General features: G+C 41.6%; 2 long non-coding RNA genes across 5 annotated transcripts; one reads left to right on the forward strand and one right to left on the reverse strand.

Moving 5' to 3' along the window:
* The first annotated feature begins 5506 nt into the window (after positions 1 to 5506).
* Positions 5507 to 38805, forward strand: LOC119878570. Its single transcript, XR_005387011.1, has 4 exons — positions 5507 to 5592; positions 8522 to 8598; positions 35992 to 36068; positions 38729 to 38805. It is a non-coding gene; the product is annotated as an uncharacterized LOC119878570 (long non-coding RNA).
* On the reverse strand, positions 16923 to 59351 carry LOC119878569. 4 transcript variants are annotated; one of them, XR_005387007.1, is made up of 6 exons: positions 59266 to 59351; positions 43804 to 43976; positions 26541 to 26633; positions 21951 to 22099; positions 18798 to 18929; positions 16923 to 17377 (listed from the first exon to the last, which is right to left on the reverse strand). It is a non-coding gene; the product is annotated as an uncharacterized LOC119878569 (long non-coding RNA). The 4 variants fall into 4 exon arrangements; XR_005387009.1 differs by lacking the exon at positions 59266 to 59351 and adding an exon at positions 58869 to 58911; XR_005387008.1 differs by lacking the exon at positions 59266 to 59351 and adding an exon at positions 57985 to 58389.
* Positions 59352 to 72089: the final 12738 nt, after the last annotated feature.

Below are 72089 nucleotides of genomic sequence, written 5' to 3' on the forward strand. Positions count from 1 at the left end.
CCCTGGGCCGAAGGTGGTGCTAAACTGCTGAGCCACCCGGGGCTGCCCAAGAATCTCATATTCATCTCAAATTCATATATGCAAGCAGAATGGTCCATCTCAATTTGAAAAAATCAGAAAAGCTGAATTATGGTCTTACACTTCTTATCCTCTTGTTATTTTGGATAAGTGACTTCATTTGCCCTGGTTTTCTCATCTGCAAAATTAAAGGGAACTTTTAAGTTTTTCCTAAAAGGAAATCTGTGATTCACTCTAACAAGTCTATACAAAACCTTGAGTGCTCTCTCTCTCTCTCTCTCTCTCTCTCTCTCACACACACACACACACACACACACACACACACAACTGTATTGCATTAAGATGAAGGAAATTTGGGGCGGCCCTGGGTGGCTCAGCGGTTTAGCACCACCTTCGGCCCAGGGCCTGATCCTGGAGACCCAGGAAAGAGTCCCACGTCCGGCTCCCTGCATGGAGCCTGCTTCTCCCTTGCCTGTGTCTCTGCCTCTCTCTCTCTCATGAATAAACAAAATCTTTAAAAAGAAAAGATGAAGGAAATTTAACATCGACCCTTATGAAACGTTCTCAACATTGGCATTAATCTATTTTAAAGTAGGAAGTGACTTTCATCACTGATGATTTATTGGGCATACTATATATTTTCAGACATGATTTTTTATTTATAAGACATTTGTGACTTTTTTAAAATTAGATTTTTGTTACTGCAACTTCAGAAGCTTTACCAGGTTAAGAAAGGGGATTATGCTGGTCTGAGCCTGTACCAGTAAATATGTCCATATTCCATGGTAGCTAAATGGCTCCTGTTTAAATTCTTGTTCCAACTGCTGCAAAGTACCTTAAGGAACAATGTTTGGTAAGGTATGTTTACACAAGAGATACAAATGTCTGTTTTTCCACCATAGCTTTTTGTTCATGTTAGCTTATCATTGAAACTGTCCATGCTCTCAAGTGATGTGTGACTAAGAGATTTGTTATCTTTAGTCCGCTGCTGTCTGGAAGATTTGTACTAGATGAAAGAGTAGAAAAGACACTCTCCACTTCAGCCATTCTGCATTATTTTCAGGTGCCTAATAGCCTTTTGATGATCTTGCTTACTGGGTTTTTAACGTTGTGTGCATGCCTATGTGTGTGTAGAAAATTTCAGACGTAAACAGAGTAGTGTAATGAGCCCCACTTACTCATCACTCAACTTCAACTATGAATATCCTACCATTCTTGTTTTATTTATACCACCCACTCCCCAGCCCCTCTGTTTGATTATTATTATTTTTTAGAGTTTTTATGGTAAAATTTACATACACTGAAATGCACAAATAATTGAACTGTTTTGACAACTAGATACACCTGTGTAACCTGTGCCCTTACCAGAGTTCCATCTCTTGAAAGAATCTTCCTCTGTCCCCAGGTAATTCCTCAAGTCCCCCAAAAGCATCCAGTGGTTTTTCTCACCTTAGGTGAGTTTTGCTTATTCTAGAACTTCATATAAGTGGAAGCATACAGTATTTCTAAACCCTTTTGTGTCTGGCTTCTTTTCTCTTGTGAGATTCAGTCATTTCATTGCAGGGATCAGTACACTAATGCATCCTTTTTATTACTGAGTGGTAAAATAATACCACAGCTTGTTTGCCCATCCTCATGTTGATGGACATTTGGGTTGTTTACAGTTTGGGGCTATTTTGAGTAAAACTGCTATGAGCATTCTTTATATCCTTTTGTGAAGGATATATTCCCACTTATCTTGGACAGTGACCTAGATCTACAGCTGCTGGACTATAAGGTAGGTATATGTTTAACTTTATAAGAGGCTACCCCACCCTGTACCACACTTTTACACTCCCATCAGCAGTATATATGAGTTCTAATTGCTCTGACTCCTCATCAGCACTTGGGATTTGTCAGTCTTAAATTTTAGCTACTCAGGCAGCCGGGTGGCTCAGTGGTTTAGCACCGCCTTCAGCCCAGGGTCGAGTCCCACTTCGGGCTCCCTGCATGGAGCCTGCTTCTCCCTCTACCTGTGTCTCTGCCTCTCTCTCTCTCTCTCTCTCTCTCTCTCACTCATGAATAAACAAAATCTAAAAAAGAATTTTTAGCTACTCTAGTGGATGTAAAGTAGTATCTCAATTTAGTGTTAATTTGCATTTCTGTAATGACTAAAGATATTGAGCGTGTTTTCATGAGCTTATCCCTTTGGCCTAATGTATTTTTCACACGTGGTTCCCTTGTCCACAACACTTACTATCTACCACCCTTTTCTAGTTAGCTACTTACACCTTATCTAGTCCTCACCTTATTGAAAGGAATCCTTCCTCCCAAAAAGTTAGGAGTTGAGGAAATCAGCCTGAAAGCTCTATGAGAAACAGTTTTCCAGAATCAGCATCAGCCACTGTCTTTTCGCAGTGCCCTTGAACCTTAAGGCAGGGAAAACTTTTCCTTTACCCTCCTCCAATTCCCACTTTTGGAAATACAAACAGCCCAAGTCGTAGTTGCTCATTCATTTTGATGTTACCGGGTACAGAAGCTCGTAGGGCTGGGACTCCTGTGGAGACAGGGGCATACCATAAAATCTAAAAGGGAGTACCACGTGGAAATTTTATTGAAGAACAGTAAGCACCTCAGCTTCAGTATTTCCCTTTGAAGGGATAATCCTGTGGCTTTCAAGCCTGTAGAGAAATAGGGTGATTACAGTGTACAGCATGAGAAAGAAATACTTCTGGACACCTGGGTGGCTCCGTGGTTGAGCTTCTGCCTTTGGCTCAGGTGGTGGTCCTGGGATCGAGTCCCACAGCGGGCTCTCTGAAGAGAGTCTGCTTCTCCTCTGCCTATGTTTCTGTGTCTCTCATGAATAAATAAATAAAACATGAACATATAAACATAAACATAATAAAACAATAAAATGTAAACAGCCTAATAATATATAGAAGTATATAATTTCTTCGGAATATAGACTCTTAAGTTACCATTGACTAGAAAAGCATCGCATTCTCTTGCTGTGCTCTGTAAAGCTTCTTCCTTGACCTGCTCCCAATATCTGCTGAGAAGATAAGCAAAAAATGTTCTCAGGCTTCCCTTAGTCTGACCTCCAGGGATTGCCTGGGGGTCAAGGAGGATCCTGTGTGGGAAGAGAGTAGGACTGCTATCAGAAGGGTTACAATTGATGCTTCTCCTATCTTTCCACCCTCGGTTGCTGGCCTTTTGGTTTCCTCCCATTAAAAAGAAGCTTTATTAGTGTGTTTATAAACAGTTATGCCTCTGAGTAGGTGATTTTGGCACACCATGTATATCCCCTTGTCACTCAACATCCCTATGCATGCTGATAAGCTTTCTGCTGCCAATACCTGCATCCCTTAGCTCTCCCCACAGGAGCATTCTTGGTGCCCGGTGGGCTGGAAGTGCCAGGGAGCTGACATCCCTGGGAACAGCCTCAAACTCATGACAGATGGGAGCTAGTGGCTAAGCCCTCCATCTTTCTTATCCTTTGGGTGAGACAACTCTCGGGTCTGCTCTACACCACTTCCCAGAGTAGCACAGTGGAAATGAGCCCAAGTTCCCCACAGCTATAACATACTCATAAATTCATCTACTGGCTTCCTTCCCTTCCCTGGCTCACTGTCCCCTCCTCCGCCAATGTTTCCTGAGATAGTCTTCCAAATAAACTCCTAGCCTTGGTCCTAGTCTCAGGGCCTGTTCTGGAGAAACCCAATGTAGGCTAGCTTAATAATACCAAGCAAACTCACTAATAAAATATTGGTATAAACATATTGTTAGTAAATCTTCTAATACTTTAAATGGTTCAGATCCAGCGTGGCTAAAGACCTAGCATTCATTTCATTAAATTTACCTAGCATTATCCCCAAAATGTTATTGTTTCAGAATGCTTCTGAGGTAAAGATCTAGTTTAAGGAGTAATCTCAAAACCAGGGATGTGTGTCTCACATATTTGAGTTTAGATGAAGAGTCAGCGACTTGATTTTTCAAAGCCAATTGGTATAATGTATACTATTGTTTCCCAGCATACTAAGATACTTCTGTGTATAATAAAAGATATCCTCAACATGTTTATATTTTGGTTTTACTCTCTTTAGCCCATTGTTTGGAAACAAAAATGGGAAGGAAGTGTAATTTTGCTGAAGAAAGAGCGCTGATGCTGGTGTATAGGTGTGCATGTATATGGACCCAGGAGTCCTCAGCGTCCCTTGCCCTCCACATACCCACCTAAAATATTTTGGCAAGCTTGGGTTTACGGATGTGTCATGAGTTAAGTTCAGTGAATAACTCCACGTAACATTTTATAGGTCAAGAAAACACAAGAGAAGCACAAATTTGAAACTGTGTCAGGGATTCATGGCACAAGGTATTAGATAGTTTCTGTCACCAAATATGCTTTGCTTCATTATCCATTAAATATTTCATCTTAAATACCAGTTCCAAATCCATAAATTCAGACCTGAGCTTAGTGCCATATGCCCTTCTCAAAATAATTAGCTTCCAGATGCTTTAATATTAATTTCACTGATGCCTTTAGAGAAATTCTTGATGTCTGTTTTTGTGCCAGTACCACACCGTCTTGATGGTCACAGCTTTGTGGCACACCCTGAAACCCGGCATTGTGCTGCCTCCTCCCGCCCCCCCTCCCCCGCAGTGGGTATCTTGGCTACTATTCCCGTGGCCATTCGGGGTCTTTCTGATTCCACACAAGTCTTCAGATGATTTGTTCCAGCTCTCTGAAGAGAGTCCGTGGTATTTCTGAGAGGGATTGCACTAGTTGTGTAAATTGCCCTGGATCACGTTGACATTTTCCCCAATATAAATTCTTCCAACCCAGGAGCATGGAACCTTTTTCCATCTCTTTGTGTCTTTCTCAGTTTCTTTCAGACATGTTCTGCAATGTTTCAGGTAGAGATCCTTTACCCCTTTGGTTAGGTTTCTTCCTAGGTAGCTCATGCTTTTTTTTGGGTGCTGCGGTTGTATAAATGGGATTGACCCCTTCCTCGATGTCCCTTTCCTCGGTCTCATTGTTTGCGTACAGAAAGGCCACTGGTTTCTGGGCCCCGAGTTTGTATCCCGCCACACTGCCAAACTTGCTGTAGGAGTTCCAGCCGTCTTGGGGTGGAGTCTTTTGGGTTTTCTAGGTACGGTATCATGTCATCGGCGAAGAGGGAGTTTAACTTCTTCTTTGATGATTTGAATGCCTTTTATTTCTTTTCATTGCCTGATTGCTGAGGCCATGACATCTCGTACTCTGTTGAGAATAGCAGCGGTGAGAGTGGACATCCCCATCTCGTGCCTGGTCTTCAGGGAAAGGCTCCCAGTGTTTCTCCATTGGGAATGAGAATTTGCTGCGGGCTTTTCGTAGATGGCTTTGAAGATGCTGAGGGACGTTCCCTCTATCCCGGTACTCTGAAGCGTTTGGATCTGGCATGGATGCCATATTTTGTCAAATGCTTCTTCCTCTGCGTCTCTTGAGAGGATCATCTGGTTCTTGTTTTCTCTCTTGCAGATCTGATGAAGCACCTTGAGTGCTCTCCGAGTACTGAAGCAGCCTTGCACCCCAGGGATAAAGCCTACCGGGTCATGGTGAGTAACTTGTTAATAATGTCCTGTTGGATCCCGTTGGCTCGTAGCTTGTGGAGAAGGTGTGCATCCGTGTTCATCAGGGACATCGGTCCAGAATTCTCCCTTTTGGTGGGTGGGGTCTTGGGTTTTGGAGTTAAGGTGACACTGGCCTCCAAGAACGAGTTTGGAAGTATTCCATCTCTTTCTATCTTTCGGAGCAGCTTTAGTAGCACAGGTATGCTTTCTTCTTGAAGCGTTGGATAGAATTCCCCTGGGAAGGCATCTGGCCCCAGACTTTTGTGTCTCGGGAGGTTTGTGTGTTTGTTTCTAGGTGTATTTCTTATTGGGGTTCATTTTGCCAACATAGAGCATAACCCCCCAGGGCTCATCCCATCAAATGTCCCCCTCCGTGCCCATCACCCAGTCACCCCCAGCCCCCCGCCCTCCTCCCTTTCTTGCATCCCTTGTTCGTTTCCCAGGGTTAGGACTCTCTCATGTTCGGTCTCCCTTTCTGCCATCTCCCACTCAATTTTTTCTCCTTTCCCCTCTATTCCCTTTCACTATTTTTTTCTCATCCTCCCCAGAAGAATGAGACCATATGATGTTTGTCCTTCGCTGATTGACTTCTTTCACTCAGCCGTCATACCCTCTGGTTCCATCCAGGTCGAAGCAAATGGTGGGTGTTTGTCATTTCTAATGTCTGAGTAATCTTCCATTGTGTGCAGAGACCACTCGCCCTCCTTATCCATTCATCTTTCGATGGACACCAAGGCTCCTTCCGTAGTGTGGCTGTTGTGGGTGTTGCCACTCTAAACCTCGGGGTGCGGGTGTCACGGCATTTCCCTGCATCTGTACCTTTGGGTCACACCTCCACCAGTGCACCTGCTGGATCGCAGGGCAGATCGGTTGTTACCTCTCTGAAGCACCTGCACACGGTTTTCCACTGAGGCTCAGGGAGGGTGCCGAACCCTTCCGCATGCGCTCACAGGGGTTTGGATGCAGGCACCGTCCACCGTCAGGGCACGGCCTTGGGGTGGTGGCTTGAGGGCCTGGGTTGCTGTGCCCCAGGAACCCCGCGAAGGTCCTTGGCTCTTCCTTCTCCCCCTTCCGCCCCCTCCCCCTCCACCCCTGCCCCCCTTACTCCCTTACTCCTTCCGCCCCTGCCCCCCTTCCCTCTTCCCCCTTCCCAATCTCCCCAGGCTTGCTGGGAGCACGCCAGCCCCCCCTTGGTCCCTATCAGGTGAGTATGGCTATTTCTGAAATTTTTGAATTTTGAAAGCATTCTCCTTTCACCACATCCTCTCCAACATTTGTTGTTTCCTGTCTGGTTTTTTGTTCCCCATTCTCACCAGTGTGAGGTGGTATCTCATTGTGCTTTCGATCTGTATTTCCGTGACCCCGGTGATGTGGAGCATTGTCTCGTGTGCTTGTTGACCATGTCTATGTCTTCCTGTGTGACATTTCTGTTCGTGTCTTTTGCCCATTTCAGGGTTGGACTCCTGGTTTCTTTGCTGTTGAGTTGAATAAGTTCTTTAGAGATCTTGGATAACTCACGCTTTATCTGACAGGTCATTTGCAAATATCTTCTTCCATTCTGGAGGTTTGTCTTTTAGTTTTGTTGAGTGTTTCTTTTGCTGTGCGGAAGATTCTCATCTTGATGAATGATTCATTTTGGTCTTGTTTCTGTGGCCTTCATGGATGTATCTTGCAAGAAGTTGCTGTGGCCAAGTTCAAACAGGGTGTTGCCTGTGTTCTCCCCTAGAAGTTTGATGGAGTCTTGTCTCACATTTACATCCTTCATCCATTTTGAGTTTTATCTTTGTGTACGGTGTGAGAGAATGGTCCAGTTTTATTCTTCTGCGTGTGGCTGTCCAACGTTCCCAGCAGCCTTTAGTGAAGAGACTGTCTTTTTTCCAGTGGATGGTCTTTCCTGCTTGGTCGAATATATGGTCTTGACAATAGAGTTGAGGGTCCACTTCTGGATTTCTCTCTTCTGTCCCATTGATCTGTGTGTCTGTTTTTGTGCCTGTACCACACTGTCTTGATGAGCACAGGTTTGTAGCACAACCTGAAATCCGGCATTGTGATGCCGCCAGCTGTGGTTTTCTTTTCTAATATTGCTCTCGCCATTTGGGGTCTTTTCTGATTCCACACTAATCTTCCGATGATTTGTTCCAACTCTCTGAAGAGAGCCCGTGATATTTCTGATGATAGGGATTGTGTTCCATGTGTAAATTGCCCTGGGTCACGTGGACATTTTCCCAGTATATGAATTCTTCCAATCCAGGAGCATGGAGTAGTTTTCCATCTCTTTGTGTCTTCCTCAATTTCTTTCAGATGTGTTCTGTAGTTTTTTGGGTAGAGATCCTTTACCTCTCTGGTTAGGTGTATTCCTAGGTACCTCATGCTTTTGGGTGCAATTGTAAATGTTACTGACTCTTTCATTTCTCTATCTTCGGTCTCATCGTTGGCATAGAGAGAGGCCACTGATTTCTGGGCATTGATTCAGTATCCTGCCACACTGCTGAACTTGCTGTAGGAGTTCCAGCAATCTTGGGGAAGAGTCTTTTGGGTTTTCCAGGTACGGTATCATGTCATCGGCGAAGAGGGAGAGTTTGACTACTTCTTTGCCGATTTGAATGCCTTTTATTTCTTTCTGTCGCTTGATTGCTGAGGCCGTGACATCTAGTAGTATGTGAGTAGCCATGGTGAGAGTGGACATCGCTGTCTCTCGTTCCCAATCTTCAGGGAAAGGCTCCCAGTGTTTCCACATTGAGGATGATAATTTGCTGAGGGCTTTACTTTCCGTAGATGGCTTTGGAGATGCTGGGAACATTCCCTCTATCCCTGTACTCTGAAGCGTTTGGATCAGGAATGGATGCCGTATTTGTCAAATGCTTTCTCTGCATCTCTTGAGAGGATCGTCTGGTTCTTGTTTCTTCTCTTGCAGATCTGCTAAGTCATGTGGCGTGCTTTCCAAGTGTTGAACCAGCCTTGCATCCCTGGTATAAATTCCACCTGGTCATGGTGAGTAACTTCTTAATGTACCGTTGGATCCCATCGGCTCGTGTCTTGAGAATATTTGCATCCGTGTTCGTGAGGACTGTCGGTCTATAACTCTCCTTTTTTGGTGGGATCTTTGTCTGCTTTTGGACTTAAGGTGATGGTGGCCTCCAAGAACGAGTTTGGAAGCATTCCATCTATCTTTCGGAACCACTTTAGTAGTAATAGGTACGGTTTCTTCTTTAAACGTTTGATAGCATTCCCCAGGGAAGCCATCTGGCCCTGGACTTTTGTGTCTTGGGAGATCTTTGATGATGACTGCTTCAGTTTCCTCCCTGGATATTGGCCTGTTCAGGTTTTCTGTGTCTTCCTGTTCCGGTTTTGGTAGTTTGTGGTTTTCCGGAAATGCGTCCGTTTCTACTCGATTGCCCAATTTATTGGTGTATAGCTGCTCAGGATGAGTTTTAAAGATCGTTTGTATTTCCTTGGTGGTGGTGGTGATCTCTCCTTTCTCATTCATGATTTTATTTTATTTTTTTATTTTCATTTTTTAATAATAAATTTATTTTTTATTGTTGTTCAATTTGCCAACATACAGAATAACACCCAGTGCTCATCCCGTCAAGTGCCCCGCTCAGTGCCTGTCACCCATTCACCCCCACCCCCCACTCTCCTCCCCTTCCACCACCCCTAGTTTGTTTCCCAGAGTTAGGAGTCTTTATGTTTTGTCTCCCTTTCTGATGTTTCCCACACATTTCTTCTCCCTTCCCTTCTATTCCCTTTCACTATTATTTATATTCCCCAAATGAATGAGACCATATAATGTTTGTCCTTCTCCGATTGACTTATTTCACTCAGCATAATACCCTCCAGTTCCATCCACGTTGAAGCAAATGGTGGGTATCTGTCATTTCTAATGGCTGAGTAATATTCCATTGTATACATAAACCACATCTTCTTTATCCATTCATCTTTCGATGGACACCGAGGCTCCTTCCACAGTTTGGGTATTGTGGACATTGCTGCTAGAAACATCAGGTTGCAGGTGTCCCGGCGTTTCATTGCTTCTGTATCTTTGGGGTAATATTGTATTATAATCAATTAATTAATTTTTGTTGTGTTGTTTATATATATACATTTATATATATAGTTTGTATTTTTTATTAAGTGTTTTATATGTTTGGTTGCTCCCACATTGGGTGCATAAATATTTATAGTGGTTAGATCTTCTTGTTGGATTGTCTCCTTTATTATCATATGGTGTCATATCCTTCTTTGTCTCTTGTTAATCTTTGTTTTAACATCTAGTTTATCTGATCTGAGTATTGCTACTCCAACTTTCTTCTGACATCCGTCTGTGTGATAAATATTTCTGCGTCACCCCACTTTCAATGTGCAGGTGTCTTCACATCTCAAATAAGTATGTTGTAGGTACTATAGAGTTGGATCTAGTTTGTTTGTTTTTGTCCATTCTGACACCCTATGTATTTTGATTTGAGCATTTAGTCCATTTACATTCAAAGTAATTATTCATAAATATTTATTTAGTGCCATTTTATTACTTGTTTTGTCATTGTTTCTGGAGATTTCTCTGGTCCTTTCTTGTCTTTGTTACTTTTAGTCTTTCCTTCCCGCTCAAGGAGAGCCCTCTAATATTTATTTTTTTTAATTGAAGTTTGACTTGCCCACATATAGTATAACACCCAGTGCTTATCCTGTCATGTGCCCCCCTCAGTGCCCATCACCCAGTCACCCCATCCCCCTCCCTGCCCACCTCCCCATCTGCAACCCTTTGTTCATTTCCCAGGGTTAGAAGTCTCTCATGTTTTGCCACCCTCTCTAATTTTTCCCAGTCATTTTCTCTCCTTTCCCCTATAATTCCTTTCACTGTTTCTTTTATTCCCTGTATGAGTGAAACCATATAATGATTATCCTTCTCAAATTGACTTACTTCACTCAGCATAATACCCTCCAGTTCCATCCACATTGAAGCAAATGGTGAGCATTCTTCCTTTCTAATATTTTTTGAAGGGCTGTCTAGTAATCATGAACTCCTGTAGTTTTTGTTCTGTGTCCTTCTCAGCCTATTGATAGTGATATTATTAGCTTGGAATGCCTGAGGCACTCACCTGGGCCCCCACTACCTATGGCAAGTCCCCACAGACATTTTCCCATCGAGAGCCAATATTGTGGTTGGCATGGCCCTTGTGGCTCTTATTATTATTGGAAGATGTATCTCAGCAACAACTATCAAGGGACTTTGAAAAAAGAAATTTATTACTCAGAGATCTTGGAAGGCATATGGCATGCCCAAGAGCCATCAAGCAAGGTGTCAGATAGAGATTACAGACCTGGGTACTCTCCTTACTGAGATTGAGGGTAGGCTACCTAGGATTTCTTGGCTTTACTCTTTACTCATAAATTTAAAACAGAGCAGGAATTAGGGCACAAGAGGTGATAGCAGAGTTCCTTAAGTGGTCAATAATCTAGATTGCCAAGGACTTTCTAAAAAGGAAACTCAGATGGGACACCCTGGTTCCTTTTCTTATCTAGTTGTTTTAGCAGTAGTTGTATCATATAGCTGGCAATATGTTTATTCAAAATAGATGTCTTGGAAATGTATGCCTCAGCAATCAAAAGCTGATTTTCAGGCACTTACACTACAAAAACCTTGTTGAATCTTCTTTCAGAATGTATCTAGAATATTACCATTTTTACCATCCCCATAGCCTTGATCCAAGCCTACCCCATTTCTCACCTGTAGAACCACAGTGGCCCTAACAAGTCTGGGTTCCCTGGAGGCTCCTCTAACTGAGTAGCCAGAGTTAACATGTCCTATCTCATCCCTCCCAGGTTCAGAATCCTCCATTACCTCACTCAGCACCAAAACCAAAGCCTGTATGACCAGACCAAACCTGGTCTTCTTCCTTGTGCTGCCTCCTTCCTTCCTCACCTCCTTGTTCTTCTCTTGGTTCTTCTAGAAGTTCACCTAGTCACTCACCTCCCTGCTCACCACACTACAGCCCCAGATGGTTTTTTCACCCTTCTTGAGCACCAGCCTTAGCCTTCCACTCAAAGCCTTTGCACTGACTGTTCCCTCTTCCTGGATGTTCCCTCCCCACACAACTGGGGCGTCCCTCTTTCCCTCTCCTCAGGCCCTTCTCCCACCTCACTGAGGACTTACTGAAAGTCACCCTGATCAAAATCCTGACTGCCTCCCCCAACAGCTTCTGATATACCCGCCCCTGTTTTTCTGATGTAACATACCACACATTATAGTTGTTTAATTAATGTAAACTCTAACCAGAATGGAAGTTACAGAAAGGCAGGGAATTTTGTTCACTACTCTAGCCCTAACACTCAGAACAGTGCCTGCCACAACTGGAAAGTACCAGTTAGGTTGGTGAATAAATGCACAGAAAGATGGATGGATGAATAAATGGAAATAAAACTTGACTTAATTAGTGGTTACACCATAATGACCACAAGATGGAGACATTCTTTAATATAAATTCATCCCTACCTTTCCCTTCTGTTTGTTTCCCCATCCTGATAGTACTTCACTGCCTCTTTTACCTACACACATGCCTGGGTTTTACTCTCCGTGTGTGTGTGTGTGTGTGTGTGTGTGTGTGTGTGTGTGTGTGTTCTCTCTTTTGAATTTTGTGTCCCCTCTTGGCCACTTGTGTACTCCTCTGTCTACAGAGGCTCTGTTTGCAGGATGGAAGAAACAGGTTAGAACTGAAAGAGATACCTCATTTATTTTTGTTTAGCCTACTGAATTTTAAAAATTTCTTTAATAGATTTTTTGCATGTGTTTTAAATGGAAAAATAGCATGTTTGCATTTTGTATTCACGTATTTTTATGAAGCTAAATTGATTTACTTTTGGCTTCTGTGCCCTGTATAAAGTGCTGAGGTAGTGGGTCTGAATGAAATAACAGTACAAATCCAAAGATGTGCTTTTTCTTTTGGACCAAACTAGTTCCTTCTCATGTGGTTTCATCTTCAGAGGTGGCCAAGTCTTTCTTGGAGGAAAATGCTTCACTTCCCCGCTCAGGTAGCGCCTGGGGAGCTCAAGTCTCATTGACTTTTCCTCCTTAACACTGACTCAATGTCACATAGGCAATGGGTCTGCTATCATTTATGCAGAAACCTATTTGACATTTCCTTACCTGGGATGAAACCCTATAAATTATAACTCACTTCTTCTTCTTCCTCCTCCTCTTCCTCCTCCTTTTTTTATAGTCTTCGTTTCTATTTCAATTCCAGTTAGTTAATATACAGTGTAATACGTGTTTCAGGAGTAGAATTTAGTGGTTCATCACTTACACACAGTACCCCATGCTCTTAATAACAAGTGCCCCCTTTAATACCCATCACCTATTTAACCCATCCCCACCTACCCACCTCCTTCCAGCAACCCTCAGTTTGTTCTTCATAGTTAACATTCATTTTTATGGTTTCCCTCTCTTTCCCCCCATGTTCATGTGTATTCTTTCTTAAGTTCCACATATAAGTGAAATCATAGTATTTGTCTTTATCTGACTTATTTCACTTAGCATAATAGGTTCTAGCTCCACCCATGCTGCTGCAGATAGCAAGATTTCACTCTATTTGATAGCTGAGTAATATTTTATATATATAATTATATATATATTGCTGCTTCTTTATCCATTCATCTGTCAATGGACATTAAGGCTCTTTCCATAGTTTGGCTATTGTGGATGTTGCTGCTATAAACATTAGGGTGCATGTATCCCTTTGAATCAGTATTTTGTACACTTTCAGGAAATACCTGCTAGTGTAACTGGTGGGTCATAGGGTAGTTCTATTTTTAACTTCTTGAGGAACCTTTATACTGTTTTACAGAGTGGCTGCACCAGTTTGTATTCCCACCAACATTGTAAAAGGGTTTCCCTTTCCCCACACCTGTTGTTTCCTGTCTTGTTAATTTAAGCCATTCTGACATGTGAGGTACTATCTCATCATGGTTTTGATTTGTATTTCCCTGATGACGAGTGATGGTGAGGATCTTCTCATGTGTCTATTAATCATCTATATTTATTCTTTGGAAAAGTGTCTATTCGTGCCCTCTGCCCGTTTCTTAACTGGATTATTTATTTTTTGGGTGTTGAATTTGATAAATCATTTGCAGATTTGATACGAACCCTTTGTCAGATACGTCATTTACAAACATCTTCCCCCATTCTATAGGGTGCCTTTTAGTTTTGTTGACTGGTTCCTTCACTGTGCAGACACTTTTTATCCTGATGAAGTGTCAATTGTTCAGTTTTGATTTTGTTTCCCTTGCCTCCAGAGACCTGTCCACTAAGAAGTTGCTAAGACCAAGGTCAATGAGTTTTCTGTCTGTGTTCTTCTCTAGGATTTTAATGGTTTCCTGTCTCACATTTATTTTTTTTATAAATTTATTTTTTTATTGGTGTTCAATTTGCCAGCATATCGAATAACACCCAGTGCTCATCCCGTCAAGTGCCCACCTCAGTGCCTGTCACCTGTCTCACATTTAGATCTTTCATCCATTTGAACTTATTTTTGTGTATGGTGTAAGAAAGTGGTTCAGTTCCATTCTTTTGCATGCAGCTGTCCAGTTCCCTCAACACCATTTGTTGAAGAGACCGTCTTTCTCCCATTGGATATTCTTTCCTGCTTTGTTGAAGATAAGTTGACTATCAAGTTGTGGGTCAATTTCGGAGTTCTCTATTCTGGTCCACTGTCTGTTTTTGTGCCAGTACCATACTGTCTTGATGATCACAGCTTTGTAATACAGCTTGAATTCTGGAATCTCAATGCCTCCAGCTTTGCTTTTCTTTTTCAAGATCGTTTTGTCTATTCAGGGTCCTTTGTGGTTCCATAGGAATTTTAGGGTTATTTGTTCCAGCTCTGTGAAACATGCTGGTGATATTTTGATAGGGATTGCACTAAATGTGTAAATTACTGTGGATAGCATAAACATTTTAACAATGTTTGTTTTTACACTCCTTGAGCATGGAATGTTTTTCCATTTCTTTGTGTCCTCTTCAATTTCTTTCATAAGTGTTCTGTAGTTTTCAGAATGCTGATGATCCCTAGGAATCTTATGTTCTTTCGGAGGCCCCTGACCTCATGGAATCTCTCTCCTGAGATGCAGATGCTGCTCTCTAGCCCCATATTCTTACCCACAGAATATAGTGATCAATTGGCTGCCACACCCATGAATGACTGCCGTGCTCTCTTGGAGGTATGACTGTTGCTTATTCCAGAAGAGAATGAAGTTCAGGGAAAGAGTAGCAAAACAGGGAAATAATCAGTAGAAAAATGAAAGGAAAATTGGGGAAAAGAAATGGGAAGGTAATGGGCATAGATGAGAAGGATGCAGAGAAGAAAAAGAATAATGGGTTATACCTATTAAGTATACACTGTGTATTGACACTGTGCCAACCACTTCATACGGGAGCAATAGTTGAAAAGTTTTTCTCAATGCCTAAAGTCATTTACTCTATAACCCTTTGCTATGGGTTGAGTTGTGTTCTGCCAAAATTAATATGTTGGAGTTCTAGTCTTCAATACCTCAGAACTTTACTGTATTTGGAGACATAGCCTTTTAGGATGAGGTCACTATAGTGGGCCCTGATCCAATCAGACTGATATCCTTATAATAGATGATTGGGACACAGACACTGCCTTAGTCCATCTGAACTGTTACAACCAGATAACACACAACCGATGGCTTATAAACAATGGAAATTTATTTCTCACAGTTCTGGAGCCTGGAAGACCAAGACCAAGCTCCAGACTTGGACCAGCAGACTCAATGTCTGTTAAGGATTCTCTTCCAGGTTCATAGACAGCCATCTCATTGTGTCCTCACACAGTGGAAGGGGCAAGGGAGCTCTGTGGAGCCTCTTCTATAAGGGCACTGATGCTATTCATGAGGGTGGCAAGCTTTGAAAGTCCCCACTATCCAATACCATTGCTTGGGGGTAGGGTGCACAAACATCCAATATATAGCAGACACATGTAGAGGAAGGATCATGTGAAGACACAGGGAGAAGACAGCCCAAGAGAGAGACCTCAGAAGACAACAGTGTTGATGGCACCCTGGTCTCAAACTTCCAGCTTCCAAAACTGAGAAAAGTAATTTTTTATTGCTTAAGCCACCTTGTTCATGTTACTTTGTTGTGGTAGTCCAAGCTGACTGATGTGTCCAGGACTTGGTTATTGGTTGAGAGGCAGGATGGCACAGAGAATAAAGTCCCAGATTGTAAATTGACAATTTGGGTTAGAGTCTCCATCCTGTTGCCACTTTTTCTTTGTAAAACGTATGTGGTGGTAACAGCAACACCAGCCCACTTGAGCTGATGTGACCTCCTTGGAGTTGAATCAGCACAGGATTTCCCATTATTACCCTAAGGGTTTCCTTATCAAAGGTCTCCTGTGTAGGCTCTATTTTGATTTACTGCCTTTCTGGGGACTTTGCTGTTTAACCATTTTTTAGCCTACCATTTCCCCAGTGGGAACTTCACTTTCATACACACTCCTTCCTCAAGCCCTGTCTCAGTTTACCACCTTTGTGTACCAGTTTTGACTCTACTTCCTTTTTCCTCCCTGAATTTTCCTGCCCCTCTGATTATTTGTGCTTAGAATTCCGTGCAGTTACATGCAATCCTTTCATCATTCTCTGTGTATTAGCTCCTTATCCCTGAGGGAGAACCCTGTGTCTTTTGCAGTTTCCATCACTGTGCTGAGCACACAGTGAGAATATGCATAAAACGAGTCCTGGACATATAAACTCTGCACGCTGCCTGCTCAAAAGCCCAGGGAAGAGAAAATGGAGACATAGTCCCAAGGAGAAAGCCACAGTCTATGTAGATTTCAGGCTCAGATAAGCTTATAGAGTGCGAGGGCCCCAGCACGATACAGACAACAGATTGCTTCCCAGAAGGTCATCATTACGTGTGAGGTATTCTTTTCTTTTATGCAACTTACTGCACCCTGTAGGAAACTGAATTTGGAGAATCAAGAGATCCATATGAGCAGGTATCACGGTGTCCATTGTGTTCAGCACCATGAGGACATCATAGTTTGGATCCTGTAAGGGTTATTCCTGACCCCTGCTTCCTCATGGCATCACATGAAGAATGGTTGTGACTGCCCCTGACTTGTGGGACACAGCCTGAGATGCTATCTAATATTTCCTTACTTATTACTTGGGTTGAAGAAAGAATCCATTAGATGAATGAATAAGATTTTTTTAAAATATATTTAATTTATTTTTTTATTCATGAGAGACACAGAAAGAGAGAGAGAGAGAGGCAGAGACACAGGCAGAGGTAAAAGCAGGCTCCATGCAGGGATCCTGATGTAGGACTAGATCCCAGGATTCCAGGATCACTCCCTGCGCCAAACGCAGGTGCCAACCACTGAGCCACCCAGAGACCCCCCTTCAATAAGATTTTTTTTAACCTGAGTTACTAATAAAGATTACAAACATACTTAAGGAAATATCAGCAACTTAATTCTGCAATGTCTGGAGAATGTTGGGGAGGGGAGACATCAGAGGACTCCAACTTTTTCAGGTTTGTAGAATTATGAGCTTGGAAGTGTGCAAACTTCAAAGCAAGACTTTGAGCAAGAAGGGACCAGTCAAGATTGATGAGGTGATGAACATCAGTGGGGATCTCCATTGCTTTGTTCTGTACAGTTGGTACGGATTTTTATGTTATTCAATATACTTATATTCCTCAAGTTGAGGACAGTTTCAGTAGCACAACCCATGGCAAAAATCATAAATATTGGACTATCTGCCAAAAGAAAAATCCAAGAGTTAGTCTTCTCTCTTATCTTGTTTCCCCTCTTCACCCATGTCCTATCCTATCTGCCTCCCTTGGGGAAGAAAAGGGTACACAGAATGCCCCAGAATTCCCCTCTGCCTTCTGTGAAAGAAGCAAGAACCACAGCTCCATCTCTGTCCAGGGACCAAGCCTTAGTTCCCTTTGGGCCCGACATCTCAGTTTAGGATGAATCCCAAAGGGCCCCTGCTGTGTCAGATGCATAGCTGAGATTGGAGTCTGTACCTTCTGACGAGGCAAGAGATAGTTGGAAGAGAGGAAAAAGCCTGAGGTCAGAACTCATGTATTCACCTAAACAGCCCCTTGGTACCTGTTGTTTTCTATCTGAATGGCATCTGTGCATCTTATTACAAGTCCATACTTTTTTTCCTCCTCAGGAAAATGGCAAGTCCTTCTGCAGATTTCAGAATCATATCATGCTTATTCATGGGGATTGGGTAATAGCAATAATGGTAGTGATGAAAAAAACCAGAACTGAGGTATCACCCTCTTTGTTGAAGAGGGTGATGGCCAATGACCCAAGTTCCCATTCGAGGAGATCATGATATGACATGTTCCCAAGTGTCAGACTTTCCTGTGGAAAGCAGTTGTGTTCTCTTCATCTTCCCTCTCCTCTCCTCGTCCTCTCCTCTCCCCCTTCTCTCTTCTGACAGATGGCTCCCTCCAAACTTTGGAGAGTGAACTAGGACTTGGCCCTGTATCAGCCTTTGCTGTACATAGTAGTTAGTCTCTAGGATGGCCTGCGATCTCTTAGTATTCATGTCCTTGTATACTCTTCTCCCATGTTGTATCAGAGTTGATCTGTGCAACCAACAGGATACAACAGAAGTGAAGAAATGTTCCTTCTGATATTTGATTACTTTGAAACTGTAGTATCTCCTTCCTCCCTCCCTCTTCTCCTCCTTTTCTCCCTCTGTCATCATTTGCCCTGAGAAATGCCAGTTAGTGCTCTTCCTCCCTCCCTCCATCTCTCTTATCTCTCTTCTCTCTTCTCTTCTCTTCTCTCTATCTCTCTCTCTCTCTCTCTCTCATCACTTGCTGTGGGGGAATACATTATAAGGACATCCAGGCAGCCCACACAGAGACCCATGTAGAGAAGAACCAAGCCTGACAACTACATGGGTGATCTTGGAAGCAGGTCTTCCTGGTGACAGGCCCTGCTGACAGCTAGATTACAACTTCATGAGAAACTCAGCCAGAAGCACTTAGCTAGGCCACTTCCAAACTCCTGACCCTCAGATGCCATGAAATAATAAATGCTCATTGTTTTAAACTGCCAAGTTTTGGAGTAATGATTACACAGCAAAGATAACTAGCACAGATATATCCTTTGAGAAAATGAACACCAAGAATCCTGTGGAAATAGTTGTACCTATGCCAATAACTTCCACACGCTTTGTCTCTGTACCAGTGCAGGCAAGAAGAACTGGGTCGCAGGAAACATCATACACGTTGTAGCAGGCAGGACACTTAATGCCATTGGGTACTGAGGATTCCTGAGGCACTGAATGAAGAAAGAAAATTTTCATCTCAAAGAGTAAGCCATAAAAGGAGCTCAGAGAATTTATTATCCCCCAACCAAGATCATGCTTATTCCATGATTCCTCCACCCAAAATCAAAATTATTTAAAACTAGGATGGCATGAAGGGTGTGTGTGTGTGTGTGTGTGTGTGTGTGTGTGTGTGTGGAGGGGAGTAGGTATTAAGTGGAAAGATAGAGGATCTTATAGGAATTTGGTTTATTTGCTTCTTTCATGAATTGATCCTTTGCCCTGGCTGGAGAAAAATGCTTAGATGCCAGAAGGTAACTTGTGGTCTTAAAAAATACTGGTAAGAAATTTTATCATTTCAAGTTTCACATCTAAGTCTTTAATACATTTTTAGCTTATTTCTGTGAATGGCATAAAAAAGTGGTCTGGTTTCATGCTTTTGTATACATGTAGCTGCCCAGTTTTCCCAGCACATTTTTGGGAGAGACTGCCTTTTCCCCCATTGTATATTCTTCTCTCCTTTGCCATAGATAAATTGACCATACAAGCATGGGTTTATTTCTGCATTCTCTCTTCTGTTCCATTGATCTATGTGTCTGTTTTTGTGCCAGTACCATACTGTTTTGATCACTACAGCTCTGTAGTGTATCTTGAAATCTGGGATTGTGATACTTTGAGCTTTATTCCCTCAGGATTGCTTTGGCTACTCAGTCTTTTGTGGTGCAAATTTTACTTTTATTTTCTCTAGTTCTGTAAAAAATACTGTTGTATTTTGATAGGAATTGCATATCTGTAGATTGCTTGGGTAGTATGGACATTTTGACAATACTCGTTCTTCCAGTCCATAACCAAACATTGGAAGTAATTTCACATCATCTGTAGACACATTTTTCTTTATATATCTCCTTTAGCAAAGGAAATAAAACAAAAATAAACTACTGGGACTACACCAAAATAAAAAGCTTTTGCATAGCAAAGAAAATCACCAACAAAATAAAAAGGCAACCTACTGAATGAAGAAAGATATTTGCAAATTATATATATCTTTTAAATATATAATTAAATATATAAATAATATATAACTTATAAAAAATAAAATATATAAATAATATAAACACTAATAAAAATTATATATAAATAATATTCTAAATATATAAAGAGCTTATACAACTCAATACCAAAAAAGCCCCACGAATAATCCAATTAAAAAATGGGCATGGAGGGATCCCTGGGTGGCGCAGTGGTTTGGCGCCTGCCTTTGGCCCAGGGCGCGATCCTGGAGACCTGGGATCGAATCCCACTTCGGGCTCCCGGTGCATGGAGCCTGCTTCTCCCTCTGCCTATGTCTCTGCCTCTCTCTCTCTCTCACTGTGTGCCTATCATGAATAAATAAAAATTAAAAAAAATGGGCATGGAAAAAAAAAATGGGCATGGGACCTGAATAGACATTTTTCCAAGAAAGATATATAGATGGCCAACGGACACATAAAAAAAGATTCTCAACATCACTAATCATCAGGAAAATGCAAGTTCAAACTATAATGAGATATCACTTTATGCCTGTCAGAATGGCTAAAATAAAAAACATAGGAAATAACAATTATTTGTGAGGGTGCAGAGAAAATGGAATCTTTGTGTGCTGTTGGTAGGAATGCAAATTGGGGATAGCCACTGTGGAAAACAGTATGGAGGTTCCTCAAAAAAATAAAAATGGAAATTCCATATGATCCCATAATTTCATTACTGGGGTATTTACCCAAAGAAAATGAAAAACACTAATTTGAAAAGATATATGCACCCCTATGTTTATTGTAGAATTATTTGCAATAGCTGATATATGAAAAAACAACCCGGGTGTCCATGGACTGAAGAATGGATAAAGAACACGTGATATGTATGTGTGTGTGTGTGTATGAATAAATAAATTTATTTATTCATTAGAGACACAGAGAAAGAGAGGCAGAGATATAGGCAGAGGGAGAAGCAGGCTCCCTTCAGGGAGCCCAGTATGGGACTCAATCCTGGGACCCCAGGATCACAACCTGAGCCAAAATCAGATGCTTAAGCACTGAGCCACCCAGGCGTGTCTATACAAGAGGATATTACACAACCATAAAAACGGATGAGATCTTTCCATTTCAAATAACATGGATGGATTTAGAGCATAAATGCTAAGTGAAATAAGGCAGTCAAGGAAAAATAAATATCTATCATGTGATTTCACTCATATATAGAATTTTAAAAATGAAACAAATTAGCAAACAAAGGTTTTTAAAAAGGCAAACAAAAACCACTCTTAAATAGCATAAACTGATGGTTGCTAGCAGGTAGGTGGGTGGAAGATGGATTATATAGGTGAAAGAGATTAAGAGTACAGTTTATCTTGATGAGCCCCGAGCAATATATAGAATTGTTGAATCGCTGTATTGTACACCTGAAACTAATATAATACTGTATGTTAATTATACTTCAATAAAAAAAGTACTGTTGAGAGAGTTAAGAAATAAATAGGCAAGGACAAACACTTTTCAACTGGAATGGAAAAGCAAACAATTTAAACCTACAAACTCATACTTAGTGTAAATCCTGAGGACCCATCCCAGCCGCCCAGCTGCCATTCAGTCTTCCTTAAAAGAAGGGCTTGTGCCTATCCCTTCACAGGAAGGAAAGACAGTCAGTGAGGAAAATCAATAGGCAGCTCAGAAGCAGAGAGACAGGTCGTAGGAAGGTACTTAGAAGACAGACATAAGGGATCCCTGGGTGGCGCAGCGGTTTGGCGCCTGCCTTTGGCCCAGGGCGCAATCCTGGAGACCTAGGATCGAGTTCCACGTCGGGCTCCCGGTGCATGGAGCCTGCTTCTCCCTCTGCCTGTGTCTCTGCCTCTCTCTCTCTCTCTCTCTCTCTCTCTCTCTCTCTCTCTGTATGACTATCATAAATAAATAAATTAAAAAAAATTTAAAAAAAGACAGACATAAGACAATGGATTGGGATAAAGGATGGGAAGGGAGGGAGAGCAGAGATGTGTTGGCACTCACCTTGGAAGTCCCCTTGGTTATAGAGCTCATCTTGGCAGCACTGGTAGTTTTACCCGAATGTTTTATTATCTCCTAGTGTTGCTGAGAAGGTCCTTGGGACACACTTGCTTGAAGAACAACCTTCTCCTCAACATATTGTAAGAGCTTCCCTGTACAGAAGCAAACCCCAGAAGGAATTTCCCCTTTGAATCATAGAGAGAGCGATGCCCAAATGGGCTACCATTATTAAAGGATTCTGTGCTTCAAATCCTTTTGTCTTTAGTCTTTCCACTTCTCAAGGAGCCCTTCTGCATTGGTCCATGGAATAAACCAGTGGAGGGATGGTTTGTTAGCACTTGTTAGAATGGGAGTGTCATACTTCAATGAGGTGATGCAGAACAAGGATTGTCCAGTCTTTTTACCAGTGTCTCCCACCCTGCCTCCTCCCACCACCCCACACCCCCAGGTCTATCTGGGTAGAATTCAACATAAGAAAGTAGGGTAAAATAGAAGATGCACAGGAAAGCTCCAGCTGGCACCAACATCAGCACTTGTCTGATCTAATCTCTGATTCCTCAGATGAAGAATCTGAGGCTCAGAGAAATGCAAAACTTGGCTAAAGTTGACTGAGAGGTGATGTGGGTCTCCTAATTTTGTCTCGTGCCTGTTGCCTCCACCACCAACTGCTCTCAACATCAGGAGAACCACAGAAAACTAGCTCTATCTGTTGCTGCCCTACCTCCCCAGTTCTTAGAGGAATAGCCAAGGGCTTGCTCGTGAAAAGAAACAGGGTCTGAGAGAATGTATTAGTATCTTCAGAGATTCACTGACACTGTTAGGGTAGAGTATACTTCCTTGTCTCACTGACAATAGACATGGTCATATGATTTGCTCTGAATACTAAAATGTGAGCAGAAATGTGTATTCTATGTTCCAGCAGAAGCTAGGGTATACTTGGAGTATGGTTCTCTCTATCTCTCTTCATTTTTTTATTGTGGTACAATGCATATAAGGTAAAAAAATACTATCTTAAAAATTTTTAAAGATTTTACTTATTTATTCATGAGACACACACACACAGAGAGAGAGGGAGAGACAGGCAGAGATACAGGCAAAGGGAGAAGGAGGCTCCATGCAGGGAGTCCAATGTGGGGCTTGATACTGGGACTTCAGGATTATGCCCTGAGCCAAAGGCAGATGCTCAACAGCTGAGCCACCCAGGCGTCCCTATATTAAACATTTTTAATTGCACAGTTCAGTGGTGTTAATCTCCATGCTCTTTCTTCCCTCCACCATGACACCCAGCAATTCTTTAGAAAGCATCTTCTCCATCAACTTGAGTCCCAGGTTAATATGATTTAGAGTAGACATGCGGCTGACCCAGATGGTGTGAGCAAGAAATAAATCTTTAATTTTGTAGCTTCTGACACCTTGGAGTCACTTGGTATAGCAGCGGTACTTAGCCTCTTAGTACTTAGCAGTACTTAGCCTGGCTGATACCAGGATAACACATGGCTGTCATCTCTAACTTGCTGTCCACCCTGCTGGCTAAAGACCATGAAGTTTCCATGCAATAGCATCTGACTTACAACTAAGTAGAAGAAAGTGTTTCTAGCTTCTAAAATCTCAAGGTGAAGGATGCAGACCGAGAATAAAAACATCTGAAAGCAAGGGCAAATGTATACAACTGAACATGTGCTTTCATTGGCACAGGGCATGCTCAAATGGCCTGATCTTCTGCCTTGTTGAGAATGGATTTTCCTCGGATGTGAGTCTTTGAAACAGGGTGTCACAGCCAACTTTCTCATTCTAAAGAGAAAGATAGAAATGAAGAGAAGCCAGGGCAGAGGGAAACATTAGTTCTTCAGTCACTGACTATCATTTCAGGCAGGGAATTTTTATTACTGTCTACCCCTAAAAACACGTAGGAAGACACAGACCAAAGAGATGTGATGGTGTCAAGTTGTCCACCCCCAGCCTGGGGCCACCCAATGCTTGCACAATCCCTGGTAGCCTGCCACCCAAGAGTACAGGTTCTTTGAGTGACCAAGCCCTCTGGTCACTGGGCCTGACAAGGGACAGATGGTGTTTGTACTTCTTCCAAGGATAGACTATGTCATGCTTAGGCGGAGGAGGAAATAAAAGCTTCATAAACACACTCAAGCCCTCTTTATGGTATTCACTTATATACCTGGCAGATGTCCAACTCATCAAAATTCCACCCTTTTCTGAACATGTCAAATGGCCAAAGTTAGGTCGAAGTTTGAGAAGGCAGAGAAGGGTCTGGAAGTGATAGAATTGGGTTGAGCACAGGCAGTGTTCATGGTGGAACCCACCCTGGAGAAAGACAACCAGTTACTCATTTCCCCCTCAATTTCTGGCCCTTGATGTACTCACCAATATCTATCATATCCCTTCTAAGAACCTGGGCCTAAGGGAAGTATAAAAGCTTACAGTTTTTTTTTTACCTGGATTCTGGAGCCAGAGTGCCTAGGCTCAAAGCACCTAGAACAATGCTAGCATGACTAGATTTGAATAAAGTTTAGCTATAGCTGCTGCTATAATGCTCTCACTCGTCACTTTTCATAGAGCTCGTAATTCAAGAGCACAGATAGGCAGCATTTTTCTGAACCTGAGGCTTGGAAGATAAATGGGATTCAGGTAAGATTCATGTAAGCCTGTGAAAATCCCACTCCCTGAGGCCTAGAGGGAAAATGAAAAGGCAGTTGTCATGTGGAGAAACCACCAATACCAAGAATGAGGGTCCCAACCCTGAATCCCAGATTTTTGGTTATTTCAAGAGGTGGGGATGGAACTCCTCAAAAGCCAGTCTGGAGAGCTAAGAGTAAGGTGTCATCCTGAGGCCCACCACTGTTCATCTGAGACGTGGGCAAGTCAGAGTAAGGATGTACCGGCAGGTGGCCTGATAACAAGAAGTAGGGCTGCAGGTCCTGATGTGCAGGGCATTGTGCACAACATTGTGATGCTCAGACAATCTTGCCAGTAAACCAGGGGAGGTAAAGGTTATGTGCAGGTCTGGGTGGGATTCTTGGCCCAGCATAGGGATGCTTCCCTGAGACCACTGCTCAGTGAGAATCAAGACTCTACATCCAGCTGCCATGGGATCATGAAAGGAAATGACTATAAGAGAGAAAATGTCACCCTAACTACTTCTTACTACCAGCTTAAAGCACTCTTCCCCACTCACTAATTCACAGGACCAGAAGGTATTTTCTAACCCCATACGAACATGTAATGGGCAGAACATATAAGGGTGAATGAAAAAGAGTTAGGATGAAGATATGGAAGTTTTCCAGTTAACAAAATAAGCCTAGAAGTCAAAAACTAGAAAGTTTCATGTGAGGGCTATGAATGAAAGTTTGGACAGGGTGGTGTGTGTGTGAAGGTGTGCAGCAGGGAGGCATCTTGGGTTCAAATTATGAAGGTAACTGTCTTGGTTTCTTAGGACTACCATAACAGAGTGCCACCAACCAGGTAGCTTAAACAACAAAAATGTGTATTCTCACAGTTGTGGCATCTAAAAGTCTGAACATGGAGCCAGCAGGGTTGGCTCCTTCAGGAGGCTGTGGAGAAGATACTGTCCCATGCCTTTGTCCTGGCTTCTGGTGGCTGCAGCAATCTTTGTCACCCCTTGGCTTATAGACACATCACTCTGATCTCTGCCTCCATCTTCACATGGAGTTCCCTTGTGTGTCTCCCTCCTCTTTTTATAGGGATAGGGACACTAGCCGTATTAGGTTGGGGCCCACATTATTTCAGTATGACCTCATTTAACTGATAACATCAGCAATGACCCTATTTCCAAATAAGATCATATTCTCAGGTATCCAGGGCTTAGGACTTCAATATATCTCTTTTGGAGGTGCAATCAAAGTCATAACAGGAACAGAAGCCCTTGGATTCCCCCCTCTCAGTGCCCCATTCCTTCTACCTGGGTCCCTCTAACTTTGTCCTTTCATGTGTCCATCCAAGTGGCTAGCACTGCTCTCCTCAGGGACACTCTTTACTGTCTGAAAGCGGTCCATCTGAGAGTGGAAATTGGGACAGCCACTATGGAAAACAGTAGGAAGGGTCCTCAAGAAACTATAAATAGATGCACTTCTGGATATATAACTTAATGAAACAAAATCACCACCCTGAATATGTCTACACCCCATATTCATCACAGCATTATTCACCATAGCTAACCAATGGTAACAACCTAAGTATCTATCAACAAATGAATGGATGAAGGAATACTATTTGGCCATAAAGAAAATCTTGCCATTTATGACAACATGGATAGACATTGGAGGAATTATGCTAGGTGAAATAAGTCAGAGAATGACGAACACTTATAATCTCACTTACATAATAATTGATAGAAACAGAATAGATTGGTGCTTACCAGAGATAGAGGGAGAGTGTGGGGGCATACTCCTTAGTTTTGTGATCTTGGGGCTAAATTTATCCTTTTCTTTGAAAAACTTGTCATGCCCTGTCTTCCATTTTAAGTACCATCTTTATGGATAATGATCATTACAAAGAATACATGTTTGTTGCAAAAAAACCCTCAGAATGTAGAAGTATAGAATAAAAAGTGGAAGTTACCTGCCTTCTGGTGGCTTCTACATCCTGTGATTGTTTTCTGAGTGAGGATGTTCCAGGGTGTAGTCTTCCTGAGGCAACAACTGTTCTTGTAAACTGTAGAGAGGTAGTTTAAGGAAGTGGGTTTATGGATGAACATAAGATTCATCCCTAACTGGGTTCAAATTCCTACCCCTTCTGTTACTAGCTCTTCCAAAGTGGATGTTATTTCAGCTTTCCATGCCCCTCTTTATCTTTAAGCTACAAGATGATCATGGTAGTAGTCCCTATATCATGGAGTTGCTGTGAGAATTAAGTGATTTCACAAACATGGTAATTCTTGGCTACTTTTATTATTGTTTTGTATCTTCCTGCCTACTGGAGGTCTTTGAGCCAAGGAATAATGAGATAGTACAAGTTCAAGAATGTAAATTAACCAACGAAAAGCCCAATAAGGATAATAGCACTGTCTCTGAGGTGTGGATGGAAAACGTAAAAACAATTTTAAAAATTAATTTTTCCAGCTTTATTGACATATAAATGACATGTAATATTGCATAAATGTAAAGAATATAACAGTTTAAAAATATTTTTATTTAAATTCCAGTAAACAGTGTACTGCATATTAATTTGAAATATATATATATATATACTGTGAAATTACTACAATAAATTTAATTAACATCCACACCTCACATGGTTACAAATTCTTTTTCTTGTGATGTGAACTTTTAAGGTTTACATTCTTATCAACTTTCAAATATATAATATTGTTAACTATAGTCACCGTGCTGTGCACTATATCCCCAGACCATTTCATAGGTTGCCTTTTAGTTTTGTTGATGATTCCTACACTGTGCAGAAGCATTTTGTTTTGATACAGTCCGAATAGTTTTACTAGTTTCAGAGGCAGAGCTTAGTGATTCATCAGTTGCATATAACATCCAGTGCTCATTACATCATGTGCCTGCCTTAATGTCCATCACCCATTTACCTCATCCCCTCACTCCCCTCCCCTCCAGCAACCCTGTTTGTTTCCTAGTGTTAAGAGTCTCCCATGGTTTGCCTCCCTCTCAATTTTCATCTTATTTTTCCTTCCTTTCCCCTATGTTCATCTGTCTTATTTCTTAAATTTTACGTATGTGTGAAATATTATGGTATCTGTCTTTCTCTGACTGACTTACTTCACTTAGCATCATACCCTCTAGTTCTAGTCACATCACTGCAAATGGCAAGATTTCATTCTTTTTGATGGTTGGGTAATATTCCATATTATATCCATATATATTGCTTCTCCATTCACCTCTCAATGGGCATCTTGGCTCTTTCCATATTTTGGCTGTTGTACGCACTGCTGCTATAAACATTGGACTGCTTGAGCTACTTTGAATAACTATGTTTGTATCCTTTAGATAAATACCTAATAGTACAATTACTGCGTGGTAGGATGGTTTTATTTTTCAGTTTTTGAGGAACTTCCATTCTGTTTTCCACAGAGGCTGCAAAAGTCTGCATTCTCACCAAGAGTGTAAAAGGGTTCCCTTTCTCCACATCCTTGCTAACATCAGTTGTTTCCTGTCTTGTTAATTTTAGCCATTCTGACTGGTGTGAGGTGGCATCTCATTTTGGCTTTGATCTGTATTTCCCTGATGACAAGTCACGTGGAACATTTTCTCATGTGTCTGTTGGCCATGTGTATGTCTTATTTGGACAAACGTCTGTTCATGTCTTCTGTCCATTTCTCAACTGAATTTTTTGCTTGAGTTTGATAAGTTCTTTATCGATTTTGGATACTAGCCCTTGACCTGATAAGATCATTGCAAATATCTTCTCCCATTCCATAGTTGCCTTTTAGTTTTGTTGGTTTTTTCCTTTACTGTGCAAAAATTTTTATCCTGATGAGGTTTCAGTAGTTCACTTTTGCTTTTGTTTCCCTTGTCTCCAGAGACATGTCTAGAAAGAAGTTGCTGCGGCTGAGTTCAACAGATTGCTGCCTGTATGTATTCTCCACTAGGATTTTGATGGATTCCTGTCTCACATTTAGGTGTTTCGCCCATTTTGAGCTTATCTTTGTGTATGGTGTAAGAAAGTGGTCCAGTTTCATTCTTCTGCATGTGGCTGTATAATTTTCCTAACACCATTTGTTGAAAAAATGTCTTTTTCCACTGGATGTTCTTTCCTGCTTTGTCAAAGATTAGTTGACCGTAGAGTTGATGGTCCATTTCTGGGTTCTCTATTCTGTCTCATCGATATATGTGTCTGTTTTGTATCAGAACCATACTGTCTTGATGATCAGAGCTTTGTAATACAGCTTGAAGTCCAGAATTTTGCTGCCTCCAGCTTTGGTTTTCTTTTTCAACATTACTTTGGTGATTTGAGGTCTTTTCTGGTTTCATACAAATTTTAGGGTTGTTTCATAGATCAATGGAACAGAATAGAGAATCCAGAAGTGGAACCTCAACTTTATAGCCAAATAGTATTCGACAAAGGAGGAAAGACTATCTATCCACTGGAAAAAAGACAGTCTCTTCAATAAATGGTGCTGGGAAAATTGGACATCCACGTGCAGAAGAATGAAACTAGACCACTCTCTTGCACCATCCACAAAGATAAACTCAAAATGGATGAAAGATCTTAATGTAAGACAAGATTCCATCAAAATCCTAGAGGAGAACACAGGCAACACCCTTTCTGAACTTGGCCACAGTAACTTCTTGCAAGATTAATCCATGAAGGCAAGAGAAACAAAAGCAAAAATGAATTATTGGGACTTCATCAAGATAAGAAGCTTTTGCACAGCAAAAGATACCATCAACAAAACTCAAAGACAACCTACAGAATGGGAGAGGATATTTGCAAATGACATATCAGATAAAGGGCTAGTTTCCAAGATCTATAAAGAACTTCTTAAACTCAACAGCAAAGAAACAATCCAATCATGAAATGGGCAAAAGACATGAAGAGAAATCTCACAGAGGAAGACATAGACAGTGGCCAACAAGCACATGAGAAAATGCTCCGCTCACTTGCCATCAGGGAACTACAAATCAAAACCACCATGAGATCCCACCTCACACCAGTGAGAATGGGGAAAATTAACAAAGCAGGAAACCACAAATGTTGGAGAGGATGTGGAGAAAGGGGGACCCTCCTGCACTGTTGGTGGGAATGTGAACTGGTGCAGCAACTCTGGAAAACTGTGTGGAGGTTCCTCAAAGAGTTAAAAATAGATCTGCTCTATGGACCCAGCAATTGCACTGTTGGGGATTTTCCCCAAAGATACAGATGCAATGAAATGCCGGGACACCTGCACCCCGATGTTTGTAGCAGCAATGTCCACAATACCCGCACTGTGGAAGGAGCCTCGGTGTCCATAGAAAGATGAATGGATAAAGAAGATGTGGTTTATGTATACAATGGAATATTACTCAGCCATTAGAAATGACAAATACCCACCATTGGCTTCGACGTGGATGGAACTGGAGAGTATTATGGCTGAGTGAAATAAGTCAATTGGAGAAGGACAAACATTATATGATCTCATTCATTTGGGGACGATAAAAAATAGTGAAAGGGAATAAAGGAGAAAGGAGAAAAAATGAGTGGGAAATATCAGAAAGGGAGACAGAACATGAAAGACTCCTAACTCTGGGAAACGAACTAGGGGTGGTAGAAGCAGAGGAGGGTGGGGGGTGGGGGTGATGGGCACTGAGGTGGGCACTTGACGGGATGAGCACCGGGTGTTATTCTATATGTTGGCAAATTGAACACCAATAAAAGATAAATTTATTTTAAAAAATTTTAGAGTTGTTGGTTCCAGCTCTGTAAAAAATGCTAATGCGGGCAGCCCAGGTGGCTCAGCGGTTTAGCGCCACCTTCAGCCCAGGGCCGGATCCTGGAGATTCGGGATCCAGTCCCACGTTGGGCTCTCTGCATGGAGCCTGCTTCTCCCTCAGCCTGTGTCTCTGCCTCTCTCTCTCCCTCTCTGTGTATCTGTCATGAATAAATAAATAAAACCTTTTAAAAATTGGTATTTTGATAGAGATTGCACTGAATGTGTAGGTTGCTCTGGGTAGCAATAGACAACTTTTGGGGTAGCATTAACAATATTTGTTCTTCCAATGCATGAGAATGGAATGTTTTTCCTTTTCTTTATGTCTTCCTCAATTTCTTTCATAAGCATTCCATAGTATCCAGAGTACAGATCCTTTACCTCTTTGGTTTATTCCAAGGTGTCTTATGGTTTGGGGGACAATTGTAAGTGGGATCCATTCCTTCATTTCTTTCATCCGTTCATGTTTAGTGTATAGAAATGCAACTGACTTCTGTGCATTGATTTTATATTCTGCGATTTTGCTGAATTCCTACATCAGTTCAAGCAATTTTGGGATGGAATCTTTTGGGTTTTCTATATAAAGTATCATGTTGTCTACAAATAGTGAAAGTTTGACTTCTTTGCCAATTTGGATGCTTTTTATTTGTCTGATTTCTGAGGCTAGGACTTCTAGCACTATGTTGAACAGCAGTGAGAGTGGACATCCCTGTCTTATTCCTGACCCTGGAAGAAAATCTCTGTTTTTCCCTGTTAAGGATGATATTCACTGTGGATTTTTTGTATGGCTTTTAGGATACTGAGGTAAGTTCCTTCTGTCTTTATACTGCAGTGAGTTTCAATCAAGAAAGAATGCTGTATTTTGTCTTTTATTAATGTTGTGTATCATGTTGATTTGCAACTGTTGAACCACCCTTGCATCTCAGGAATAAATTCCTTTTGGTCATGGTAAATAATCCTTTTAATGAACTTTTGGATCCAATTTGCTACTATCTTGGTGACAATTTTTGCATCCATATTCATCAGGGATCTTTGATCTGTACTTCTTTTGGGTGGGGTCTTTATTTGGTGTTGGGATTGATGCTGGCCTCATAGAATGAGTTTGGAAGTTATTCTTCCATTTCTAGTTTTTGGAACAGTTTCAGAATAGGTACTAATTATTTAAATGTTTGGTGGAATTCCCCTGGGAAGCCGTCTGGCCCTGGACTCTTGTTTGTTAGGAGACCTTTGAGATCTGATTCAATTTCTTTGCTGGTTATGGCTCTGTTCAGATTTTCTATTTCTTCCTGTTTCCGTTTTAGTAGTTTATATATTTCTAGGAATGCATCCAAATTGCCTAATTTGTTGGGATATAATTGCTCACAATATTCTCTTATAATTGTATTTCTTCAGTGTTGCTTGTGATCTCTTTTTCATTCATGATTTTATTTCTTTGAGTCCTTTCTCTTTTCTCTTTTTGATAAGTCTGGCTAGGCATTTATCGATTTTATTAATTCTTTCGAAGAATCAGCTATTAATTTCATTGATCTTTTCTGTTTTTTCCCCCATATCATTGCTTTATGGTCCACTCTATTATTTTTCTTCTCCTGCTAGATTTAGGCTTTATCTGTTGTTCTTTTATCAGCTCCTTTAGATTTCAGGTTATGTTGTGTCTTTGCAACTTGTTTCTTGAGAAAGGCCTGTGTTGCTATATACTTTCCTCTTAGGACCACCTTTGCTGCATCCTCATAGTTTAGGGGACATGTCTAGAAAAATGTCGCTACAGGAATACCAGAGAAATTGCTCTCTTCTAGAATTTTTATACTTTCAGATCTCACAATTAGGTCTTTGATACATTTTGAGTATATTTTGTGTATGGTGTAAGAAAATGGCCTACTTTCATTGTTTTTGCAAGTAGCTATCCAGTTTCCCAACAGCACTTGTTGAAGAGACTTTTTCCCATTATTTTTTCCTGCTTTGTCAGAGAGTAAATGATCATATAATTATAGATTTTTTAGTGTTGTTTTATTAATCTGTGTGTCCATTTTGTACTAACAGTATACTTTCTGAGTTACTACAGCTTTGTAATAGAACTGGAAGTCTGGAATGTGTTACCTCCTGTTTTGTTTTTCCAAGATTGCTTCGGCTGCTTGGGGTATTCTGTGGTTCCATATAAATTTTAGGATTGTTTTAGCTCTGTGAAGAATGCCGGTGATATTTTGATAGGAATTGCATCCAAAGTGTAGATTTCTTTGGTTGGCATAGACCTTTTAACAGTATCTGGCCTTTTTTTTAAATTTTTTTAAAATTTTTATTTATTTGTGATAGTCACAGAGAGAGAGAGAGAATGAGGCAGAGACACAGGCAGAGGGAGAAGCAGGCTCCATGCACCGGGAGCCCAACGTGGGATTCGATCCAGGTCTCCAGGATTGCGCCCTGAGCCAAAGGCAGGCGCCAAACCGCTGCACCACCCAGGGATCCCAGTATTTGGCCTTCTAATCCATAAGCATGGAATGTCTTTCCAATTGTGTCATCTTCAACTCTTTAATCATTGTTTTATAGTTTTCAGAGTATAGGTCTTTTACCTCTTTGGTTAAGCTTATTCCTAGGTATTTTAATATTTCTGGTTCAATTGTAAATGGGATTATTTTATTAATTTGTCCTTCTGCTGTTTCATTATTAGTGTATAGAAATGATACAGATTTCTGTGTGTTGTTTTTGTATCCTGTGACTTTACAAATTTATTTCTCAGCTATAGAATGTTTTTGAAGGAGTGTTTAAGGTTTTCTGTGTGTACTATTATGTCAACTGCAAATAGTGAAAGTTTTACTTCATCCTTGCAATTCCGGATGCACTTTATTTCTCTTTGATGTCTGATTGCTGTGGCTAAGATTGAGAGATAGGGAGGGAGACAGGGCCAGGCCAGGAGGGACAGAGAGTGAGACCGGGAGGGAGAGACAGAGACCCGGACGGAAGGACAGGGAGGGAGACACAGAGCCAGAGAGAGGCTTCGTGCCTCCATGAGCAGGAGTCCCTTGGGACTGAGCGGGGGGCTCAAGGCCTCAAACCCAGCGCCTGACCAGACTACCCGGCAGAGGCATAGGCATTCTCCACTCCGCTCTGAACTCCGCGAAGGGCGGGCCTCTGTGCGGGGGGCGGGCCCAGGGGCGGGAGCGGGGGTGAGGCCACAGGGTTCCAGGAGCTTGCCCCTGCGCCTGACCCCGAGCGTGACCTGAAGGGGGCCGCGGCTGGCCGCAGGAGGAGCTGTGCGCAGATGCGACCCGGCGGTGGCAGGAGGTAGCTCGGCCGCGCCCCCAGTCCAGGCCCGCGGTTCCCCGCGGTTCCCCGCGCTCCGGGCTCGCGGCAGCGGCTCTGCAGGCCTCGGCCCCCTGCGCGCAGGTCAGAGTGGGCCCCGGGAGGTGTGACGGGCCCTGGGGTGGCTGTGCGAGGGGCATCTGACCCTCGCTTGTGGCGCAGCGGGTGCCTGGGAGGGACCGGGAGGGGGACAGCGGGCCTTGGGGCTGCATGGAGGTGGCCCCGTGGCGAGCCGGACCCACACCCTTTGGGCCGCCAGGGTGCCGGGCAGAGGGCTGCGGGGAAGGAGTGGTGGGACCTGTTGGCGGAGGGGGGCGGCGGTGGGGCCTCCTACAGGTCAGGCCAGGTCTCCTTTGGGCGGCTCAGGGAGGGTGCGGGGCCCCTCCCCCGGGCTCAGGGAGGTACCGCGGAACCCATGTGCGTGCGCTCAGAGGGGTTAGGGTGCAGGCACCTTGCAATGTCAGGGCACGGCCTTGGGACGGTGGCTTGAGGGCCTGGGCTGCTGGGCCCCAGGAGCCTCCCCAAGCCCTTGGCTCTTACTCCGCCCCCCTCCCCCTCCCAGCTCTCAGGTCCCTCCCTAAGCACCCCAGCCTGGCCAGGAGCCCGCCCCTCCCGCTTGGTCCCTGTCAGGTGAGTATGGCTACCTCTGAAATTTTTGCATTTTGAAAACGTTCTCCTTTCTCCACAGCCTCCCCAAAATTTGGTGTTTCCTGTCTTTTTAATGTTCTCACCGGTGTGAGGTGGCATCTCATTGTGGTTTTGACCTTTATTACTCTGATGGCCAGTGACCCAGAGCATTGTCTTGCCTGCTTGTTGGCCATGTACATATAGGTCTTCTTCCGTGACTTTTCTGTTCGTGACTTTTCCCGTTTTCTGGATGGGATGGTTGGTCTCTTTGCTGTGGAGTTGCAGAGGTTCTTCAGAGATCTTGGATGCTGGCCCTTTATCTGACAGGGTCATTTGCACATACCTTCTTCTCCCATTCTGTGGGCCACCTTTGAGTTATGTTGAGTGTTTCTTTTGCTGTGCGGAAAGTGCTCATCTTGATGAAGTACCAGCGATCCATTTTCGCTCTTGTTTCTCTGGACTTTGTGGCTGATGTAATTTGCAAGAAGTTGCTGTGGCCCAGTTCAAGAAGGGTGTTGTTTCCCGTGTTCTCCCGGGGGGTTTTGATGGAATCTTGTCTCACATTTAGATGCTTCATCCATTTTGAGTTTATCCTTGTGTTTGGTGTGAGAGGAATGGTCCAGGTTCATTCCTCTGCATGTGGCTGTCCAGTGTTCCCAGCAGCCTTGATCGAAGAGACTGTCTTTTTTTTCCCATCTTTCCTGCCTGGCCAAATATTAGTTGCCCGTAGAGTTGAGGGTCCACATCTGGATGCTCTCCTCTGTTCCATTGATCCATGTGTCCGTTTCTGTGACAGTACCACACTGTCCTGATGCTCACAGCTTTGAGGCGCGCCCTGAAATCTGGCATTGTGCTGCCCCACCCCCACCCCCTGCATTGGATTTCTTGGCTACTATTCCCGTGGCCGTTCGGGGTCTTTTCTGATTCCACACAAGTCTTCAGATGATTTTTTCCAGCTCTCTGAAGATAGTCCATGGTATTTCTGAGAGGGATTACACTATTTGTGTAAATTGCCCTGAGTCACGTTGACATTTTCCCCAATATTAATTCTTCCAAACCAGGAGCATGGAACCTTTTTCCATCGCTTTGTGTCTTCCTCAGTTTCTTTCAGACATGTTCTGCAGTGTTTTGGGTAGCAATCCTTTACCCCTTTGGTTAGGTTTATTCCTAGGTAGCTCATGCTTTTTTTGGGTGCTGCGGTTGTATAAATGGGGTTGACCCCTTCCTCGATGTCCCTTTCCTCGGTCTCATTCTTCGCTTACAGAAAGGCCACTGGTTTCTGGGTCCCGAGTTTGTATCCCGCCACACTGCCGAACTTGCTGTAGGAGTTCCAGCCATCTTGGGTTTTCTAGGTACGGTATCGTGTCATCGGTGAAGAGGGAGAGTTTGACTTCTTCTTTGCCGATTTGAATGCCTTTTATTTCTTTTCATTGCCTGATTGCTGAGGCCATGACGTCTCGTACTATGTTGAGAATAGCAGCAGTGAGAGTGGACATCCCCGTCTCGTGCCTGGTCATCGGGGAAAGGCTCCCAGTGTTTCCCCATTGGGAATGAGAATTTGCCGCGGGCTTTTCGTAGATGGCTTTGAAGATGCTGAGGGACGTTCCCTCTATCCCGGTACTCTGAAGCGTTTGGATCAGGAATGGATGCTGTGTTTTGTCAAATGCTTCTTCCTCTGCGTCTCTTGAGAGGATCATCTGGTTCTTGTTTTCTCTCTTGCAGATCTGATGAAGCACCTTGAGTGCTTTCTGAGTGCTGAAGAAGCCTTGCACCCCGGGGATAAAGCCCACCGGGTCATCGTGAGTAACTTGTTAATAATGTCCTGTTGGATCCCGTTGGCTCATAGCTTGTGGAGGTGTGCATCCGTGTTCATCAGGGACATCGGTCCAGAATTCTCCCTTTGGGTGGGGGGGGTCTTGGGTTTTGGAGTTAAGGTGACGCTGGCCTCCAAGAACGAGTTTGGAAGTATTCCATTTCTTTCTATCTTTCGGAGCAGCTTTGGTAGCACAGGTATGATTTCTTCTTGAAGCGTTTGATAGAATTCCCCTAGGAAGCCATCTGGCCCCGGACGTTTGTGTCTCGGGAGGTTTGTGTGTTTCTTTATAGGTGTGTTTCTTATTTCCTATTGGGGTTCATTTTGCCAACATAGAGCATAACCCCCCAGGGCTCATCCCATCAAGTGCCCCGCTCCGTGCCCGTTGCCCAGTCACCCGCACCCCCCACCCTCCTCCCTTTCTTCCACCCCTTGTTCATTTCCCAGGGTTAGGAGTCTCTCCTGTTCGGTCTACCTTTCTGCTATCTGCCACTCATTTTTTTCTCCTTTCCCCTCTCTCCCCTTTCACTATTGTTTTCATCCTCCCCAGAAGAATGAGACCATATGATGTTTGTCCTTCGCGATTGTCTTCTTTCCCTCAGCCTTAATACCCTCCGGTTCCATCCAGGTCGAAGCAAATGGTAGGTGTTCGTCGTTTCTAACGGCTGAGTAATCTTCCATTGTGTACAGAGACCACTCACCCTCCTTATCCATTCATCTTTCGATGGACACCGAGGCTCCTTCCACAGAGTGACTATCATGGATGTTGCCGCTTGAAACCTCGGGGTGCAGATGTCCCAGCATTTACCTGCATCTGTATCATTGGGGTACATCTCCACCAGTGCACCCCCATGCTGGATCACAGTGTAGATCCGTTGTTACCTCTCTGAGGCACCTGCACACGGCTTTCCAGGCGTGGCTGCACCAGGTCACATTCCCACCAGCAGTGCAAGAGGGTTCCCCTTTCGCCACATCATCACTGACATTCGCTGCTTCCTGTCTTGTTAACGTTCACCGCGGTCACTGGTGCGTCAGGTGGGATCTCGTTGTGCTTTTGACCTGTATTTCCCTGACGGCCAGTGATGCGGTGCATTGTCTCATGTGCTTGTCTGTCACGCCTACGTCTTCCTCTGTGACATTTCCGTTCACGTCTCTTGCCCGTCTACCAGATTGGATCCTTGGTCTCTTTGCTGTGGAGTTACAGAAGTTCTTCAGAGATCTTGGATACTGGCCCTTTACCTGACAGGGTCATTTGCACATAACTTCTCCCATTCTGTGCGTTGGCTTTAAGTTTTTTGAGTGTTTCTTTTGCTGTGCGGAAGCTGCTCATCTTGGTGAAGTCCCAGCGATCAATTTTTGCTCTTGTTTCTCTGGCCTTCATGGCTGATGTAATTTGCACGAAGTTGCTGTGGACCAGATCAAGAATGGTGTTGTTGCCTGTGTTGTCCCCTAGGATTTTGATGGAATCTTGTCTTGCATTTAGATCCTTCATCCATTTTGAGTTTATCCTTGTGTATGGTGTGAGAGGAATGATCCAGTTTCATTCTTCTGCGTGTGGCTGTCCAGTGTTCCCAGCAGCATTTACTGAAGAGATTGTCTTTTTTGTTCCCCCTGCAAGGTCTTTGCTGCCTGGCCGAATATTAGTTACCCATAGAGTTGAGGGTCCACCTCTGGATGCTCTCTTCTGTTCCATTGATCGGTATGCCTGTCTTTGTGCCAGTATCACACTGTCTTGCCGGTAACAGCTTCGTGGCACAACGTGAAATCCAGCATTGTGCTGCCCCCGCAGTGGTTTTCTTGGCTACTCTTCCTGTGGCCGTTCGGGGTCTTTTCGGATTCCACACCAGTCTTCAGATGACTTGCTCCAGCTCTCTGAAGAGAGTCCGTGGTATTTCTGACAGGGATTGCATTAGTTGTGTCGATTGCCCTGGGTCACATTGACATTTTCCCGAATATTAATTCTTCCAATCCAGCATCATGGAACCTTTTCCATCTCTTTGTTTCTTCCTCAGTTTCCTTCAGACTTGTTCTGCAGTGTTTCGGGTAGAGACCCTTTACACCTTTGGTTAGGGTTCTTCCTAGGTAGCTCATGCTTTTTTGGGGGTGCTGCAGTTGTATAATTGGGGTTGACCCTTTCCTCGATGTCCCTTTCCTCGGTCTCCTTGTTCGCATGTAGAAAGGCCACTAGTTTCTGGGCCCCACGTTTGTATCCTGCCGCACTGCCGAACTTGCTGTAGGGAGTTTGAGCAATCATGTGGTGGAGTCTTTTGGGTTTTCTAGGTACAATATAATGTCATTGGCGAAGAGGGAGATGTTGACTTCTTCTTTGCCAGTTTCAATGCCTTTTGTTTCGTTTTGTTGCCTGACTGCTGAGGCCATGACGTCTCGTACTATGCTGAGAATAGCAGTGGTGAGAGTGACATCCCAGTCTCGTGCCTGTTCTTCAGGGCAAGGCTTCCGGTGTTTCCCCATTGCGAATGATAATTTGCCACGGGCTTTTCGGAGATGGCTTGGAAGATGCTGAGAGACGTTTCCTGTATCTCTGTACTCTGATGCGTTTGGATCGGGCATGGATTCCGTATTTTGTCAAATGCTTCCTCTGCGTCACTTGAGAGGATCATCTGGTTCTTGTTTTCTCTCTTGCAGATCTGAAGAAGCACATGGAGTGCTCTCCGAGTGCTGAAGCAGCCTTGCACCCCGGGGATAAACCCCACTGGGTCATGGTGAGTAACTTCTTAATAATGTCCCGTTGCAACCTGTTGGGTCGTATCTTGTGGAGAAGGTGTGCATCCGCGTTCATCAGGGACATCGGTCCAGGATTCTTCTTTTGGTGGGTTCTTGGGTTCTGGAGTTAAGGTGACCCCGGCCTCCAAGAACGGGGTTGGAAGTGTTCCATCTCTTTCTATCTTTCGGAGCAGCTTTAGTAGCATAGGTATGCTTTCATCTTGAAGCATTGGATAGAATTCCCCTGGTAAGCCTACTGGCCCTGGACTTTTGTGTCTCGGGAAGTTTGTGAGTTTATCGGTTTATTTATTATTGGAGTTCGTTTTACCAACATAGAGAGTAACCCCCCAGTGCTAATCCCATCAAGTTCCCCCCTCGGTGCCCGTCGCCCAGTCACCGCCACCCCCCGCCCTCCTCTCTTTCTTCCACCCCTTGTTCGTTTCCCAGGGTTAGGAGTCTCTCCTATTCTGCCCTCTCTGCCATCTCCCACTCATTTTTTTCTCCTTTCACCTCTATTCCCTTTCACTATTTTTGTCATACTCCCCAAAAGAATGAGACCATATAATGTTTGTCCTTCACCTATTGCCTTCTTCCCTCAGCCGTAACACCCTCTGGTTCCATCCATGTCGAAGCAAATGGTGGGTGTTTGTCATTCCTAACGGCTGAGTAATCTTGCATTTTGTACAGAGACCACACACCCTCCATATCCATTCATCTTTGATGGACACCGAGACCCCTTCGCAGTGTGGCTATCGTGGCTCTGAACCTAAGGGTGCGGGTGTCCCAGCGTTTCATTGCATCTGCGTCTTTGAGGTAAATCCCCAGCAGTGCAATTGCTGGGTCGTACGGAGGTCTATTTTTAACTCTGAGGATTCTCCACACAGTTTTCCAGAGTGGCTGCACCAGTTCACAATCCCACCAACAGTGTAAGAGGGTTCCCTTTTCTCTGCATCCTCTCCAACATTTGTAGTTTCCTGCCTTGTTAATTTTGCCCATTCTCACTGGTGTGAGGAGATATCTCATTGTGGTTTTGATTTGTGTTTCCCTGATGGCAAGTGATGTAGAGCATTTTCTCGTGTGGGTGTTGGCCATGTCTATGTCTTCCTCTGTGAGATTTCTGTTCTTTTGCCCATTTCATGATTGGCTTGTTTGTTTCTTTGGTGCTGATATTAATAAGTTCTTTATAGATCTTGGAAACTAGCCCTTTATCTGATATGTCACTTGCAAAATCACATTGATAGTTTATGAGTGTTGAACCAGCCTTGTGTCCTGGGAATAAATCCTACTCAGTCATGGTGAATAATTTTCTTATGTACTGTTGAATCCTATTGGCTAGTATCTTGTTGAGAATTTTTGCATCCATGTTCATCAGGGATATTAGTCTATAATTCTCCTTTTTGGTGGGCTCTTTGTCTGGTTTTGGAATTAAGGTGATGCTGGCCTCAAGAACGAATTTGGAAGTACTCCATCTCTTTCTATCTTTCCAAACAGCTTTAGGAGAATAGGTATGGTTTCTTCTTTAAACGTTTGATAGAATTCCCCTGGGAAGCCATCATGCCCTGGACTTTTGTGTCTTGGGAGGTTTTTGATGACTGCTTCAATTTCCTCCCTGGTTATTGGCCTGTTTAGGTTTTCTATTTCTTCCTGATACAGTTTTGGTAATTTGTGGCTTTCCAGAAATGCGTCCATTTCTTCTAGATTGCCTAATTTATTGGCGTATAGCTGTTGATAATATGTTTTTAAAATCGTTTGTATTTCCTTGGTGTTGGTAGTGATCTCTCCTTTCTCATTCATGATTTTATTAATTTGAGTCTTCTCTCTCTTCTTTTTAATAAGGCTGGCTAATGGTTTATCTATCTTATTAATTCTTTCAAAGAACCAACTCCTGGTTTTGTTGATCTCTTCCACAGTTCTTCTAGTCTCGATTTCATTGAGTTCTGCTCGAATCTTTATTAACTCTCTTCTTCTGCTGGGTGTAGGATCTATTTGCTGTTTTTTCTCTAGCTCCTTTATGTGTAAGGTTAGCGTTTGTATTTGAGATCTTTCTAGTTGTTGAATGGATGCTTGTATTGCAATGCATTAACCCCTTAGGACTACTTTTGCTGCATCCCAAAGATTTTGAAAGGTTACATCTTCATTCTCATTAGTTTCCATGAATCTTTTTAATTCTTCCTTAATTTCCTGGTTGACCCTTTCATCTTTATTCAGGATGGTCCTTAACCTCCACGTGTTTGAGGTCCTTCCAAACTTCTTGTTGTGATTTAGTTCTAATATCAAGGCATTATGGTCTGAGAATATGCAGGGGACGATCCCAATCTTTTGGTATTGGTTCAGACCCGATTTGTGACCCAGTATGTGGTCTATTCTGGAGAAAGTTCCATGTGCACTTGAGAAGGATGTGTGTTCAGTCGAGTTTGGATGTAAAGTTCTGGAGATATCTGTGAAATCCATCTGGTCCAATGTATCATTTAAAGCTCTTGTTTCTTTGGAGACGTTGTGTTTAGAAGACCTATCGAGAGTAGAAAGAGCTACATTGAAGTCACCAAGTATAAGTGTATTATTATCTAAGTATGTCTTAACTTTGGTTATTAATTGGTTGATATATTTGGCAGCTCCCACATTCTGGGCATATATATTGAGAATTGTTAAGTCCTCTTGTTGGATAGATCCTTTAAGTATGATATAGTGTCCCTCTTCATCTCTCACTACAGTCTTCGGGGTAAGTTTTAGTTTATCTGATATAAAGATGGCTACCCCTGCTTTCTTTCAAGGACCATTTGAATGGTATATGGTTCCCCAACCTTTTATTTGCAGGCTGTAGGTGTCCTTCTGTCTGAAATGAGTCTCTTATAGACAGCAAATTGATGGGTCCTGCTTTTTTATCCGGTCTGAAACCCTGCACCTTTTGATGGGGTCATTAAGCCCATTCACGTTCAGAGTTACTATTGAAAGCTAGGAGTTTAGTGTCATCATGATATCTATTCAGTCCTTGTTTTTGTGGACTGTTCCACTGAACTTCTTCTTAAAGGGGAATTTTAAGAGTCCCCCTTAAAATTTCTTGCAGAGCTGGTTTGGAGGTCACATATTCTGTCAGTTCCTGCATGTCTTGGAAGCTCTTTATCTCTCCTTCCAAGTTGAATGAGAGCCTTGCTGGATAAAGTATTCTTGGTTGCATGTTTTTCTCATTTAGGACCCTGAATATATCCTGCCACCCCTGTGTCCTGCCAGGTCTCTGTGGAGAGGTCTGCTGTCACCCTAATACTCCTCCCCATAAAATCAGGGATTTCTTATCTCCTGATGCTTTAAGGATCTTCTCTTTATCTTTGGAATTTGCAAGCTTCACCATTAAATGTCGAGGAGTTGAACATTTTTTATTGATTTTAGGGGGTGCGGATCACTCTATCTCCTGGATCTGAATGCCTGTTTCCCTTCCCAGATTAAAAAGCTTTCAGCTAGGATTTGTTCAAATACATATTCTGGCCCTCTGTCCTTTTCGGCACCCTCGGGAACCCCAATTAAATGTAGGTTTTTCTTCCTCAGGCTGTCATTTATTTCCCGTAATCTATCCTCATGGTCTTTTAATTGTTTGTCTCCTTTTTCCTCAGTTTCCCTCTTTGCCATCATCTTGTCTTCTATGTCATCCACTCGTTCTTCCACCTCGTGAACCCTCGTTGTGAGGACTTGTAGTTTGGATTGCATCTCATTCAATTGATTTTTAATTTCTGCCTGATTAGCTCTAAATTCTGCAGTCACAAAGTCTCTTGAGTCCTTCATGCTTTTTTCTAGAGCCACCAGTAGCTGTATAATAGTGCTTCTGAATTGGCTTTCTGAGATTGAATCGTAATCCATATTTGTACCTTTGTGGGAGAGAGGACTGTTTCTGATTCTTTCTTTTGAGGTGAGGGTTTTCCTTTTAGTCATTTTGCTCAGTGCAGAGCGGCCAAAAACAAGTTGTATTGGGAAAAGGAGAAAAAGAGAGGATAGAAAGAAGGAAAGAAATGAGAAAAAGAAAAAAGGAAGGAAAAAAAGAGAAGAAAGAAAGGAAAATAAAGGATGGGGAAAGCAAACAGAAATCAAAAAGAAAAAAAAAAAAAACACACGGGGGAGTATCTTCTGATTCTGTATACTTTAAGTCCCTTGACTTCCCCTGGAACTTGTGTGTCTAGCTAGTCTTCTGGGGGAGGGGCCTGTTGTGCTGATTTTCAGTTAGCACTTGGGGATCTGCTCTCCCCCTTCCTGGTTCAGGGCTCAGTGGGGGTTGTTTACCCCGTGAGGCCCCAGGAGGGACAACCACAGTGGCAGTGGCTGGCTCTGGAGCCCTGGATTCAGCTTCCGCAGTAACTCGGGATCTCTCGGACTGCAGGGGCCTGGATGCTCCGGGGGCGGGGCCACTGATCTCCTCAGCTCGGGGCAGAAGCATCCTTGCTGTCCTGGGCCCTCCTGGCCTCTGCCTGTCCTGGGGGGAGGTTGGATCCTAGGCTGTGTCCCCAGAGCCCTGTGCTCCCGGGCCTGTGCTGTTGGATTCGCGCTCCTGGCCGCGAAGACCCTCTCTGCGGAACCACCACCTGAGACCCACAGAGCTGCTCCCGGGCCATACGGCCCCCTCCACGTGGAGCCTCTACCTCTGCTAGAGCTGCCTCTGAGCTGCTCTCGGGTCCCTGCAGCCCCCTCTCTCCGGAGCCTCTGCTGGAGCCCCTCCGAGCTGCTCTGGGGTCCCGCCATGCACACGCTGCAGCCCTTAGGGAGCTGGGTGCACTTTCCTGGGGGCGCAGGTGTCTGTTAGTTTCCCAGGGAGCCTGAGGGCATCCCCGCCTTCCTGGGGTCCTGCTCTAACTCCCTGCGAGCATCTTTCTGCTTGGGAAGATTGGTTAAGCTCCTGCTTCTCCAGGACGGGGCTTTCCTCTTCTGGGGGCACTAGCCTTTGCTGGACTTCTCGTGAGGCCCCTCCCCCTTGGATGCCTTTTGTTTCTCTATTTCATTTCCCCCCATCATCCTACCTTGATAGAAGCGTGAACTTTTCTCACTGTAGCATTCCAGCTGTTCTCTCTTTAAATCTCAGGCCGGATTCATAAATTTTCAGGATGATTTGAAGGTTATCTAGGTAATTTGGAGGGGACAGGTGACTTGGGGACCTTACTCTTCCACCATCTTCCCCATCCTTATTTTCGATCTAAAAAGAAAGACAGTATGTATGAAGCCATAATGACACACGAGGTAGACCCAATGTCAATGAGACTAATAAATTTTTCATCCAAGGAAATCTACCAAGAATTTGTCTAGAAAGCAATTCCAAATATAGTCAAATGAAACCATACTTTCTGGGGTGGGTGGGTGTGCTCAGTTGGTTAAGTGTCTGAGTCTTGATTTCTGTGCAGGTCATGATCTCAGGATGATGAGATTGAGCCTCACTTCAGGCTCCATACTCAATAGGGAGTCTGCTTGAGATTCTCTCTCTCTCTCCTTTTACCCCTCCTCTCACTCATGTGCATGTGCACACATTCTCTCTCTCTCTCTCTCTCTCCCCCTCGCAAAAAAAAATATAAACTTAAAAAAAAACATGTTTTTTAAGCAAGTACTATGTGCACAGCTATATAGGAGCTTAGGTGAATATGATACAAGGCAAAACTAAATATCTTCCCCAATGAGTATATTTCAGAGCAAAGCTAAAATGTAGAGGAGAGTTGTTCAAGTGACATTGTGATAAATTCATGTAATTCAATGTCTGTCCCATAGTCCTTCAGAGTTTATAAATAAAACAACTTCTTCTTCTTCTTCTTCTTCTTCTTCTTCTTCTTCTTCTTCTTCTTCTTCTTCTTCTTCTTCTTCTTCTTCTTCTTCTTCTTCTTCTTCTTCTTCTTCTTCCTCTTCCTCTTCCTCTTCCTCTTCCTCTTCCTCTTCTTCGGAAATAAAACTTTTAAAGCATCTCAAGAATAGTATTGGTTCTCAGGGGCAAAGTGTTTAAGACCTGAAAACATACATAGAGCATCTCTGATTCTATAGGAAAACTTCTCTAAAAACGTTAAATACATTTGTGCGACTAGACCACCAAGACCAAATTCTTGAGTCTCAATTTCATAGAAATGACCACTGAACTTGAGAGAAAGAAAGCAGGTGGAGTTTATTGGAGATACCTTACATATAGGGGACTGGATAGAAAGAAAAATGTTGGGATGCCTGCATGGCTCAGGTCATGATCCCAGGGGGTCCTGGGATGGAGCCAACTTGAGCTCCACACTCAGTGGGAGGAGTCTGATTCTTCCTCTAACCCTTCACACTCCCCCTGCTCGTGCTCTCTCTCTCAAATAAGTAAATAAAATCTAGAAAGAAAGAAAGAAAAAGAGAAAGAAAGGAAAGAAAAAAGAGAGAAGAAAGGAAGGAGGGAGGGAGGGAGGGAGGGAAGGAAGGAAGGAAGGAAGGAAGGAAGGAAGGAAGGGAAGGAAGGAAAAGAAAAGAAAAAAAAGAAAAGAAAAGAAAGAAAAGAGGCAATGCCCTCCTCTGAAGGGGTGGTGTGCCAGACATAAAAGCAGTTTTCCAAAGGATAAGAGGCTGGGCTTGCGTAGGCATCCTTCAGTCCCATGATCATTATTTTTGTAGTCATTACTGTTTAGCAGACATAAGACAATCACAGGATTCCTTTCTTTCTGGTCAAAATTCTTCTAGGGCTCCTGGAAATTAGAAATACAGCAGGGTTTAAATTGTTACTTCTAATTTTGCCAGACAACCATCCCTCCCTGTCAGCTGTTATCTCTGGTTTGTTCTCTTTCCCATAAAAGGTATTTGTCTCTGAGCATATGGAAACTCTTGACCCTTGCCTGAGACCAGACGCTTTACAGGAGTTAAGTCGCTCTTGTTTTCCCTATACGGTCTCATTTGTACCAAATGGTTACTTACCCATAGAAGAAAAGTAAGGGAGAGAGAATTCTAGTGTTATAAATTTTATATTATCCTCCAGCAATGACCACTCTTTATTGGCAAGAAGTTATTTCAAGCTTTACCAAAGAGATGGATAACTACATAGAATGCTTATATTTTTGCCTGTGTTTATATTTTGTATACTAGGAGATTTTAAGAAAACATTCTCTTGTGATGAGGGAGGTCCGGCATAAGTAAATAAATGAACCTTGCTTGTGTTTCCATCTCAGACACTGAAGAACTTGGAGCAATTCCAAGGTGTGCTGACTCGGGATCTAAAGTGTCCTTACCTTCACAGGAGAGACCACGTACCCAGACTAGCCCCCTTTCAGGATAGTTGGGAGATCTGTTATGAATTCCCTTTAGAAACTCAGGAATATATAATATATAATACCTAATTATATAGATAATATATAATATATAATACCTAAATAATTATTATTAAGATAATGCCTGTCCTGGGGGGACAAGAGTGCCAAGAATACAAAATGGGGAGAAAAATCATCTCTTCAAACACTGGTTTCAGGAAAACTGGATATTCACATGCAAAAGAATGAAATGAGAACCTTATATGTCACCATACCAAACAACAACAACAACTCATAAATGTAAAACCGAAAATTATAAATCTTTAGCAGAAAGCCAGGGGGAAAAATTTTCATGACATTGATCGCGGCAATAATTTTTTGGATAAAATACTAAAGGCACAAACAGCAAAAACAAAAATAGATAAATGAGAGTACAGGAGATGTAGTTATTTCTACACATTAAAGGAAACAATCAACAGAGTAAAAAGGCAGCCTATGGAATAGGAAAAATATTTGTTAGCCATTTATATAATAAGGGGTTAATATTCAAAATATATAAAGAAACCTGACAAATCAATATCAAAAACCAAATAACCTGATTTTTAAAATAAGCAAAGAGGGGATCCCTAGGTGGCACAGCGGTTTGGCGCCTGCCTTTGGCCCGGGGTGCGATCCTGGAGACCTGGGATCGAATCCCACATCAGGCTCCCTGCATGGAGTCTGCTTCTCCCTCTGCCTGTGTCTCTGCCTCTCTGTCTCTCTCTGTGTGACTATCATGAATAAATACATAAAATCTTAAAAAAAAGAACAAACATAGGAAGAAAATTATAAAAATAAAAATAAATAAATAAAATAGGCAAAGAATGTAATAGATGTATTTCCAAGGAATATATACAACTGGTGAACAGATACATGACATAAGAACATGCTTAATATTACTAACCGTCAGGGAAATGCAAATAAAAAACACAATGAGATATCAACTCATGCAGTGAATTATCACCCAACACACTGGCCATTATCAAACACAGATACACATTTTGTACATAGAGAAAAAATTGTTTAAAGATTTTATTCATTTATTTATAGAGACACAGAGAGAGAGAGAGAGAGAGGCAGGGACACAGGCAGAGGGAAGAGAAACAGGCTCCATGCAGGGACCTCAATGTGGGGACTCGATCCTGGGTCTCCAGGATCACACCCTGGGCCGAAGGCGGTGCTAAACCACTGAGCCACCTGGGATGCCCAAAATTTTTTAAAGTATTAGTAAGAATGTGGAGAAATTGGAACACTTGTGCACTCTAAGTGGGAATGTAAAGTGGTGTAGCTGCCATGGAAAACAGCAGAGAGCTTCTCCCTCCCCCAAAATTTCTTTTTAATTAGAATTATCTTATGATCCAGCAATCCCACTTGTGAATATTTTATCCAAAATAATTGGAAGCAGAATCTAGAAATGATACGTGCACTCATATGTATTGCAGCATTATTCACAACAGCCAAGAAGTAGAAATCATTCAGTGACCATTAGAGAATAATGGATAAGGAAGTGTGGTACAGACAGGCAGTGGAATATTAGTCAGCCTTGAAGAAGAAGGGAATCCCGTCATGCTGCATGTGAATGAACTGTGAGGACATTATGATAAATAAAATAAACTGGTAACAGAAAGAAAAATACTCCATGATTCTACTTATTTGAGATATATAAAATGGTTAAACATCACAGCACAAGTTAGAATGGTGGTTGCCAGGCAAAGAGAATGAAAGGTGGAAATGCACCTTTTGTTCCATCGGAATAGTTTCAGTCACGAGATGAAAACATCCTTGAGACCGGCTGTTCAACCAGCATATTTAAACATTTAAGAGGGTAGATTTCATGTTTATTTCTACTAAAATTAAAAAAAAAAGGCTACCCAGAGTTCTTTTTCACATTTCAGCTTTCTCAACATTAAGAAATAACTGCACATTGAAAGATCCAAAATAAGAGAATATAAAAGGATATTCAAAATATAAGAGATATCCAAACTAACGTAAGCCATCCTTGGTGGAAAAGTAAAGCTTAATCCTGAGTCTCTAACACATATTAGAGCTTTTGCCTCTCATAATATTTACTTGAGATTCTCAAATACGTATTAGGTTAACGTACTTTCCTTCTCATTTTCTAGGAAGGTCTTGCCTTCCTCTTCAATCCCCCTCTTCAGCTTGAGCAACTTAGCTCTTACCATTTTATGAGATTTGTGCTCTAAGTAAGGTTTCCTTTGAGTAAGAAAAAAATCCCTATTTAAAAAAATGATTGAAAGTCAGTAGATTCTAGTACTTTCTCTTACAGGTGAGGCATACAAAGTCTAGACAGGCTTGCAACTCATTCAAAGTCTCGTAACCAGGGGCGAAAAGGTTGGTCTGCAACTCAGAATCTCCATTCTCGCCAATATTCACTATGCCTCTGATTTTACTTCTATACATCAAAGATGGACACAATAACTGGAAAATCATTATTTTAATGCCTAACATGTACAGCAGATTATGACCGGTAGTAAGAATGAAAGGGAAGACCTGTGTCCTTTCTCAAGGAGCTCCCATCAACATGATCTAATGGAGTTTGTTTAATGTTTTAAATGAGGGTATGATATGCATAATTTCTTAAAAAGCAAAATGAAATGTTTATAGTATATTTTCTGAAGTGGTCTAAGAATACAGTACACTGTGATGTATACAGTGTGTGTATATATGCAATTTAAGTTTCAGTAATAGAGAAAGAATGTGCAGGATCTAGGAGGCAGCATTTACTCAACTCTGCATTGATCACTGGAATACTGCTTTTTAAATCGAGAGACCACACCTTGATTCCAAATTAATCACGACGTAGTTCGTATAGAGCATCCAACGTGGCTGGAGAAATAACTACTTTGTGAGCACTGACGAAAGGGATTAGAAAAGAGTAAGGAAATAGAGCAAGCAACAAGTTTAAGTATCTGAAATTCTATCCTGACAGAGAAATAAACCTTATCATGATTGGCCCTTGAAGAATATGGACTATTTCGATGCATAGGATAGATAAGCAGAATTTTGTCTTCACGTGAGGAGATTTTCATAATCACTGGAATTATCCAACACTGAAACGGGCACCTGAGGTATTGATTACCCAGGAAATGAAGATATTGGATCTGGATCAGCATTCGGAACAGATACTGTCAAGCAGGGTTTCTTAGACTAATATGCATGTGCATATTAAATGCACCTGGGGGTCTTGTTTAAATGAAAGATACTGGAAGTGTATGTAAGGGTACGAGTGTGATCCTACAGTCCTAGGAAGCATCTAGGTGATGCCCATGCTCACGGTTTGAGGAGCAAGCTTGTAGAACAATTAAGCACATTTAATTTGTACCTTGAAATAAGTGATTTAAATTTTTTTCGAGGCCTTAGGCTTATTAGACTTTATTACCGAACACGTCATAAAAGCAGCTGCTCTTTGATTATGAGTTATCTCCTTCATCCTGACAAAAAAGGAAAATAAATCTCTTGAAGGGTCAGCCAGGGAAAGTGAATTGCCTTTTCTAAAGAGCAGGAAATCCCACATGCACTTTCAGCTGCAGCGTCCTCGTGGTTCCTTCGTTCCCTGTTAGCTGTCTGTTGTCTTCCTTAACGTTGTTGGAAGTGAAACCTTTGGCTGAGATACTTGCCTTAGAGGCTGACTTGTCAGATGGATTTCTGCAAATTGCATGTGGTAGCGGAAATGCTCATTTTTGACACCCAAAATCTTCACATAGGGATTTTTACAGCCCACCTATGATAAAGACCAATTAAAAAGTTTGGCCACTTGGCCATGGAGCAGCTGACTCATTTATCTCTTCTAAGTGAGACCGTCTGAGCACAGCATCTTCCTTTAAACATGAAAAATTTTGAACACTATCTCGTTTGGACCATAATTAAATCTTTCAGTCCCTCAAGGAAGTGTTTGGTTTTTCTCTCCACGGTTGAATTTTGGTTATTTACCTTCACATAAGAAACATTAAAGAATACAAGAGTAAACACTTCAAAACTAGTTTTCAAAATCTGTCACAGACTAGACATAACAACCAATTATCCTTCCTTTCCCCATTCTAAGGCTTCAAATAATAGTGGGGAAAACAGTTTATTATTTATACTACAATTTTCGACTATGAGTACTAGTATCCAGGCAAGAATTCCAGTTTTCTTCAAAGAAAAGAGCCTGCACCATCATTTCCAGAAAGCTCAAAGGAGAATTAAAAAAAACATCTATGAAATGTTCTGACATTTCTGACAGAAGTTTCCACAATGTCTACTAATTAATAGGAAAAATATAAAACACATTAATTAGTTTCCTCAACAATTATATACAAATCATGACAAATTGGCGTAAGGAACGAAGTTTCAAGCTTGTGTTCAGGCTAATGGAAAACCATTCTCCTTGTTTGGGGATGATAAAAAGAATTCTTGACTTGAGAGAATTTAGGTGACATTTAATCTCGATTCACCCGGCTGGTGGAAAATGAAAACCATATTTCCTCCTGGGTTCAGATGTCAATCAATGAAAATACAATCCTCATAAATAAATAGGGTTGCATTATCTCACTTATTTCTTTGCCTGCTTCAGAAAGGAGCCTGTCACAAAAACCATTGTAGGAGATCAATTATGGAGGAGGCCTGTGAATCAGGAAGTATAAAATGGTCTCTCACAAACAGATTCTGAATCAAAAAGAATTTAAGCATTTATGGCTGGGAAAGTATTTCTCACAGAAACAAGGGGGGAAATGTAGATGTTTTGAAAAATAAATAGGACAACATTTCCTCATCAATTAGGTAGCTATATATTAATCTATAACTTAAAATGTCTACTTATACATTATATATGTGTATTTATACGCAACATGTCCATGCACACGTACGTGTACCTACATAGAAACACACATATGTGTGGGTGTTTATCTGCATATGTATACAGGTACACATATTTGCTTGTGTATACATATCACCCCCGTGAGTGCATACATATTCACGTCTATATACGTGTGTGCATATATGGGTATATATGATGATAGCAGGAATTTTAATTTGAAAATTTTAACTAAAAAATTTGAAACGCAGAATGTGGAAATCAGGCAAACCAGATGCCACCAGAATTAGTCAGGAGTAGCGCAACTCATGTTTTTAAATTATTTGTGCCGGGATCAAAGACACAATGACACACCTAAACATCCCTTTTGTTTAAAGAGTCTCCACTTTCCAAAAATAAAAGAACACTATATGGAAATGTTTCAGATTTGGCTTGACTCATAACAGGTGCACCCTAATGAGGATGGCATCCACTGCGCCTTGGACCGAGTCTATGCTTCTACTGTGTAAGGCCAGGAACAAAGAGAGGTGGTCACTGAAAGGGCTTGCCTGGGACTATCCCCAATCCTCCATGCTTACAGCAAATCTTCCCCTTGCCAGGCCTTTGAGGACGGCTACATGGTAACTGGTTTGGGCATCACTGCAAACATGAGTTGGAGATCGATACTGAAGATCCTCAGAAATTGAATTTTAGAAATTCTATAGGATCGAATGAGCTGATTCTGATTTCAAGGGGATTTTTTTTTCTGCTACTCTTTATTCTCCTCTTAGAAAACACAGATTGTCATAAAGGGCTCTAATGAGATCAGAGTACATGGTTTGTTGGCTGTATAAGCTTTTGCAGTTTTTGTGCTGTCAAGTCCATCTAGTTTTTTCTTTTCTGAGGCTTAGGTCTCTTTTGGAATACCCTCTTTGCCTCAAGACTACATTCATATATATTATATAGTTATTTTCTAACGATGTTTTAATTTGGGGGTAATTGATTAATGCCTTATGTGTTAACATTTCTGTAAAAAGAAGATAGTTTATTCCAAGTAATTTTAAAAGAATTATAATTTTATTCCATTTAATTCTTACTTATTACTCCCAATCCCAGGGTTTAAGGTCCTTTATGTGTCATTTCTCATTTTAATTCTTCTGATCTTCTATATGTTTGGATTTAGTATTTATATTCTCATCATGTTTTTAAGAGCTGTATATTTTGGGATCTCTAGCTTTGAGTAGTGAAGTTTTGTTTCTTTTCCTGTCCAGGGTCCATTTCATCTCTCTCTAGTAAAAGCATCATCAGCACACTGATTTTCTTCTACACATCTATCTTCCCCTCCCTAACTTCTGGGCCTCCACAACTATGAGAAAAACAGGTTTTACTGTTTAAGCCACCCAGTCAGTGGTATTTGGTTAGGACAGCCTAACCACACTAATACAGAAGGGGTGCATCCTTCTTTGTGACTTTTCATTCCTGTTTGGTAAAATGTGGAATCAATGGCTGGAGCTCGTGCAGCCTTATTGAACCAAACGATAGTAGCTGCGTATTACAGGATGCACTAAGAAGAAGAATGATGGCAAGTCCACCATAACAGCCCTGTTTATCTGTAACCTTTTTTTTTTTTTTGCTTTTCCCATAGATGCTATATTTATTGTAAGCACACCTGTAAGCCACTGCCAGTATTTTTAAACAAGGGAGTGGTGATATTATCAAAATTCAGTTCAGACATTAATTTTTACATCAAGAAGTAATGGCTTCCCAAGATACATTATTCCTTTCTAATAAAACCAATTTTTTTTGAGAGAGAGAGCAAGGGGTGGGGGGGGGGGGGAGAGAGAGGAGAGAGAGAGAGAGAGAATTCTAAGCAGGTTCCATGCCCAGCATGGAGGCTAATGTGGGGACTTCATCTCATAACTCTAGATTATGATCTGAGCTGAACCCAAGAGTCAGACACTCAACAAGTGAGCCACCCAGGCACTCCTAAAAACCGATTGCGTGCATGGCCATTCGATTCAAAGATTGACTTTCCCAGGCTCTCCTGTAGGTCAGGGGTGGCCATATCATTAAGTTTCTGGACAATGAGATGGAGTGGAAATTTGGAACAATTTGGTGGGGGGAGAGTAAAGCAGGGATCAGGAGTGATAGTAAAGATAATAGCAGCACTTATTTTGCATTTATAACATGCCAGGAAGCATGTGAAGGCCTTTACATAAACTAGAGTCAGCAGGACCTGTTTTTGAGAGACTGCAAATGGTTTGGCATCCCAGCAGAGCAAAGTGGGTGGAGATTAGGGAGTAGAAGCGGCAGAAAATTTAGAGAATAATCAACAGGAATGTTGAAAAAGGCCTTGTGTTCCATTCTATGAAGTGAAAACTTCAAACCAAGGGTAACAGGAATCCACTGAAGGATTTAAAAAGTGGGCTATAACCTGATCAGATAGCTTTTGAGAAATTTCACTTGGAGAACAGTATGGACAATGGAAAGAGAAGCTCTATCACAGGTTTATAGTAATTGTCCAGGTGAGAGGTTCTTTTGTGAAGAAATACATGAATTAACACATTAGGAATCTTTTTGACAGATACACATAGGGCTTTGTGATGAATTAAGTAAAAGGTCTTAGTGAGCTATTACCATAATTTCTATTATTGGAAACATACATTATTTTTTTATATATATTTATTTTTTATTGGTGTTCAATTTGCCAACATACAGAATAACACCCAGTGCTCATCTCATCAAGTGCCCCCCTCAGTGCCCGTCACCCATTCACCCCTACACCCCACCCCCTCCCCTTCCACCACCCCTAGTTCATTTCCCAGGTATTACTCAGCCATTAGAAACGACAAATACCCACCATTTGCTTCAACGTGGATGGAACTGGAGGGTATTATGCTGAGTGAAGTAAGTCAATCGGAGAAGGACAAACAGTGTAATGTTCTCATTCATTTGGGGAATATAAATAATAGTGAAAGGGAATATAAGGGAAGGGAGAAGAAATGTGTGGGGAAATATCAGAAAAGGAGACAGAACATAAAGACTCCTAACTCTGGGAAATGAACTAGGGATGGTGGAAGGGGAGGAGGGCGGGGGGTGGGAGTGAATGGGTGACGGGCACTGAGGGGGGCACTTGACGGGATGAGCACTGGGTTGTTTTTCTGTATGTTGGTAAATTGAACACCAATAAAAAATTAATTTATTAAAAAAAGGAGTCCTCTGTGTGTCTCTTGTGAATGAATAAAAAATACTTTTTAAAAAGATGTTCACGTTATTTAGAGTGAAAGAAAAGAGATAGAGTGCAGTGGGGAGGGGCAGAGGTGGAGGGAGGAAAAATTCTTAAGCAGACTCTGCAATGAGTGCAGAGCCCTTTGTGCCACTCCACCTCACAAGCCTGAGATCACCACCTGAGCTGAAAGCAAGAGTCCAACACTTAACCAACTGCACATCCCAGGCGTCTCAGCTTTTGCTTTTTTATCAGTCATTACAAGGTTGATGAAAGTGTCCTGGAAGATGAAAAAAAAAGTGATAAAAGCTAGAAAATAGAGAACTTAGGGTCAAAAGAGGAAGATGGATGGGATAGAAGGCCTCCCCAAAATCAGATGTAGCCAAGAGTTTAAAAGATGTGTAATTGACCCTGATTCTTTTTTTAAGGTTTATCCATTTATTCATGAGAGACACGGAGAGAGAGAGAGAGAGGCAGAGGGAGGAGCGGGCTCCATGCAAGGAGCCAACGTGGGACTCGATCCCAGTCTCCAGGATCGCACGCTGGGCCGAAGGCAGGTGCCAAAGTGCTGAGCCACCCAGGGATCCCAACCCTGATTCTTAAATACAAAACCCTCATGATATAATATAGACTTGGCCTTGTACAGATCTGGGTCAAAGTTATAATATATATGTATGTATATATATATTCAGGTACTTCACTATCTTAGGACATTTAACAATTCTTTAAAAAATTATTTTATGTGATAAAATGCACATAATATAAACCTAAAAGCCCTTTTAACTCATTTTTTCTCACTTGTGAAATGAGAACAAAATTACCTACCTTGCTTAATTAAAATGTATGATAAATTCAGTGATTTCAATAAGTGATCATTTTCCTTTTCTAATTTCAGGAAAGATACAATTGAAATCACTCTATAAACAAATCTAATTAGAAAGCTACTTCAGCATGAATTTACATTTTCATTAACACTCAAAGAAGAGCTAATGCATGTAGGCTTCAAGAGGGAAAGACATAAAGAAGCACAAATCTTTCTAAATTTCAACTGCTGTAAAGTATAGGGATTGGTAGCTGAGGAACTTTTTACTTTAATATCAATTTGGACTTCAAAGAAAGCAGAGGTAATAATCACTTTGATTCAGGCAGTCATAGGAAGTCATTGACTCAAACCCTCAATTTATACAAATGAGGCCACTGAGGCCCAACAAGCTTGAAAGAATTGCCTAGTGTCTCACAGCTAGTTAGTGATAGAGGGAAGATTTGAATAGCAATCTCTAGGATGTATGTGATGTGGGGTTTTTTTTCCCTTAAATGCTAAGAGTATACACCAGACGATAGCCTCTTTGAAATAAAAGCTATAACAAAATAAGTATAGGGCTAGCAAATAAATACATTGCACACATCAAAAAGGAACAAAACAAAAGCCAAACATCTTCACAATGTGAAAATATTCTGAGTGGGGAATTAGCTACATAATCTCCATGGATACTCATTTGCTCCATGATGCCATGTAATTAAGGTCATTTTTATTCACAAATGTCCTTTTTGTGACTCAGTCTTTGTACAGATACGTAACAATAACAATAACAGTTATTCCCAAGAATATTAACCAAATAGGCAGATAAGCAAAGACAATCTGCTTTCACACATTTACTGAGAGAGAGAGAGAGAGAGAGAATGAATTTTGAATTTTACTGAACTACTTACAATTCCAAAAAGGTGTCATGTGTTTCTTACCTGAGTCCTTGGTACTATTGTTTCCATTGCTGCTTGCCTTTGTTGGAATGAGTGGTCAACAATGCCCTTGATCCACCACAGATATTTAAAAGTTCCTGCCTTTATAGTTTTCCTCACTTCTAACACCTAAATACACCTGTAGTTCAGAAGCCTTATCAGTTCATCTCCCTTCTCTCTCCCAGTGACTCCTAGCTAGAGCAGTGTCTAGAACCTAGTACACGCAAAAATCTTTTCTAATTGAAGTACTTTATATAAGCTGAGCAACAGCTATCCATAAAATAATTTTTAGGGTAAAATCGGATATGGTGTTTTTTTCATTGGTAGGTAATTTGGTTGTGGTTTAACTGATACAAAAATCTATCATGAACTATAAACTAATATTAATCATGAACTATAAACTAATAATAAGGAATGAGACTAAGAATATACATGTGATTAGATTCAAATAGAAATGCCAAAAGAGGGATGCCTGGTTGGCTCAGTCGGTGGAGTGTGTGACCCTTCATCTCAGGATTGTGAGTTCGAGCCCCAGGTTGGACGTAGAGATTACTTAAAAAAAATCTTAAAACAACTCAAAAGAACTGATGCACTAATTTGTGTAAATGTGCAGTTTGTTACATACACATATACAAATGTATACAATACATATGAATATGTATGTGCAAGAAGTGTATATATTTCTAATTACATGAAAATGAAATTTCAACTTTTTTCTTCGTAATGCACGTGTATGTTTCATACACAATGCTTCATATATCTAGAAAATATTTGTAGCTATGTAAGTTATCTGCAACTGACCAAATCTAGAAGGAAGGAAAAATCTCTTTTGAGGAAGTAAAATAGACATTACGAGGCCTATACACTAAAGTCATGCACTTCACTGAAGGAAGAGTTTTATATTAAGAGTCTTCATCCCGTCGAGTGCCCCCCTCAGTGCCCATCACCCATTCACGGGATGAGCACTGGGTGTTATTCTGTATGTTGGCAAATTGAACACCAATAAAAAATAAATTTATTATTAAAAAAAGAGTCTTCAGGTGAATCCTGCTCGACCTGCTTTTAGAAATAACTCTAAAACATATGGGCATTTATTTTCTCTTCCCATGGAAGATTAGAGAGGAGGTGATTACACTCTTAACAGCAAGAAGTGAGAGGAACTATGGCAGATGAAATAGAAGCTTAATGTGAGAGAAAGAAACGCAGAGGCAGAGACAGAGGAGGGGAAAGAGAACTGAGGAATAGAAAGAAGAAAATGGAAAAGGAAGGTGGAAAGGAAGGAAAACAGAAACATTTAAGGGATTAACAGAGTAAGACCTTAAATGAAATGAGTAAAGCAGTTTGGGCCACATAGACAGCGGCCAGAAATGCTGCTCAGGGGAGGACAAACTTGCTCCTGACCCTCTCAGTTCAGTACCTGGGGGTGTGTGAACAAAACTGACAACAGACAAAATAACAGGAGTAAAGGCATCCACGTTTATAAATTTTTAATTTTACATGTAAAACCTCACGACAAGAACTAAATACCCAGAGCTGTGGTGAGATTTGAGAGCAGATAGAGCATTTTAAAAAGGGAAAGGAGCAGGGAGAAAGGCCACTGAAGGGAGAGTAAATGAATTTTTGGAAAGACAAGTGAGTCCTTAGGAGAACAGATGGAAGATATGATGGGTTGTGCCCATGTCTGTCTGAGTGTAGTGCCTACCTTTCTGAGGCTCTGTGATGAATCGGTCTTCCCTGGGGGATGAGACTTTTGGGGAGAGGATTTAAGACAATTGAGGTTTTCTAGGGGGAGGATATATCTTTAGATGGATAGGGGACTTCAAAGAAAGCTCTCCCTGTACTGTGGATTCACAGCTATCTTCAGCCCAGAAGAGTCCTTACTTCACCGTGGCACGTTTTGGAGCCCTTCACGTGGCAGCTCAATGATTCCTGTGAACGTCACCATTTGGTGTAGTATATATAATAAAGTGCATGATGATGAGCTTATGTCAAGGAGTCAAGAAAGACCTTTTATTAACGTGTTCTGCTCAGGAAGGTGAGGTATATTGTTATAAATTTAAAAAAGTAAATTTTGAACCCAAAACCAAATTAGCAGTGATTAGCAAACCAAATTAGCAGTGGTTAGCAAATGCGCATGTGTGTACTACCCTAACATGGTACTTACTGCTTATTTGTATATGAGTGAAAGTTGAGTATTTAGTATAGTTGCAGTCCTATCATGACAGGCTTTCTATGACCCATAAAAGCTCTCGAACATTGCATACTTAACTATAGATCCATCTACAATAGAAGAAAAAAAAGGCCATGTATAATTCATAACAGTAGAGGAGTCCATAAACCCAAACGTTCCCTGGGTAACTGAATAAAGCAAGCTAATTTCCATGAGTGACAGGTCAGACTCGCAAGCCATCAATCCTTCTTGGCGGTGAAATGGAAACCGAAGCCAGATGAAATAGCTTGTTTTCTTGCTTACAAGGGTTTTCCAGACTTCTGAGCTGATTAAAAACCAGAAGCATCTTTGAGAACAAGCAGGTGCTTACTTCTTCTACTTGAAATCGACTGCTTTTCTTGTTTTTACACCCATCTTTCCTTTCCCTTTTAACTAGTCGATGCACTGAAATATTAGCGCAGACCCAGAGACTATAAAACCATGCAGAGTAGCAAGTAAAATGAAAAAATTGATAGAATTCTAATAGGTGTATTATTTAGAATACACACCCCCCCGCTGGCGTGACCCCGACGCCCCCACCCCGCACCCAGCCCCGCGCCCCCAAGGGAAGTGGGAAGGGGGGGATGCTCGGGAACTACCTTGTTCGGTCTCCAAAGGGCACCCGCCCTCCCGCCGCCGCCGCCCGGGCGCTGGGCTCCGACCTGGAGGAGCCGGCCTCGGGCTTGGCCAGGCCCGGACCCGCCAGCCCCCCGCTGGCCGCCGCCGCCGCCCTCCCCAGCGCCTCCGTGCGCGCCGCGGAGCCCTGGGCGCAGCCTAGAGTGGAAGGAAGCGCGCGAGCCCGGGAGGGACTGCGGGGGGCGACAGGCGACCGCACTCACCCCGGGAGGACGCCGCCTGCTGCTGCCTCGGGCTCCTCCGCTCTCCCCCCCGGCTTCCCCGCCCCGCGAGGGCCGGCGAGGGGGGCCGGGCGGAGCGGAGCCGCTGCGACCAGGCTGGACATGGTGCTCCCGGAGGAGCTGCAGGGGAGGGTTTGGGGGGCGCTAAGATTTAGGGGGCCCCGGAGGCTAGAGGGGGCCCGGGGAAGGCCTCTGAAGGCGGGTGTCTGGAACAGTCGCCCTCGGGCATCGCCAGGGCAGCCGGGGGTGTGGGGCGGGGAGGGAGGGGTCCGGCCTGTACACTGTTGCATCTAAGTGTGAGCAAGTGGGATGGACCCCACGCTTGGGCGTCTCGACTGTACCGGCCACGGAGTCGCGTCCTCCGGGGTCCCCTCCTTACCTGGTGGCTTTCCTAACAAAGTAAGAGAAGGCGAAGTCCCGGTGATCACCAGCCACGCTTCCACGGAGGCCTGATCCCGCTGCAGCTGTCCCCCCCCCCCCCCGACCCGGCGCCGGGGCTGCCCCGCTCCAGGACCCCCCGCGTCTGGGCAGCTGGCTGGTGCTGCTGTGCACCCGGCTGGGGTCCCCCCCGAGGAAGAGCTCTGCCCCCAGCCGCTCCCCCTCCCCTGCGCTCCAGACCCCGGGCTGTGGGCGGCGCTGCTCCTGCCCCAGGCCAGCCGCTGGCCGCCCCCGCCTCTCCGGGCCTCCCCGCTCGCAGGGGTGGCGGGTGGGGCAGGCACAGCGGCCGCGCGCCCTCGCCGGGTCCCAGGGAGACCGGGGCTCGCAGTCGCTGGGGGCCCCAGATTCCCAGGCGGCGACGGAGGCAACTGGTGAACTTGCCCGAAGCTCAGTGGCCGCCGCTGGGGTGCCCTGGGCGCTGCAAGGGCTGCAGGGGGGCGCGCAGAGGTGACGGGGGGTGGGGGCGCGCGGAGTGCCCCACTTAAGAGAGGGACAGTCGCGATGAGTGCGCACACCCCCAGGTCCTGAGAGCAGGAGCGAGGGGCAGTTTCCACCAAAAATAAGAAGTGCTGCTACCCTGGGCACTTTGCCCCCACCCTGGGTGAAGCATCACCATCCAGCGCCCTGGGCTTGGGTCTGGAAGGAGCGGCGATCCACCTGCCTCTGAGCCCAGCCAGCCCACGGGAGAGCAAAGAAGTTAAAAAAAAAAAAAAGACAAATGGCAGAATTTTTATTTTATTTTAAATTTGTATTTTAAGGACAATTGTCAGTCTGTATCAGACAAAAACAAACATGAAGCCAGATGATATAAGGCAAATTAATATTTTTTAAGTAATCAAATATGTTAAATTTTCACCTGAATGGAAATAGTTCCAAATATTGCTCTTAAGTTGAACCATGAATAAACATTTCAAGTTAAAAAGAAAATTGCAGATAGCATTTTGACGTTGAAATGCAGAAAAATACTCTCATAAATCATTGTAAACATTCCCAATTTGTTGGATATTTTACAATACTAATAAATATTAGATATAAAAGCATGGAATTAAACTTAGAAAAATACCTCATATGAACAAAAGAATTATGCATACTATTGTGTCTTTTAAAGCATTTTAAATTAGGAATTGTTTAATAGATTAGCGTGGAGGCTGTGCAGGCGGAGAAAATTAAGGCCATTCCACTTTAAGTTCAGCATTAGCACAGGTACAGCCATCCCAGGCCCCTGTGAATAAGAGCTGAAATTTACATTATTTCAGTTATAGGGAAAAAAACACAGCTTACAGCTTAATGTCTTAGGAAACCCCATATTAGGATGAGAACAGAGCCCAAGCCAAGGGCATGAAGCCCCATATTAGAATAAGAACAGAGCTCAATGCCCATGGCAGAAAGTCCCATATCAGAATGAGAATGGAGCTCAATGCCCTTGAAAGCCCCATATCAGAATGTAAACAGAACTTGAGAAATTCCTCCCCCCTTCTGAAGTTCCCCTAGACCAGCCCTTAAAACTCAGCTGAAACCCACCTCGGGGTCCAAGTCCCTGCTCCGCTGTGTCCGGTATGCTTAGACCCAAGCTCCAGCTTGTAAATAAACCCTCTTGTGTTTGCCTGGGTGTCTGCTCCTTGGTGGTTTCTCGGATTCGCAATCTTGGGCACAACAGAGGCTGCCTGAAATTCTCTCTCTGCTCCTCCTTGGCACCACCTCCTCCCACTTGTGTGTGCACATGTGCACACTCAGTCTCTCTTTCTCTCAAAAAAAATGCCAGAAAATATTTATTTTAATACTACTTGCTCTGCAATCTTATGCAGAGTATTAATTTGTTTAGCCTACCTTTTTTAACTACTCTTGTCGTAATGGGGAAAATGTCAACCTACACCTTGTCCAAATTATTGTAATTCCAGTTACTATTATTCCTTTTTTTGGTTATTTCTTTCTATATTGTTTGGTGGGTTTCTCCCTTATCATCAAACAATTTAGTATACCTCAAAAGTGAAAGTCTATAGAGGATTATACAGAATGATAATCCCTTTTGCTTATTTGAATTTATGTAGGGCTCTCCAAATTCTTGAGGAGTTATTTTATAGTTTCAAACTACAAACAGCTTGACTTTGTCAAGTCACTTCATTAGCAAATCCGTCTGTTAGTGCAAGAATAAACATGAGGTTTTGAGGACATATATTGTTTTGTTACATCTCCATCAGACCATAAAGGATCTGAAGCATCTAAGCCATTACTGAGGAAAAGACAGCCTTTGTTTTCAGGAACTTGGCACCTGATACGACTGTGTCTAGCAGTGTTGATGTGAATGAAATATACAATGAGGAGTCAAGTGAATAATTCACTGATGTGGTCTTTATAATTTGTTAAATCCTTTGTGCATCTGGGAAACTCCAGGAACTAAAATAATTGAAAAGGTTGGGAGGGTTGACATTAAAGTGTCTCCAGTGGAATCACACCTCTCAAGAAAAATACATGTTAGTTTTATTACTTGGCCATACTTTATCAAGCCTTTTTCATTTCATCTCTTTCTTGATCCTTTGCTCTGATTCTCTCTCTTCCAAATAAAATCTTGTTTCTGAGCACACAGTATATATTAACCTTCGATCTCTGTGATATTCTATCACAAATCAAAGTTATTAAAGGTATTTTGCATTGTTTTGACCATAAAACATAAGTTAAAAGGACATCCTTGGGATCCCTGGGTGGCGCAGCAGTTTAGCTCCTGCCTTTGGCCCAGGGCGTGATCCTGGAGACCCGGGATCGAATCCCACGTCGGGCTCCCGGTGCATGGTGCCTGCTTCTCCCTCTGCCTATGTCTCTGCCTCTCTCTCTCTCTCTCTCTCTCTCTCTCTCTGTGTGTGTGTGTGACTATCATAAATTAAAAAAAATTTAAAAGGACATTCTTTTTCATGTATTGAAAATGGAGCATGTGGCTATACTTTTAGCTAAGCGAGTGGCCTTTTTACAATGGTACATCTTCCCATTTCTGTTAATGGAAAGTGTAACTTAAACAGGCTGTAAAGGAGGTATTGCCTCATCTGCCCTTGTTCACTCTGGACTGACATTTCTGTATTCTCTTGAAAATAGGCAATAACGTCCTATGGCTGCAAATGTTGTCTTTTGTTGAAAGGAGTAAAAGCTCAGGGCCTCTATATGGCTTGGTTTCTTTGGGTCATGACTATTTTCATAACTGTTTTATCACTATGACACTGCACTCATTGCATTCCTATATTCCACAGATTTTGAAGAGCCTGCTCAGAATATAGAAGATCTCTTCAGAGTCTTTGTTGCTCTTTAGTTTATTAAGTGAAGCTTATGGTTCATCTAGTTCCGTAGTTCATAACCCAGGGGAGCAAGAAGAGAATCACCTATGGGGCTTTTAGAAAATATACATGATGATTTTTGAGTGGGGCCCAGACTTCAGAATGTTTTTAACCTCCCACATTTTCTTCCCAAGATGATGTTACTGAGCCTTTAGAATTGGTAATCACAGAGCTATTCACACAACCGTTTTCTTCTGTCTCAAGAACTAATGCTACATAATGGTATAATACACCCAAAGCTAGCCTGCCTGGCTTCAAATCCTGGCTGCCACTTTTTAACAGGGTGCCTTTAGGCAAGGTGCTTAGTGACTCTGATCCTTAGTTTCCTCATTTGGAAAGTGGGGATGGTGGTAATAAGAGAACATACATCATACATACAAAACAACCAACCTAGAGTCTGGTACCTAGAATGAAGTATAAAAGTATGTTAATAAATATTTAATTCTACTTAGAGCATTTTTATATTTCAAAATTTCTCCCAAACATTAGGGCAAGCCTTGTTTATCTGTATATAATTTATGCTTTTAAAAAATATTTATTTGTTTATTTTAGAGAAAAAGAGTCTGCATGTGAGGGGCGAGGGGCAGAGGGGAAAAAGAATCTTGAGCAGACTCCCTGCTGAGTGCAAAGCCCAGGGGGGCAGGGTGGGGGGCTCCAGCCCAGGAGGTGGGATCATGACCTGAGCCTAAATCAAGAGCCAGATGCTTAATGGGCTAAGCCACTCAGGCGCCCCATGATTTATGCATTTTAAGTGGTTAACAAGTTGGTGTTCTAAGCAATGACTTAGGACTTTTTTTATTGTTCGTTTCATCACCCCCATAAATACCCAGTGTATGCTCAAGAAAATCCAGTGGATTGTACAGTTTCATTAAATTTGATTATTTATACCCTCATTTTTTTCCAAAAGAGTTCTGGGCAGGTATCTTACAAAATAAATATATAATATAACGAGTTAAAAGACTACATATTAAAATCAGAGCAAAGGGTAAACAAGAGTAGGAAGATAAATTAGGCTTTTAAGTTTAGCTACCAAGAAGGTACCCTATAAGGTCCTGTACTCTTCTAGCACAGGCCCACATCACTCTTTCAGGGCTAAATTCATGCCAAAGTGATATTTTATGTTATCTGTGCAATAGCTTTCCTGTTAACACAGGAATAGAAAGATGACTTTTATTATCGTTGTTTTCACAAGCAGGAAAATTTAAGTTCTAAAAAGTAAGTTATTCTCTATGATTTTATGGGTTAGTGACAATGAAATACCAATGTTCAGATGTTGTTTGCTTTACCTAAAAATAGCTTAAATTATATAATATTATAAGATATAATATAAGCCCTTTAAAAATACCTGTTAGACATTATCACCTCATAAAAGACAACTCTTTACATTCAACTATCCAAAGGAATGAGTCTACAATGTGTGCCAGATATGGCATTTATTTCCGTTTCTATGATCCACTTTTACCAAAGCATGCAACTGCTTGTGGTTAGCTCTCAAGTCTAAAAAGGAGATTAATAAGAAGTTGAGCAGTTTGGCCTATCATTCACCCACAGTCTCCTCTGGACATCCTTCCCCTGTGTTGTTGAGCAGCTGCCACAAGTATATCCTACAATCCAAGCTGTAAGGCATGCATCCCAGACTGTAAGAAGATAGGTTCTCAGCTTCCAAAGAATATGCCATGTTCTTGTGGACTAATTCACTAGGATAGGAGAAAGACAAAATAACAGTCGAATCTAAATTTGTTAGAAACGGGCTTAGTGCTCCAACACTATCACCTCTGAGCTTGACTGTGACAGCATTTTATTCTCTGTGTCCGAGAAAGCAGGTTTGAGATGGAGCGTATTAGTCACTGATGACATTAAAATCCTTAGGATTGTTTTGTGAATCCATTCCAGACTAAAAATTTCCAAGGATCTTAAAAGTTATAGTGGCTCCTGGGACTTCCGAGGAAATGTCACCTGTATAGTATATATGTAAAATTTCCCCACCTACATAGCTAAAATATTTCAATCTCACTGAAAATAATAAGTTGGCAGGAAAAGTGGAACTATGAGGTAAATGCCTCCTAATTACTCTAATTCCACTTTTGGTCTTAAGTTTGATAGTGTTTTATATTTCAGACTGATAATTTTTTTAAGATTTTATTTATTTGTTCATGAGACAGAGAGAGATTGAGAGAGGCAGAGACACAGGCAGAGGGAGAAGCAGGCTCCATGCAGGGAGCCCGACGTGAGACTCGATGCCAGGTCTCCAGGATCAGGCCCTGGGCCGAAGGTGGCTCTAAACCGCTGAGCCACCCGGGTGGACTGAGACTGATAATTTTTCGGCCTGAGACTGATAATTTTTAACTTCGTATTCTTACTAATCCATTCTGAAGGTTGAAGAATGTTAGTAGAAACTCCATCTGTGTTTTTATTCAGAACATAGACAATTACAGGTTTTTGTGGGGGGCTTTTTGTTTTGTTTTGTTTTGTTTTAAGTAGGCTCCAACACAGGGCTTGAACTCATATCCATAAGAGCAAGATCTGAGCTGAGATCAAGAGTTGGGTGCTTAACCAACTGAGCCACCCAGGCACTCCAACAATTACAGTTTTTAATTTCTTTCTTTGGTGGGCTGTCCTTAAAAGTATAATCCTCTTTTTTATATCCCATTCACTACCTTCTGGGATAGCTGTTATCACCAGCAGTATTTTTATTCATTCATTGGTTACCATTGACTGCTTATAAAGCACCTGGTGCTGGGTTAGGTATTGTGGAGAATATGGAGAACGACAACTAAAAAAACTTAATTGGTAGTAAAGAAACAGATTTTCATGTTTCATCTGAGTTTGAATCTCAGCTCCATCATTAATCTGTTGTGAAAATTCTCCGTTCTTTTCCTTTATCTATATGTCTATCCTTGGCTAGTTCCACACCATCTTGATTACTGAAGCTTTGTAGTATTGACATAGGGAAGTACATTTCGTAGCTTTGTTCTTTTCAAAGATTGTCTTTGCTATTTGGGGGTCCTATGAGCCTCCACATGAATTTAGGATCAGCTTGTCAATTTCTGGGAAAAAATTCAACTGGTAGTTTTAATTGGAATTGTGTTGAATTTGGAGATCAATGTGTGGATAATTTCCATCTTAATAGCATTGATTCTTTCCATTCCAACATGTCTTTCTATTTATTTAGGTCTCCATTGATTTAAAGTTTAATGATGTTCTGTACTCTTCAGTGTGCTTACATTGCACTTCTTTTGTTTGATTTATTCCTTAGCATTTTATTCCTTTTGATGCTTTATCAATGGAGTTGTTTTCTTAGGTTCATTTCTGGTTTATTTATTTTTTGTGCATAGTAATATAATGAATTTTTGTATACTGGTTTTATGTCCTGCAACAGTGCTGAATTCATTTTATTAGGTCTAATAATATATGTGTATTTGACATAAAAATCATGTAACCTGCAAATAGAGATAGTTTTATTTCTTCCTTTACAGTCTGGATGCTTCTATACTTTTTCTTGTCTAACTGCCCTGGTTAGCATCTCTAGTTAATGTTCTGTAGAAATAGTGCAAGTTAACATTCTTTTCTGATTGCTGATCACAGGGAGAAAACTTGCAGTTTTTCACCATTGATGATGTAAACTGAGTCTCTCTTTCTTTTTTTTTTTTTTTTTTGATAGATGTCATTCATCAGGTTGAAGAAATTTCCTTGTACTCCTCATTGGTTGAGTATTTTTTCTTTTTTTTTTTTTTTTAATTATTTATGATAGTCACACAGAGAGAGAGAGAGGCAGAGACATAGGCAGAGGGAGAAGCAGACTCCATGCACTGGGAGCCCGATGTGGGATTCGATCCCGAGTCTCCAGGATCACGCCCTGGGCCAAAGGCAGGCGCCAAACCGCTGCGCCACCCAGGGATCCCGAGTATGTTTTTCATGAAGGAATTTTGAATTTTGTCAAATGCTTTGATGATCATGAGGCTTCTATCTTTTATTTAGTTAATATACTATATTACAATGACTGATTTTCATATGCTAAGCCAATTTGTATTTCTGGGTTAAAACCCCTTTAGATATTATTATTATTATTTTAAACCACTGTTCTAGAACAATGTTTCCCCATGTATGCATCAGAACAAACACTCCATAGGTATGCTAATAGCTGCTCCATGAAAAAAGAGGTACATTAAGTAAATTTAGGAAATGCTGGATTCGAATTAAAGAGGTTTTTGTACAGTGCACTATCTCAGAGACTATAATATACTGACACACTTTTCATATCTCCAAGAAGGAGGTATGGTAAACCATATATTAAAAATTTATTTGACAAGAGTATGTTGTGAGAGTCATGTTCCATCAAACACACCTTAAGAAATTTTGGTCCCAAGAATTTTGATTAAACTTCTCTATCATGTAGTAGTAACCAAGAAAAGCTTAAAACTTATAGGATAATCAATTTTAAATTAATTACTATCTATAAAATTCAATCATCATACAATAAATATTTATAGAGTGTTTATTATGTGCTAGGTATTCTTTTAGGCACTGGAAAGACAGCAATAGGAAAATATGACAAGAGAAATCTCTGCTTTTATGGAGCTTGCATTCTGGAAGAGAGGCAAACAATAACTATAAAAATCATGCAAATTATATTATAAAGTATGTTAGAGAACATTATATATTACATAAAAAAGAAAAATCAGGTAAGCTCTGTGACATCATTAGTATCATTAGCAATAATATCTTGGATTTGATACCAAAAGCAAGGGAAACAAAGCAAAAATAAACAAGCAGGACTACATCAGTGAAAAAACTTCTACAGAGCAAACGAAACCATCAACAAAATGAAAAGACAACGTACCAAGTGGGAGAAAATATTCACGAATCATGTATCTGATAATCATGTATCTGGGTTAATATTCAAAATTATTAAATAACTTACAAAACTCAATAGCAAAACAGAAACAATCCCATTGGAAAATGAGCAGAGCAATCTAAATGGATAATTTTCCAAAGTAGACACAGGTGGCCAACAGAACAGGTACACAAAAAGATGCTCAACATCACTAATCATCATAGAAATGTAAACCAAAACCACAATTAGATATTACCTCATGCTTTTTAGGATGGTTAATATAAAAAAAACAAGAAATGACAAATATAGGTGAGGATGTGGAGAAAAGGGAACCCTTGTACACTTTTGGTGGGAATGTAAATTAGTACAGTCACTACAGAAAACAGTATGGAGTTTCCTCAAAAACTTAAAAATAAAACATTCATATGATCTAGGAATTCCACTTCTGAGTATTTATTTGAAGAAAATGAAAATACTAATTTGAAAAATTGCTTGCATCCCCAATGTTCACAGGCAGCATTATTTACAATGGCCAAGATATGGAAACGATATCAAGTGTTCATCAGTGAATAATAAAGAAAATGGGATATATAGATACAATGGAATATTATTTAGCCATTAAAAGTTAAATCTTTCCATTTGCAATATCATGGATAGGACTTGAGGGAATTTTGCAAAGTGAAATAAGTCAGACACAGAGAGAGAAATACCATATGATATCACTTGTATGTGAAATCTTGAAAACCAACAAAACCAAACAAATAAAAAGAAATGAGCTCATAGATACAAAGAGCAGATTTGTGGTCACCAGAGGCAGGGGGTGAGTGGTGGGTGAAATGGATATAGGTGCTTGTGATAAGGTACAAATTTCCAATTATAAAATAAATAAGAAAAGCTTAAAAACTTATTTAAAAAAGTTTTATAACCGGGTGGCTCAGCGGTTTGACACTGCCTTCAACCCAGGGCCTGATCCTGGGGACCCAGGATCGAATCCCACGTCGGGCTCCCTACATGGAGCCTGCTTCTCCCTCTGCCTGTGTCTCTGCCCCCCCCCCCAATCTGTCTTTCATTAATAAATAAATACGAACTTAAAAAATAAAAATAAAATAAAAATAACATAAATAAGTCATGGGGATGTAATGTACATCATGGTGACTATATTTAATATTGTATTGTATATTTGACAGTTGCAAAGAAACTAGATCTTAAAAGTACTTACCAGCAAAATAAAAGTGTTTTTGGTAACTATGTAGATAATGGATGTTAACAAGACTTATTGTGGTTTTAGTTTTATATTTTTATTTAATACATTTACATTTTATATATCATTTATATGTATATGTTTTATTATAAATGTTTTGATTTCTGTAATTCTAGATAATAGAGTGAAATTTATTCTGAAATTCATGGCAGAAGCAAAGGACCTTTAGGAGAGAGATCATTTATTTTGGTTTCAGTTTGTTATAGTTATGGATGTACCCTTTTTCTCCATAAAAGAGGTGTTACTCTTTGATTTCTTTATTTTCCACTATAACCTATGAGGCAGTTAATGGCTCCCTATACATATACATATATGTATATACATATGTGTATCATTACAAAATGACCCAAACCGTAATTACACTGGGGTAAAAATCTGGTTTCCCTGAGAAACATTCAGGCTCTGGCTATCTCTTTTCTTCTCTTTATGATTGAGACTAAATCCTTATACTCTGTATCAATCATGATTCAGGGGAGAAGAAAAGCCTCCTTCTGGGGTGCTAGCATCATAGCTGCTAAGAAGGCTTTAGCCACACTGTTCCTGAGGAAATTTTAAATGGGCTGCTTGTAAAATCCCATTTTCCTTCAGTTTTCATCTCAACTTCAGTTCTCAATTGTTAAGTAGCTTTTGGGGGGTCACAGATTTGGGTATTTTTCAGTGAAATTATATTCGTTGTGAATATTTTCTATTTAGTTAGTCTACTCATTTTAGGAAATCTGTAATGTGGATATTATCCTTTCTTGTGACTTCAGTTCTTTCCAGAGAGTACTTAAATATGAATATCAAAAAATTAATACCATAGAAGCACCTGGGTTGCTCCGTTGGTTCAACATCCAACTCTTGTATTCAGCTCAGGTCATGATCTCAGGGCCATGAGATGGAACCCGTCATTGGTCTCTGCGCTGGGCTTGGTACTCTCTTAAGATTCTCTCTTCTTCTCTCTCTACCCTCTGCCCCTGCACACATATACTCTTTCTAAAAAGAAAAGTACCATGACTCTAATGCCACTTAAGGCAGAATATGCAAGTAGGCTGGGTGTTGTTTGCTGGAAAGTTGAAAGATAAAAGATCCTACAAATGAAATGAGTATAGCAAGTTCTATGATGTCATGTGCTTACAACACAAAAACAGAAATCACTTAAGAAATAAACCCAATTAGTTGTCTTATGAGTATTTGGATACTACTAGTATAACGTGTTCTCTGAAATAATCATTGCATGGAGTCAGAATCTGTATATATGATATAAGTATATAATTATATAATATATAACTTACATGTAACAAATATATATAAAATAAGCATATAACTATATGTAATATTTATAATTTTATAAATATATGAACATAGACATTTGTAATTTTATAAATATGTAAATCAAATACTAATAGACATTACTTTTTTCAGCTTTGTTCCCTATATGAATCTACGTTAAAGCATGTAGATAGAAATAATAGGAGCCAAAATTGAGAGCAATTTTTCAGTGAATTTTTGTCATGAAATGTTATTTATCTGTACTTTTAAGACCTCTCAGAGGTATTGTTTTTCTAAAGCTTTTCTTTTGCCTCGTTAAAGTCCACTTTACAATGATTTTGATGATGCTGAATGTTTGTGGCCTTGATGCTAGATTGTATCAGAAGCAATAGGACAGATTACTAATTTGAGATTTGGCATTTGGAAATCATGAGGCAAGAAATGGGCAAGAGACCCTGGAGGTTGGTAATCGGACCCAAAGCCCTTTAGAGGGTTAGTGGTTGAGCTAAAGTTGTGAGTGACAGAAGCCACTCATCCAAGGACTGATTCTTATGGTAGAAAACAGATGGTCTAAGGTTCTTCAGTGATCTTTCCAGAGTGTATAGTGCTTTCTGCCTTACCAAAAAGTAACAGACACTTTAAAGCCTCCTTGAGCTTTAGGACCCCCCTTGAGGCTCCCTGACTGGGTAGCTGCCCAGCCATAAAGCCTGGACTTATTCCAGGTCTCAAACATCCCAGAGTGTTCATGCCAGATGCAGGCTGGATCCAGGGCCAAAACTCAAAACATCACTGGGGACAATCCTCGTGGTTTTCCTATGACTAGTCTCAATGTGCATTACATTGAATTAATTTGAATTAAGTCTATTTAACTCAAACTTTTGTCATTATCATATACATAGTATCCATCTATCTATACACAACTATACCATATTTATACACACACACCATTCTTATGTATGTGGCTATTTCAGCTACTCCTATTCAGTGAATGAAGATATTTTGGTTCACTCTTCCAGTACAAATTAAAGCAACATTTTGCCGGAATGTGATGTACATGACTCTCTCTCTCTCTCTCTTTATATATATATATATATATATATATATATATATATATATATATATCTCTTAGAGGCAACAGAAGTGAAGGAACAAAAACAAAATGTGTTTTTAGACATGTAAGCAGCATACCAAGTCATTGCCCAAAAATGACATTCATCTGCAATATAGTCTTTAACATGCGGGACAGTTTATCACCAAGTAATATATGACTCAATGGCTAAATTGTGAATTTTTAAAATATTAAATTCTGTTTATATTTCCTCATTGGCAGGACATGAGTTAGTTCTCCAACATCTGTCCTGTTAAGAGCTATTGCCAGTGCTGTGACTGTGGCATGCTCAGTGTCTGTTTCTTTCTCTCTTTGGAGAGAGGTCTTTGGAAATTGGTTCTGTACTTAACTTGATAGGAAAGAAATGCCCTCACTGACCTCCCTCTGAGCACTTGGGCCTCTTTGTGGCTTGGTTCCTTTGTGTACATAATGAAAATCCTCTTAACTGAATCTTCCACCAAATGTATGATTTACATTGATTTGATGTAAAGGGTATCTAGCTACTAGTAGAAAAACTATTGGGACACCTGGGTGACTCAGCGGTTGACCATCTACTTTTGGTTCAGGGCGTGATCCTGGGATCTGGGTTCAAGTGCCACTTGGGCTCCCTGCAGGGAGCCTGCTTCTCCTCTCCGCTCTATGTCTCTCTGCCTCTCTCTCTCTCTCTCTATGTGTCACACATGAGTAAATAAATAAATCTTTTAAAAAGCCTATTGCCACTGTAAGTATAAAAAGAGAACAAAATTTTGATCTAAGAGATCATAGTGACAATTCTTTTCTTCCTGTTCGCATACTCTGAAGGGGCAGTTATAGCTAACAAAGGAACAAATACAAAGAGTAAAGACATCACATAGGATCATCACACAGGTATGCAAAGGAATGGTTCAGAAATGAGATCTGCGACTTTATTAGGTTTTCTGTGTCTTGGAATGTAGTGAAAACAAGGAAATTGTCTCAATTCAAAGGTTTTCTTTTACCTAATATGTTCTAA

Source organism: Canis lupus, unplaced genomic scaffold, assembly GCF_011100685.1.
Source record: "Canis lupus familiaris isolate Mischka breed German Shepherd unplaced genomic scaffold, alternate assembly UU_Cfam_GSD_1.0 chrUn_S1738H1934, whole genome shotgun sequence".
In the NCBI taxonomy this organism is placed as follows: domain Eukaryota; kingdom Metazoa; phylum Chordata; class Mammalia; order Carnivora; family Canidae; genus Canis; species Canis lupus.